At 29.6% G+C, this 72,089-nt stretch overlaps 1 protein-coding gene across 1 annotated transcript; it reads left to right on the forward strand.

Annotated features, from left to right (window-relative positions):
* The first annotated feature begins 3,194 nt into the window (after window positions 1-3,194).
* On the forward strand, window positions 3,195-41,589 carry LOC148271763 (V-set and immunoglobulin domain-containing protein 2-like). Its single transcript, XM_088240968.1, has 7 exons — window positions 3,195-3,370; window positions 23,349-23,489; window positions 25,808-25,901; window positions 27,021-27,214; window positions 34,220-34,325; window positions 38,151-38,274; window positions 41,272-41,589. Exons 2-7 carry the CDS (start codon window positions 23,349-23,351, stop codon window positions 41,273-41,275), a joined length of 663 nt encoding a protein of 220 aa, XP_088097094.1. The 5' UTR covers window positions 3,195-3,370; the 3' UTR covers window positions 41,276-41,589.
* Window positions 41,590-72,089: the final 30,500 nt, after the last annotated feature.

Raw genomic sequence — 72,089 nt, forward strand, 5'->3', positions numbered from 1 at the left:
AAACACCCAGGCTTAAGACTAATCGCATTTTCTATTTTTTTATTATTTTGAATAAAACATAGAATACATACAGTACATATAAAACTCCTAGGGACTAAAAAAAAACTCATCTTGGACCGTACATATAATGAAAACATTTTTGTCACAATACATACCTAATAATATCATATATAGTTAATACATCTAAAATAGTAAGAACACATTATAAAGAAAATATTAAACATAGTACTTTACACCATCTATATAAATAACATTAATAACTATTACTTTGAAAAAGATTTAAGTAATAGTTTTTAGTTGCGACACGTTTGGATTTTCTATTCGATTTTTTGTGTTTTAGCTTAAAGAGTAGTTTATTAAATTCGGAATGGATATTTTTCAGAGACCTTCTGCCAAACTTCGTTGAGCGAAACTTAGACACATGAAGATTCCCTGAGTAACGCGTATTGTAATTGTGAATATCATGACCAAATTTGTATTTTAAATTTGTGTGAGCCGAAAAGTTTTTGATATTCAAAATAGTATTGGTTATGTCATGCAGTGGCATCACCATGAAATAAAGTATTTTTGTCTGTCGGTAGATATCATTGACATGGAAATCTCATTTCAGTCAAAGAATGTTTTTCAGAGCTCTGTTCTGAAGAACTTGTATTTCCGAGATCTGATTATTATGATTTCTTTAATTTTTGTATTTTCACCAGAAAATGAACCAGTAACATCCCGTGCGTGAGTCAAATGCCTTAGCCATTACCCCCTGGCAAACTAATGTGACTAAAATCCTCATGATTTTCGAGATGTGCCTTACAAACAATGCTAAAACTCTAATTTATATTCCAAATCAAAAACACTCTTGTATAAGTTGGTCATGGTGTGAACTTAAAAATTTTAACAGATGTTTGTTATTGATGTTACTTGTATGATCGCCGTCAGTTAGGTTAAGTAACATTTAAAAATAATTAAAGAATTTTTTATTTTTTTATTTTACATTAAACATCACAATTTTTGTAGTCACACAAGTTCGTATAGTTGTAATTTGGTCATGAAAAAAATAACAAATTCCACCAAAAGTCTTCCTTATAAGTTGTCAAACGTACAGTAAAAGGGGCAATGAAAGCAGTTTGTTAAATTAACTTAAAATCATGGCTTGATCCTATAATGCTCAATGCAGACGAGCTAGATACCAATAATCGGTGTAAAAAGTGATTTTAAACATGTTTATCACTCGTAATTGTATTATGTGCACACAAACCATTATAATTTATTTTAAAAAGTCGCCATCAGGATAAAAAACTTTCGATACAATTTTAAACAAAAAGTCAGTTGCACATATTCTGTCAAAAGTGTGATTTAACTAAAGTTCAAAAGGTTAATTTTTATTTTTTTTTTAAAGATTTGAGGTTATAATTGTTTCCACAACTTTCATTATTGTATAAAAAGATATTCAAACGAATAGTTATTTCTTATATTCCTTATATTCTTGTATTTTTCAACCTTTTAATGCCCGATGTAGCATATTGTCTACATAAACCAAAATATGTAATAAAAACAAAAAAAAAACTTTAAAAAAAAATAGTTTTCCCAGTATTTGAATAAAAAAAACATACATAAAAATATGCGTTTAGTTAGAATTAGAAAAAAATGGGCATTAAAGGGTTGATAAAAAGTATAAATTTTAAATTTGATTTATTTTAAACAAATTTTTATGTATTATAGTGTGAGCAAAATCGATTGGAAGATTTCCGGTCTTCAAAATGGTTTAAAAGTATGTTAATGAAGTACTTTCATTGTTTATTAGTAAACAAATAGTGATTTTTGGCAGAAATTTAAAATGGCATGAAGGACAAGGTGTATAAGAGAACACGTTTTTTTGTATACAAGTTAAACATAAAAACCAAATTTTATAGGGAAAAAAATGTTCTAGTTTCTTCCTTCTCCGATAGCGCTACATCCCACATCGAGCTATGGCCTTCTTCAACATTCAACTCAAACTCCTTCGGTCCTCAGTCGCTGTCTTCCGATTCGCCACCCAGACTTCTCTTCTTCATGCGCTGCATCCTTCCTTACTTCATCCTCCCATCTCAGGATCTGGTCTGGGTCTTCCCACTAATCTTCTTCCATCTGGGTGTCAACTCATCATTTTTTTAAGGACGGGTGAATTAGGCATTTGGTGTACATGTCCGGCCCATCTTAGTCTAAGGGCCTGGTATATGCTGTACAGTTCATCGTTGTACCGAATGCGCAATAGATATCTTCTTTACTGATTTGCAGATTCTACGCCGTATTTTATATTTAAAAAGTGTCCAGCATCTCCATTTTCACTGTCAGTGTTAAATGCCAGTATAGTTAGTACAATTCTTTTGTTTATGGTGACATTGTATTTCTGTGAACCTTACGTGATTTGAACACTGGGAGAAAAAAGTAAATTGTTTTACTGGCTACTGTGAGTCTATTTCTGATTTATGATGAATCATTACTGTTCTTTTTTATACAGGAGCCCAGATACGTGAAATGCTCAACCATTTTGAATGTGTAATTATCCTTATATAAGACACTATCTCTTACTCTGTGCGGTGGGTTTTTGCTATGTATCCTAATTTTTGTTTTCTCAGCATTGATTTTGAAGTCTTTTATCTCGTGTAGCCATTTCCAAGGTATCAAAGACCTCATTAATTGCTGTTATTTATCGCTAAACAATGCTGATAGCAAATATTTAAGCTAGTGTGTATGAGAGTTTTTTTTATTATATGTTAGAGCACATTATTAAAAACACAAAAAAACAGTAACCAGGCTAACAAAAAAAAAACATTTTTATACTTTTAAGCGTGGTGTTCAGATGTCGTTTGAAATATACGTAAGTTTATGTAATAATATTTAATTATAATTTTTTTGCTATTATTTAATTATGTTTGTGCTTCCACTTTCCATTTTGTTATATCCCAACTCAACACAGAGTCCTTGGCCTCATAGATTTTGGGATACATTAATAATGTAATTTTTTTGTAGGATATAAAATATGTATTTGTGTTTAAAAAAAAAAAAAATGCACTAATTCAAACAAAAAAAATAATTTGTTTTCTATTCTCCTATACTCTCACGCAAAATTAACAAACAAAAATATAGGTTTCTGTCGTAAGAAATTTATAACGTTTTGAAAACGAGGAAAACGTTTTGATGACAAAAGATTTATTTATCATGTTTTTTTTGTGATTGAATTACAGTTCTCTCTGGAGGAGATGTGACCAATCAGAAGAGGTTTCACACGAAAGTAACGGACCAATCAGGTCCGGTTTTTGACTCCACTACACCTACGAATATCACAGTTCAACTTGGCACACACGCTTACTTGCCATGTAAGGTGTCTCCACCTCATGTAAGTAAAAATTATAAATGATTGGTTTAGAGTAAGATAAAAAAACTCATATTTTCGTGAAGTTATTAACGAACAACAATATGACTCCATCGGTTTTTGTCAATGAATAGTAATGTTTTTTTATATTTCTAACAATTGTAAATCGGCATTTGGAAATAAAAAAGACGAAGACGTAACAATAACCAAAAATGCTGACATACATATTAATCTATCTATGCCTAAGGGAGGCATTTAGGATCCCCCAGGTAGCATTTTTTTGTAATAACTTTTATTAATTATAATATTGTTATTGTTTTTTGCATAATCCTACTTCATTATGTTAAGAACGTAGCAAAATTTATGTTTTTTCTGCCGAATTTCTTCAATTATAATTTGTATTTTTAATTATTTTTCCCCGGTGCAAACTGCAAACATTCAATTCGCTTTACAGTTTAATAACCTTTGATGCGTTGTTCAGGTCAACAATAACCACAAAATTCTCGATATCATGCGTTAGACTTAATATGCATCTTCCAACTATAATCAAACTCGCTACACTACCAACTCGCTGACAGGAAACGCGACATCAGTGGTATTCAGAGTGTAACAGAGAGAGAAACAAAATGTCATATGGCACCCTCTCGCAACAGTAGTTTATTTAAAAAAATGTATGAAATTTTCAGAAAAATCGAAATTGTAAGAAACAGTTTTACGAATACTATTATGACAATCAATTTTAAACAATTACTGAATAAATAACAAGAAAACTGAAAAGTACTGTTGCATATAGCTGGACAAAGTGAATAAAAAATTGTATATCTGACGAAAGGTACAAATAAATAATTATAATTACCATTCACCATCTTTGAAAAAGTTAGAAAGGTTTTTTTTAAAGGAACAATACACTATACTTAATATACTATCTGATACGTGAGAATAACTATTGCCGAGTTTATGAAGTCTGTTTAATACGGCATTACAAGTATACACTGTCCGTAAATTGTTACTACAAAACGGTGGCACCTGTCTTGTTATTCTTCCAGGTACCCTAAAGTTGAGAGCGAACAGTTCAGGGCAATCCCATATTGAATTTACAATTTAAAAAAAAAAAAAAGCCTATAATGTAACTACAATTGTTAAGTTTTAACAAATTTAATGTTTTTAGTAAAAAAATGTAATTTAAAAATTCATGACTAATTCTAAGTTTAAAATTTACATATCTTAAGATTTTTTTAGACTCTTTCCAGAGAATTTTGGTGACAATCGACATTATACTTAAATATTAAAATGACTTACCTAACTACTTGGAAAACTATATTGGAAATACATTTGAAATCAACAACCGTGTGAATATATTTATACTCTATGTATTAACTTAACGGGTTTTAATTTTTTTTAAATGAATAAAAAAAAAATAGACAAATACAATGACCATTAACTAGAGCACGAAAAAATAGTGATATTCGTCGAAACAAAGAGGTCTCGTGTTCGGTTCCTGACATGAATGATATAAAATATTTACATGAAAATGTGTTCTTACACTAGAATATTTCAGTCTCTCAAATAGCACCTAAAACGTAATATTGATGATCTTACCTTCATAAAACAAGAATGATCAATATGCGCTGTGGTCGGTGTACTGATGTAGTGCCCAAGGCATCATTAGGTGTGGAAAGAGAATGACGGTTACATATTGTTCAATGAATAGGAATTTCGTTTGTCAAATATTTAAATATAAATTTTATTTTGTTTATTTATTAATAGGATTATAATTCTATAATAAATTAATGAGTCACTAACCGCAGTAAGAAGCTTTGAAAAAAAGTTTGAACTGGTGCTTGCTAATATTTTAGGTAGAAATGTCTTAAGATTAACTATAAAACTCACGACTGATTTCAAAGTTAGAATTGAAATTGATGTTTTATGACATACGGACTAGAAATCACGCCTGTAACACAGAACTTAAAATACAAGCAACGATCCATGGAAAAACAGATGCTCGGTATATGTCTAAGAGACAAAATAAAAAATAAAAAAATAAAGCGTCTACCCTGAGTTACAGATGTCATGGATCATGCAGCAAAATTAAAATGGCAGTGGGCAGGACACTAAGCGACGCAAAATTATGGCACGCAGAATAATAAAGTGGAGACCATAAGCAGTGTTCGGCCATGGTCAGTTTCGTGGTGTGATGGTCAGTGCGTTTTCCTACCATGCAGGAGGTCTCGGGTTTGATTCCCGACATGGTTGATTTGAAATATTTGTTAAAAAGGATGTTCTTACACTATATTTCATACTCCATGGTACCTGAAGCGTGGTGATCATATTACCATCATGTAACAAAAATTATCAAGATATGCTGCAATTGGTATACAGATGCAGTACCCTATGCACCATTATGTGCGGAAAGGGGATGATGATGACCATGGGCAAAAAAAAAAAGTGTTGGAAGGCCACATACAAGATGGGTCGATGACATTGCCTCGATTGCCGGTAAAACATGGAAGAAGAAACCTGATGATGAAGAATGAAGACGTGTCGAAGAGGCTTTTATCCAACAGTGGAAAGAATAAGCCTAAAAAAGAAGAAGAAAAATAATAAAATTAATTGTTACCGGGCGTTTCTTAGTATTTTGATACAATCTCGCTAATATCGACAGGGATTGAGGCTCCCTTTTTTAAAGCAAATTAAAGTTATATGGATAATTTAACAGAGGCAGAATCGTTAATAATGAACAGTCTGCAAAGTACTAATTCAAACTTATCAATGAGATGCCACACACAAGCATGTCCTTATGCAATTTTTTGCTTACATGATAGTGGATTTTGTATATTATGTATCATATCATGTGGTGTTAATGACATAAAGTCAGTAGATAATGGATCGCTAAGTGGATTCACTACTTTTTTTTATTCGTAAAAGCATTTTTTATGTATTTATTCTGCTTGTTTAAGAAAAGGTTTTTGGCGTATATATTGTTGTGCTATATTTTGTTGAAGAGGTGCTAAACTTGCTTTGTTTCCTTGTTGTTCTCAATATGTATAATTTTTTTAATGTAAATATTATTTACGTCCCGAATTAAGTTGTCGTAACTCCTAGGAATGTAATTAAACGTGTCATATTTTAAAAATACTTTGTGTTTTATGATTTATAAATTAAAAATAAAAATAAATTGTAAAAACAAAAAAAAAAACATCTCATAAATTGTTCTGTGGTAGAGCCGCAGGCTCACGGATCAGAGGTACGAGATTCGAACACTTTTGTACCACAAATTAATTATCTTTTTTTAATGAAGTTATTTAAAACTTGCTGAAAAAGAAATCAATGGGTTATTTTATTTTATAAGGTAATTCAACAAAGATACAAACAAGAAAACATACAATTTGAAGGAAATCATTGATATAATTTCAAATTCATTTATATCTTTAATTATAGAATTACACAAAAAACATAGAATAAAATTTGTTTAATGAAGTGTAAAATACAATGAAAAATAAGTTGTACGTATATATTAACAATGATTTATTCCCAAAAAAATATTCGCAAAAGTTGGGAGAGTATCCTGAAAAATGACAGTTTTTTTATTCGGCAGTATACTCGTTTATTCTATTCCCGACACATGCAGGCCAAAGGGGTGCGGTATGTAGCGTTGCTTGAGAACAAAGGCAGTTCAAATTTGTCCTGATGTCTAAGTGTTCTCAATCCCGCGTTTTTTTGTATTTTATTGAGGAGGCTAGCTAAACACTAATATCTACTTTAGAATTTAATACATTTCGAAAACAACGCAACGTTTTGTCAAATAATCAAAATGAAAAAGTGATAGAAGTTGCTCGTTATTTGAATTTAAAGAAGAAATAGATATTTATTACTTTTAGAGTTACAATGAACTTAATTTATTTTTTTAAAATAAATATATCGAGTTTATATGATTTTGATTTAAACGAAAATCTTTTTTTTAATACTCATCGTCCTTTCCGCAACCAGTTGTACAAAGAACATTGTATTTGTAAACTAAATGTGGCGTATTTTGATCATCTGTTACATGAAAGTAAGAAAATCAGATTTATAATTAAGGTGCTAGTCGAGGAACAATGAAATACTGCAGTTTAAAAATCCTTTAAAATTTCAAGTGCACCCGCCAGGAATCGAATCCAGCACCACAAAAGTTATTGACGATCACGCCAACTACTTTTAAAAGAGGCGTATTTATTTCCACATGATTTTTTTATTCAAGATTTTTATCTGAGAGCAACTATTGAGTTAAAACCAGTCGTCTAAGTTTCTGGTTCTAAATTCGTTTGATGGTTTTTTGAACTGCTATTTTGAATTATTCCTGGGCTTGCACCTAACGTGTGATACTGATTACCTTGCCACTGGTAAACCAGAAATAGTGCTCTATACACCATCGACTGCTTAAAATGATGATGGTGATAGTAAAATGATATATTTATTTTATTTTTTACTATTGTTACAGTTATGCAATTCTATAATTTTTTGTTATGTATTTATATTTGTATTTTTTTTTTTTATATTTATGTTCAAAATATGCAATTTATGCCGGTTATGAAAAAATAAATAAATTAATAAATATTTAGGGTAATCACTAAAACACCAATAGTTATAAAAATATACAAGTGAGAACATTTATGAAGTATTCAAGATTGTTAGTGAAAATAACTATTAGAGGTTAATTGTAAATTATTATTGAAATAAAAGACAAGTTTTACTTAAATTGAGGACATAAGAATCTTTTTTGTTTCATAAAAAAAAGTGGAATACTTTTAATAAATTACGAATAAATGGGCTACTTGTTGAAAATTAAGTATACCAAAAACAGTTTGGATATTTTCTTGTCAGCTGGCTTCATAAATTTTTAACATAATATGTTTTTAATTATATAATGTCTTTAGCCTTGGTACTGTTTGATTTTCATGTTTAAATATAAATTAATCAGAGGTTTTTTATGGTCTTTCTGATATTTGAATAATAAATTAGTATAATTCGACGATTTTCCGAAATATAAACTGTACGAAAAACGTTTTAATATGAAGTAATCACGTGACAGCTGTCCCGAAATGATTAATCTTTGTTGATTCATCAATTTTGGTATAATTTCCTTTCAATATGGTGGGCCCCTTAGCTGGTTAAAAAGAAAATGTCCGCTTATTTAGGAAATTATTTTTAAGATAACATTTTTTTCTTTTCTAAGAAATAAGACTGTAAATATTAGTAGAGACGAGTGAAAAAATAAATATCTATCTATTGATTGCAAATAAAAAAATTGTTTTGCAAAAGACAGCAAAAACATTTTTGTTAAGAGAATATGGAAGCCTAGACATTTATAAATATTTTGACTTGTCATTGGCTGGTTTTCATGACTACCTTACATACTGTGTACCATTCACCATTTTTCCTATATAACATCCACATTTCCTTAACTCTTCCATCTGTTGACTTTTGTAAAGTTGAACAAGCTGAAACCTTTATTGATGGAGATGAGATTTATCCGGGTGACATCAACTAGGAAACGCATAAAAATACTTCTAAAATTTATACTTCTTACACCTTTTTGAATAAAATCAACAATATTTCATTTAAGTAGATATGTCTTAATGTTGAAAAAAAGAAAAATTGTACTTTACCCACACGGAATATTAAAAAACTAACCATTCTGCAATTTACACATCCATTTTTCTTTATTAAAAAATATATGTTTTGAAATTAACTCTTAAAATACATGTGCATTTTTAAACACAAACGTAACGAATGTTACATAATGTGTAAAATAATTAATTAAAACAGCCATCGATAGACCATTATCTCCTTAAATAATATTTTACTTTTTCAGAAACTTCTAATAATGATTAATTGTTTAAGTTTTTACAAATGAACATTTTGTTCTTCTGCGGGATTATTGCTAAATGACAATTACTCTCAATAAACTAATAAAAAGTGTTTTTTACATACTTTAACTTTCAAAAACGCAAGCAAGAAATAAAATTAAAAAATCAATATGCATATAAATCAACTAATATTGATACTTAATTTTTATTATAATTATAAACATACGATTATAGTTTTATTCTTATTTGATTGATAATTTTTTATCAATAACCGGGTTTCGACGTGAATAACATCGACAGACTGGTGGGAGACTAAAAAAAAAATGTTATATGAAAGTGCAAGCAGGGGTTGTAAATTATATTTTTAATTATTATTGATGTATAAAATAACAAAACATATTAATATAATAATAAATTTACAAATAAGATTGGAATAGAACTATAAAAGTATTTTTATTACAATAACTATTATTAATACTAATTTTCTATGAGAACAGGGAATAATAAGAGAAAAAAACGATAGATTAAGGAAAATGTGTCTTTAATTATTTATTTTTTTCGAGCTGTGAATTTACTAAAACTTTATCAGAAATGACAAGAACGCTAGAAAAGAATTAGTTCTGAAAATAGATTCAAACCAAGCACTTACAAAACATATTATTAGTTAAATATTCCAAGATTACGTAAAATTAGTCCAAATATATAAATCATTGATAGCGTTTTACAAGTAAAATGAAACGAGAAATACTGAAGGAAAAAAACTAAAGGCGAATTATTTCTAGAAGCTTAAGTGACCGTGCAAATTTTGAACAAAGAAATATCGGCCCTAAAAGCGCACAAAAATACGTTATCAACGTATCGAGTAACTAAGAAAACAAATAAAGATCTTTTTCGTGTGATGTAAGCATTATTACAGACGCCATAAGCCAGCCATTTTGTTAGCTTTTTAGTCGCCATCTCGTGGACCGTGGCGGCAATTATTTTTCCAGTAATGGCTGCAATTTCGTTCGTTTACTAATTTATTGCTCGTTTTATTTTGTTTTATGGGTTTTTGGCTTTCGAAGATTAAACATTTCTAATATTTTGATTAAAGTACTTACATACCAACGTAGGAAATGAGAAATTTTACCAAAGTGACGATATTTTCAATTTTTAAAAAATTCAATTTGAATAAAATCTATTAAAAAGTTTTAAGACCTTACACATAAATATGGTCCATATTTTGGATTTGAAAAAGTCACTAACTCTGGAAAAGACAGTTTTAAGTTGAATATGTTCTTTAAGAGGCAAAATTCACCAAGGTTACTTAGAAAAAAATGTGTCAGTCGAAATAATTTGATTGTGAAAAACAGTGGTGTGACTTGCAATAAAATCTCAACAAGAATAAATTACTAAAGGCAGATATAATTTATTTACAGTTAAGGCAAACTTTAATCAATTTATAAGTTTGATAGTTTTTATCCTGAAAATAATATTTTATTTAGGTTTAAGTATTTGTTTAATGAAATATAAAACAACTGATGTTAAAAAAATATTCATAAAACACGTAATTACCAAATACTAGCCATCTTGCCACATTAAAAACCTTCCAGATATATGAAAATATAACTTGAAGAAAAAATTACTGATGAAATTTTACAAAAAAGACATTGAATAATTGCGTTGTGGACATAAAACTTCGAACTCCGAAAAATCAAATTTTTAGAGTTCTACAAACTTTTGAATCAACTTATTTTTCTTTTAAAAAAAATAAATATTTGCGTTTTTAATATTTACCCAAATGTTGTCCGAGACACAAGCCATGCGACTACAATCCTATTCTTAATGGGTTAGTGACTTTTGCTTGAACAGCGACGATATACAGAGTGGTGAATGTTACCAACGACCACCAACGACAATTAGTAAATTGTCGTTGGTGGTCGTTGGTAACATTCGGCAAGCGCTCCAGAGTCGGTATAGTATTAAATTTGTAATCAAATAAAATACATTTTTAAAAATTTAATTATAGCAGGGACATTCTCAAATAAGCAAATTTTTTTAAATGCAAAAATAATATTTTTATTATTTCAATAAAAGACGTTAACTTTGGAGTTTTATTTTTATACCTGCTTCTAGATAATTCTCTCGTTATTTAAAGCGAACGGCTAGACTTTGAAACTTTCTTAGAAATACGAGCTCTCACTAATAACTTTCAAAAAACGTCTGAAATATGATTACCTCTCCATTTATTCGTAATCACTCATTACGGTTCTTCTTTGTTCCTTCCTATTTTCCTTCAATTTCCCTTCTACCCCTCCGAAACTCGTGAATAATAAAAGATATAAAAAATATTTAGAGAACAAGACAGGCAATTCTTGAAAGGCTGTTATATTTGGTTAAGAGATTTCGCAGATTGAGAATAATTTCATATTACTGATAAATCAACATCAAAACATTTTTTTTGGTATTATTTTTTTAAGTTCTACTTTATAGTTCTAAGCTAACAATGATATATATATATATAACACTGTACTTAAACAGTGGTTACAATGATATATATATATCTCTATACATTATTACTCTAGAAATGATTAATTGCATCTGTCCTCTTGTACGGGCCCATTCTGCCCGCAAAACTCAGCTGCAGGATCCCCGACCTCAAACCATCCACCTCACCCGACCACCAAGTAGCCGGATTACAGAAGACGCCATACTTCCAGATGACGAGATTGCCAAAAACTTTGTATATATTGGGTGTGTCGCAATCGGATCCTCACAAGTGTATTTTTTTTCGTTTCAAATAACAGATAACATATTTATATAAAATTTGGATACTTTGCTCGCTGGCTGAAAGCTGACAACTGTTGATCAGCTGTTAATAAATAGTTTTTATTTTCAGATATGTTAAAAGTTCCTTTATAGTAAACAAATATCAATTGAACCCATAAGTTTCATTTTGTGAAATTATACTTTATACCTAGAAGAAAGGTGTTTTTTCAATAGTGGATAATCGTTATTTATGTATATGCCTCGAGCAACTTTTTAAGAACTAGGCAATACAGACCATTTATTCTTCCAGAATGCAGGATAAATTTACAGTAGATGCTGCCTGTGGGGAGAATTTTCGGTCTGTTGAACAGCCTACCGAGAGTAGTGTATCTTTTCTATCCCGGAATTACCAGTTTTAGGCTCTTTCTCTCTGACTATGTATCATAATGTGTATTATTAACTTTTTCGTCATTGTTGGCTGTTGTTTTATGGACCTTAATAATCTTTTGTGCTTTTTTTATCATGTTTTTGAAGTTAGCTAATTATATCATGTTTGTTTGTACATTGTAGTTAACAGTAGTGCGTATGGTTAATTTAAATAAATAAACTTAATACACCAACGTGTGCATATTTTGAGCCAGATTAACTTTGTAAGTAAAAATAAATTGAAAAACGTCAATTTTATTTTCTGAAGATCGAAATGAGTTCAAGTATAACCATTGTTTCTCTGTTTTTAAATTCTTTATATTCCTTTGTTTCTTTTGAATTACCTTACTGTTTCTATTGAGCTAAAATATATCATCGCTCAAAGAAAAAGCGAGTAAGTGCTTTCGCGATCTTGGAAATTTTATTTTAAAGCGAAGAGTTTTTTTGAAACATAATTCCGCCTCTCGGAATCTATTACGATTTTGTATGCCGTAATAGAAGACCTTTTAAAATAATGATTTATTTTGAATCGATTAATCAAAGAGGAAAATATTACACATAAAATAACATTGGAAATTTGGTATAATTTAGAAATTATTTTATATTTCCACTAAACGCAGAGATTTCTACGAAGGTCCATAGTCGAAATTTTCTCCCCTTTTCTAACACTACTCAGATAACGATAGCCAGCAAACATAATCCTTTGTAAAATATAAACCTTGTGTTTTATAAGTAAGGTCAATAATTTAATTACCATAAAAACACTTGATCTTATAATTACATTAACTAAATTGTAAAAATTATAACTTATTTAAGATACTTGAAAACATGAGTGGATAAATGTTTAAGTGAGATATTTGGGGTTGAGGTTTTAAAAACCAGTTCAACAATTCATAAAACTATAATATATAGTTATATTAGAACACTTTTTTTTCTTTACGATTTTTTTTTTCAATTCAATGTATTTTTAATTTTATGTACATTTCTCCACATACTTGAAGCCGTTTTAAAAACCATGGGAAAGTAATTTTAGTTTCACTCATACTAAAAAGAATTTTTTTAAAAATAAACGAGCTACTGTTTTGAAGTATTCCATTTCGTGTATCGTGATTTTTATTGAATTAAATTTTTTCCCTTTCCCTTTGATCAAGTATTTGAAAAATTACGTAGAAGGCCTTTGTCAAATTTTAACTTCATGTGGCAAATTAAGGTTTTTTAATCCTATGATGATTCATTACTTATTTAAAATCAACGTTCACTATAAATAATCAATGGTTTCGTCAATAAAATGTCTTAGAATTATTACTTGAGATATAGTAAACTCTTTTATCGTGAACACATTGATAATATTTCAAACAAATCTCTTACTTTTTGGTTTTATCAACATAATGACGACGGACTTCAAAAATATTTATTATCATTAGCATTCGCTTTTCACACCTAATTTTTTTTTTTTGCACCACAACAGGCCAGGAGGCCTAATTACAGTGGTAAATTACATCACAGAGGACCCAGGCTTGAGAAAAATCAAGTTTTAATTTTTCTGTTCTCACCGGGAATCGAACCCGGAACCTTCCGTGCTTGAGTCAAGCGTCTTAACCACTACACCACGGAGGCCAGCTAATGGTGCATAGATCACTGCATTGGTACTCCAATTGCAGCTTATTTGGATATTTTTTGGTACATGAAATTAAGAAGATTAGTCTTACACTTCAGGTACCAGTCCAGAGTCTATAAAATCTTCTTGTGTGAAAACACCCCTTTAAATGAATATGCAATATCAACCATGTCTAGAATCGAACCCGCGATCTTTCATGGTGGGCATACGCGCTGAATGATCAAAAATTTAAATACCACTAAAACTCTCTAATGCTTACTAGTTCGACTTCTTCTAGAATATGCTTCATCAATTTGGTATACATTCTATAGGACTCATATTGACCATATCAAGTGTGTCCAACACCGTTTTTAAAACAGAAAAAAATATTCAAAGTTTTGAGAATGTTCAAACATAGGCAAAATGGTGAATGTTACTCGGTGAGTGAAGTGGCCACTTAAATCAGCTAATATTCCCTTCTCAAAAATATCTTCCCTCTCTGTTGCAACAAATTTTAAAAAAATGTCTTCACTGGAGAAACGTAAAACTGAGATGGACCTAAAATGCATTTTCAAAATACTAAATGCAATAAATGATGTCTCATTTTTGTTGTAATCAATTTTTGTTCATGTTTAAAACCATGTCAACAAAAGTCAAAATCTGCTATTTATCAAATCTTCAAAGTGCAACTTTTGTTTTTATCCCCTTTATCCAGAATGTGTATATTAGTCCATTTATCACACAACTTGGAATTCTTTGGAATGGATCTTCAGGTTTTACGTAGATTTCTTTGCTACCAAAACAGTATGTGATGAAGGCGGATTGGCATGGTTTAGCTCGAAGTCTTTTATGTTTATCGTGTTTGTTAATATACTGTATACCATTATTTTATTGTCCTTTTTTGTCTTTGCTAAACACTTTAATTTTCTTTTGTTAAGTTTTTTGAATGTTTTTTTCTAATGGAATCGCCTTTCCTAGGAAATTGCTGAAAGCTCGGTTAATGCATTTTAAAACATCAACTAAAAAGCTGCTTGTAGTAGTCGTATATAATTACAAAATAATTTTTAATTTTTATCAATTATTATTGTGTACTTAATATTCCTATAAATTATTAGAACTGCTGATTTTTGGCTTGTTCATCACCGAACTCTATACGGCAAAACGGTCATATGAAGTTGTTATATTAATAATATTGTGAATTTAAACTAACGATTTTAATTTATTTTTTTATATAACAATAAAATTAAGGGCTCAACGAAAGGTTTCACGAAAAACTTCACAATATTTTAAATAATCCCACTTCGCCTGTTTATCTGAGAGAGCTCATCCAACCTCTTTCACAACACGGACTATCTCTTCGTTCTAGTAACGAGAGAACTCTTTTAATACCCCGTCATCGCTCTAATTTTTTGCCTCCTCTTTCACAGTAGTAGCCGCTCGATTGTGGAATAATCTACCCACTAATGTTAGAGACGCCCCTTCTTTATTTACATTTAAGTCAAGATTGAAATGTCACTATCTAAATATTTAAATTGTTCCTTTATCCTTCTTCTTTCCTTCCCATCCCCTCTCCTCTCTTCATAGTAAAGTGTTATTTTTTTTTTATACATATATTTATTTTTGTTAATCTTTGCTTTTAATTTTTGTATAAAATTGTAAGATTCAATATGTCCATATATTTATAATTTTCTCAAACTGAACGGTTTGGGTAGGTAGGAAGAAATTGCCTTAAGGCAATATGCCCGCCCTTATATGTATATTTATTGTATATGTATATAAAGTGTCAATAAATAAATAAATAAATAAGGGTGTCTCCACATAGTTTCACAAAAAGCGTTAAAAAACCTATTTAAAAAAAAAATTGATCGGTTTTTCAAGAAAGATGATGGCAAGGAGTTTACGAGTAATTCTTTTCACCAATGTTTTTTTTTAAATTGACACATAAATTTGTGTACAGGGACTACATAGAATTATAGAATTTTACACTCTTAACAATTATAGAACTATTAAAAATATCTTAAATTGGGAGGGTCTAATGTTTTGCATGGCATCCACTGGCACATCCCGGGTTTAAACTTTGCAACTCGGTTATAAGTTTAGACTATACCCTGTCTGCCTAAGCTATAAGTTTAAAGCACTACAATTAATGATGTGAATCATATTTATCCTCAGAGAAAAATATGAATATCTGAATAAAATAAAGGTTTGGACATACGCCAAATATTGTTTTAAAATATGTCTGATCATGTTAAACATAAAATTTACATTATATTTAAAGATAAGTCAAAAAAATAAACACAATGAATTTGTATTTTCATGATTTTAAATATTTTATGAGAAACAAAAACAAATCTCAATGACTTACAAAACAAAAGAAAGGTAAACCAAATAAGAAATTCGGAGGAAAAGGACTATTTAAAATACAAAATTAATCTTCTTTTCAGGGTAGCCATTTTTGTAAATGGGTAAGACAATACCTTTGTCTTTCATTTCCTTACTATCGATTTTCCATCCAGAAACATTTCACTAAGAGATATTTTTTCCTTTGTTATTTGTGAGAAGTTAATATAAAAAATATCTTAGTCAGCTTATTTCGGGTCTAGCCTTGTAAAGTGTATATTAAATAATATAATTGTGCCTAAAAGTTACCCTTGACTTTTAAAACAAATTATTGGAATATATGTACGTATCTGTGATTTTTTAAATGTTATTTAATTTGTCAGAAAGTAAAAGGTTTTCTTTTTTTTACTTTTTAATTCTTACATTTTTCTTATATCCATATTTTTTTCTCTTTTTATTATGCAAAGTTTCACTTTTTATTTTGCATTGCAGCATGCTTTTTTTGTTTCTACATGTGTACAAAAAAAGTGTTTTTTATTTTTAAAATAACTTACTATGTTTGTACTTACCTGTATAATTTTTGTAAATGCCCCTTGGGCTTATTGTAAAATTTTTAAAAAAAGACACTTAAGTTCTATTTCTATCTTTTCGGTAAAATTTTTTTTTCTCTGATTGTCGTTCCTCTCATCATAGCAATTCTCACTTTGTTGACAGCTGCCCTGAACAAGGACTGAGTGCTGCAATGGAACCAGTCACGCAAGTTTTTTAGCCAAGAGATGCGCCTTCTACCCGCACTGCGTTCTCCTATAATCTTTTATTTTAGAATGACTTGTATAATGTAATATTGTTTGCCTTTCATCGTATGCCTAAAGTACTAGAGTTTATTTTCTTGATGGTTTTCCGTAGCTCTTTATCTTTTTCCATCCGTTGGAGGACGTCATCGTTTCGGACTCTGTCCACCCATTACATTTTTAATATCCTCGTCTAGCACCAAATTTCAAAGGCTTCGATATTTTTTGAAGTGTCTTTGGTGAGTGTCCATGTTTCGACGCCGTAAAAAAGTATTGAGAAGACGTAATAATAATAAAAATAAATCTTTTTTTACTATAATATACACTGTTATATACACAAAATAATAACGAATGTTAAATGGTGGACTTATTTCCACAAGCAATGTCTTACAGTCTAACCAAAACTAAATAAAAAATACAATAAAAATTACTTTGAAAAAATAAAAAAATTAGAAAACGCAAACAATTAAAACATTATACAAGATAATGGTGTCTTTTTCTAACATTAACTTTATTTAATAAAACATATCGTACAATGTGGAGGTCTAAATTAAATTCTCTACTGCAAAGAAGGTCATGCATCCTAAAAAAGCAATCTCGCGCCATCTCTGTTCTGATTTTGATCTCTTCTGAGTGATTCCATTTATCATTCAGCTAGCATCCTAAATATTTATATTGATGGGCTTGCTTAGAAACTTTCCTTAAAATTTTAAAGTCATTGGGAATGTTTGTGGCTTTAAAATTAATAAACGACAATATTTCCCATCGTTTAAAATAATCGATTGGACATTGGGGCATGAGATGGCATAACTGTACTGTTTTTTATTAATAATTAAGCGGTGCTTTAACAATCACTAAAACTAACGCATTATCAACTCAAGTACGTAAAGTGAACCCATACATAAATATTTTTTCGTGTTAAAAAATTACTTCGGTATTAGTAAGCAAAGACGGCATTTGTAGTTTGTGTCTTTCGTTAGTAAATGGCGGTGCGCCGCTCGCCACAAAAAATTGAATCATGTTTTGATTGTTCGCGCGAATTTATCAAATTCCTCAAATAATTACTTGCGTACTTTGTATTAATTTTTTTATTTTACTTGTATTTTTTACGATAATCTAGTAAGGTAGGGACTGTAAGTTTTCCTTTATTGAATTCACGCCACTTCAGGTTTCACAAAATAAATATATAAACTTTAAAATACATAAATTTCGTAAATGGGGTCTAGAATTCCAATCGTCTATTCGCTTAGTAGCTGCAAGACGTGTTTTAATCTTACTCTTTTTTATTACTCATGTTACTATTTTTTCGAATATCATTAATACAATAAACTTATTTGTCAATTTTTAAAATGTGTGAATGGGGGCTAAATTTCTAACAGTCTATGCCCTTTGTAGCAGCAAGACGTCCTGTAATCTCACTCCTATCTGTTATATTTTTTTATTGATCTTAATTGAAAACGAGGAACTAGAATCCCAACCATCCAGTAGCTGCAAGACGTTCTGGGATATTTATTAATTGTACAGCGCCCTTGAGGTGATTTTCACAAAAATGGCGCTACATAAATTATCTATAATTATCTATATAATTTAACTATATATATATAAAATGGAGTATGTTATCTTTTTCATTTAAACTCAATAATCATAACTGTATATTGTTTTATTGTTAGATGTATGAGGGGATTGAAAGCAAATATAGCAAACTTCCGTTTTGGTGTTTTTGAAAAAAATAACGAAAACTGCAACACGAATACCAAAGAGAGTCTTTATGATAAAATGTTATTTTCACTGAACCTTTTTTTTTTTTAAAGAAATATTTGCGTTCTTATGATTCACCCAAATATTTAATTTTGAGGGCCATTTTCAACGAGTTGTAAATAACTCACTATTAGAAAATGGAATCGAGTTGGGGTAGAGTGGGATTCGAACCACGGACCCTTGGTCCGTGAGTCCGAGACACTAGCCACAAGATCACAACCCGATCAAACTTTAAAATATGAATAGACTTAAACTTTAAGAATCTATTTAAAAGATATGAATAGATTATCTTTAATAGAAACACGAATTAAAAAAACTTTCTAAATCTTTGTATGGCACGGCCATTTTGAAAATTTAAATCTCAAACCTGTCGTTGGTCGAATAAAATGACTGATGGGTATTGCTATGTTTGCTTTACACTATTTTCAAACCATCAGAAGTATGATGTTAATCTACATTTGCAAATTAATTCATAATTTTTATAAAAATGAAGTTTACAAAGTGCAGAATGACATTACAACCAAAAAAAAAATAATTTGGAGGTTGTTATCTTTACTTCCAATGCCCTCAAATTTACTCTCGTTTCAAAGTATGTGAAGAACAGATATTTAGGAAAGAGATATCTGATGCGTTATCCAACCTTGCAACTGCCGGTTAAGCTTTTTTTTATGCAATTTATGGCGTAGCCAAGATACTGAAATGAAAACAAGAATGATTAAGTTTAGTGACGTTAGTAGACGCTTCTCAGGGGTGATTATGCGATGTTATGAAATTGAAAACTGAAAATTAATAACGAACATCCGAGTGATTCTAAAACATCTGACAAAGAGACGTATTTCTTAGTGATATCGAAACACCCCAGTTGTATAAAGTGTTGGGTGTTTAAAAAAAGAAAAATGTCTCAAAAGATAAATTTTAATGAATTTGTGTACTTTTATTAATTTAAATACATTCACAATTTATTAAATACATAATTTTAGATACAAATTCGTAACGTTCAGTTGATTATCTACATTTATTGTAAAATACTGATATTTGGCATAGTTTTTTTCATAGTAATAAAGTTTCTTTAAAAATATATTAACGTGCTAGTTTTCAAGGGGTTAAAAAGAGAATAATTCTAATTTTCATTGACTAAGACCACTAAGGGTGGCAATAACATTGTATAATGTCCGATCTTTAACGGTTTCCAATCAGCTAAAAGTACTCATAAAAGTTATCACCGCTCTCACATCGCCACACTCTACAGTAACTAGAGTAATCATGTCGACTAATAAAAATATGAAGTGGGGGTAACTCTGGATTACTGACTTATAAAATATCACTCCGAATGGCTTGGTGTTACTTTGAAGCAATTTTCTTTGATGGTGGCTTTATCACTTAAGCTCCAGTATTTAAAATGGCTTGAACTACACACTAGACATCGTTATTGTGTTTATTTATTTATTATTAAGATTTCCATATAAACATACATATTTATATATATTGGAGAAAAAAGAAACAAGAAGAAACATTTGATGTATATGGAGGTTTTTTTCATTTCATTTTTTTACATTTGCATTTCACAATTTGTCGCCCAACTAGACAAAATAGTCTATTCAAAAGCTAAAAAAATGTGAATTTGCTGGTTTGCAAAAGAACGGATGTTCCAAGTGAAGCCAAAATATTAGGTCGACAATCATAATTTTTTTCTCGAAGTAGTTAAATAGTAGATTTTTCTCCTACCCACCGTTTTGAATCGTTATTTGATTTAATTCCAAATACAAAAGTATCTTTACAAATAAATCAGCAAACTAAATTTTGTAACTAACTTTTAAGGGATCTAAAAAAATATTTTTTTCTATAACCTACCTTTAAAACGACTTCCATTCATGAAGAAGTAACTCTGCATACTTAATTTGGCCAATGCCAAAGCATCATGCTAAAATTTGGACTAGAATTGTTCAAGTGCTAAAATCCGGAATTTTCCGTGCATCAACGACCTTCTTAAAAAGTAAAATATCTTATTTAGGTTAGACTACGCTTCGATAGAAAGTTAAAAAACACGAAATAATGGGATTGCGTGAAATAAAAAATAGGAAGAAACCATTTTTTTAGTTTTTAAGTTAATGCTCAAAATGGGTTCTTAAATTTAATATAAATAGACTACACCTTTACATAAAACTTATTTGGAGCCTGCGGAATGCATCGTCTTTTTCTATTATCTTTATTTAAGCCTGATTTAGTTTTTGCTTCAATTATTAAATGTAAAAGTATTGAGAATTGTAGACTCTTTGTACCAGCCCCAGATGAAAAAATCGACGGGATTCAGGTCTGGGGATCATGGAGGTTTTGCACCCTTCACGCCAATCCATCGGCATGGAAAAACCTAATGAAAATGCCTCTTTACATTTTGCGCAAAGTGGCGAGGCGCACCATCGCACTGAAAATACACCCATCTGCATACTGCTAATTTGACTTTCTCAAAAATTTTATGCATATTATTTTGCAGAAAATAGACCGTAAAACTAACAGTTTGGCTACACTTGGGACGTCCAGCCCAAAATCAAAATATGACTAAAATTTCTTAAAAATTTAAATAACTTTTAAAAAACTGAATATCGTGGAACATACAGAGAGGTTAAATCGATATGCATTGAAGTTTCACATCACCCTGCTACCAATGATCCACCCTCCCAGTTATACCGTGTATATAGGTGACATTAATTTGTTGATTGCGTTCTGAAATTATACTTCAAATTACATTTCCTTCCTCTAAGTTAAGATTATTAATCTATCGGTCTATTTAAATTGACTGTCAAAAACCTTGGTGTAGTTTTTAAAAGAAATAAGCCTTATTCTTTCCATACAAGAGAAGCCGTTAATTCATAAATGATGGTTTTTACATAGTTGCAAGCTTGGCCAGAGCCAGCTGGGAGTTCTCTTTTAAAACTTCAACGTTCTTTTACAATACAATTTACTAAGACATGGTGAGCTTTACAACTAGTCACACCGTTGTGAATTGCAATGTTTTAGGCAAATTATATTTAATGGACAAGAGCAACTTCACCTGACTAATGCTAGAGCATATAAAAGACACGTTCGACGGAAGCATTCTCAGTTCTAACGAGCTTTTTTCTTTTGGATCTGAAGGTTTAGCGAGTTTCCGAGAATTTCCACTTGAAAAAAGCGTCCTTTTTAATTAAGGGCATCCGTCTACACCTGACTGAAGCAATGTGTTAATCGGATCTAAATAAAGTTTTTAAATATTTAATTTTTTGCAACACAGGGAAAAATATTTTTGAGAAGTAAATATGGAATTTTTGGGTTTTACAGGGCACTGTGTAAAATCAATAATTTTGCCAAACTTCAAATGGCCACATTCCCTAAAAAAACAGATGAAAAAGTTGAGGAAATGTGGATGTTTGTACATCGGCAGTATTATGAATGTTTCACAGTGAATAAAGTGGCCAGTTCAATCACCCAATAAAAGGTTTTAACCCCTGTACATGCCTAGACTTTCATATAATTTTTTTTTAAAGTGATTCCTCTCTGTTGCAGATAATGTTGATCTTTATAACTCCCTTTGAAATGAAATCTAACCGGTCTTTGGACAAACTCTAAATATTGTTTTTAAATATTCATCTTAATGGTTGTCGATCGCGGTAAGAAAGTTCCCCTTTAGGGAGAGTAATCTTTCTTTATTTCCACTCAATCCATCAGAGCTCAAAGTTCTCTTGGGTTATCCCTGATTACTGGAAAACTGAGTTTTTATCAGGTCATGGTTAATGTAATAGAAACATAAATTGTTTTTGATATTGTTGATTCAGCTTTGTGCTGCTGAGGATGTTATGTGACGTACTATTCTATCTCTACTTACCCCAGCAAAGAAAATACATTTTAGTTTGTTTAAATTAACTTTTACTCTACTATTTTTTATTTTAAATAAAGTCAAACAAAACAGAAAACAATGCAGTTTTTTTATCTAAAAATATTGTACAATTAATAATATTTCTGTGTCGGTGTGTCATTATTATCCGTGGCTCTACCCGACCGAGTTTCTCCAGGGTATGCATGGCTACAACAGTTTAGAGACTAGAAGGAATGTGTATTTGACTACACATTTTTATCGATTGTTGCGCGGTATGATCGATAATAAGGGATTATGATTAGGATTGGTTTCTATGTTCCTGATAATTACCTAAGGCAGCGTCAGCATAGATTGTTTCATATTCCGATATTCAGGACCAACCTGCTTATGATTATGCCTGTTGGAAGGGCTACCGCTATGCTAAACAACATCGCTCTGGATATTGATTTGTTCCATGTATCCAAATGGGTTTTCCGGAGCAGGATTCTCCTACTACTTTGACATGAGTCTCTTTCGTGTATTTTTTTATTTTTTTATAATATGTACGAATTGAATATATGTTTGTAATGCATATTTCAATTGAATTGAATTGAATTAAAAATGTATACTTTTTTATAAACTTATAGTTTCATGTTTCTTGTTACAGATGAAGCATTTAGGAAACAAATCAGTATCTTGGATAAGAAGTCATGATGCTCATATCCTTACAGTTGATCGGTACACCTTCATAGCTGATGAAAGGTTTCAGGCCTTTTTTGTTGAAGGAACTGACACATGGACCTTACAGGTAACTAATCAACAGATATTTCCGTAATGCAGAATGAAAAAAAAAAAATTATACGTTACACATGAATTAAAAAATTAAATTCGGCTCTTTTGAAATAATGTTAATTTTTTTTTTAAATAGTCGAAGTATATCATACTGTGATAACTATAAAAAAAAATATTTAAATAAATAAATTAATTAATATTAACATTTATATTAATTAATAACTTAGTGTAATTACATAGCTTGTAGGTGAATATTATTGTACGCAAAATTTGATTTCTGGAAAAGGTCAATATGAAGTATTTATTTGAAAGAAGTATTTTGAACTCTTTTTTGTATCTTATCTTAAGAAATAAAAAAATATTTAGATTTTTAGAAACTATTCAATTCAATAAATTAATTCCATATAGAAGTATGCATATTTAATACCGGGGAATATTTATAAAAAATGTGAATAGACAATATTATTTTGGATGTTTGTAGCACTCGCTTTGTAGTTTATTGTTATATTTTAAAGGAATAAATAAAATTACTTTGTTTTATGAACCACTTATTTATCATCACAACCGACTAGTTTCGGCAACTAACGTCAACCTACCCCACCATAAACGCAATTACCCCCTACTCTATCCTTGTCAACACCCACTGTTCACTGTTTATTTTAAGTATGTAAATTTAGTCAATATTAAACCCTAAACAAGGCAACGTAAGTTGCCGAAACTAGTCAGTTGTGATACTAAATAAACGAATAAAAAATGTTTACGGAACGTTCTCTGGGTCTTGCTTACAATCGAAAGTAAAAAAAGTTTTTTTTGACTGTCTATAAAGAAAAACCGATATTTGCTTACGAAAATGAGTATATTTGCATGAAAATTAAAAATATTGTCATAGGTAACCTAAAATTAAACATTTTGCTTTCATACAGAAAATTTAATTTTACTTTGTGAATAAAATTGAAGATAAATGCTTACTTCTCGTTGAAATTGGGGCCCTGGTTAAGATAGTCTCTATTTAAAATGGTTATACTAATATAAAAATTACAAAAAAAACTAAAACCAGTTATTATAAATGCATCAATATCGTAATGAAATGCTTCCACTCATGAATTGATCTAATAACTTTTTTAATGATTATATTAAATCAAAAACAAAAACGCAAAATTGTAAATAAATATTTTTATTTTATTCTCACAAAAAATTAAGCAAACCCACCTAAACAATGAAGGTGGATTTATTATATAAATGTCATTTTTTTCAAACAACTGTCTGATTCCCTATCTTCACACACTTTTTTTTAACCCGCATTCTACACAACTAATAATAAAGGAACATTGTTAAAAAATCATAAAGACAAAGTCCACAAATACAAAAAATCTGGCATAAACCAATTAAATTGTAATGATTGCGATTCAATTTAAATTAGAAAAACTAATAGAAACTTAATAAAATATTGAAAAAACACTTAAAAGTATCAAAATAATAGTAATTTTTCTGAATTCGCAAATCATCTTGTAGAAAATAATCAAATTTTAATAAAGTACTTTATGTTGAAAATGAAATATTTAAATTAGACATCTTGGAAATCGAAGAAATTTTAAAAGCTTGTTATAATAAGAAAAAAGAAATAAAAAAACAAATAAACACAATTTATTTTAGCCCACTCCTATCTTGTTTCGAACATATTCTTCTCATATTACCATACTTTCAAGAAAAAAACTAGATTTATTTGTTTCATTGGCTACTGATAAAATAAAATAAGGAAAAAATCATTAGTTGTAAACCTCGAGAAAGAAACTTGTTAAGCTTTGAAATTGGCCGGTGGAAATAAAAATAGTGGTTAAAAAAAATAAATTTATTTAGCAAATAACAACAGGGATGGAGAATACCTTAAATAAGGTAATATGGAAGTCTAAGCATTTACAGGGCTAATGACCTGTCATTGGCTGGTTTAAGTGGCCACTTTACGCACTGCGTAATATTCACCATTACTTCTATATAACCATATTTAAGGTATTTTCCATCCCTGTTATTTGTTAATCTTAATGACTCTCGAGGGGGTGAAATCCAGTCTTTTGTCTGCAAACATTTGGACAAACTCGAATATTATTTTATTTATTTTATTACAATGAATAACCACAAAGTTAGTGCTTTAAATACAAAATTTATAGTTTATACATCTTTTTAATAGTTTTATGACTTCTAAAACATATTTTAATATGACGAATAAACGTTAAAAATGCGTATTTAATTCAAGTTTCTTATAGGCCCCAGATAAAAAACCCCGATGGAGAAACCTGCTTTGCTTTTGAAACAACGATTAAGTTTTTTGTATTTCAGGTGAAATACGTCCAACCCAGAGATACAGGATTATACGAATGCCAAATTAGTAGCGAGCCTAAATTAAGTCATTTCATACAGCTGAATGTCGTGGGTAAGTACTCGTAAAATAAACATTTAATATATTTTATTATTTTTTATAATGATAATGATGAATGGACATTGGATATAGACATATGTCAAGGAGTTTGGCAAGGATGGATTCTGTCTCCTCTCCTTTTTAATATGTACTCGGAAGCCATTTTTATACGCTAAATGAACTAACAAACGATATTAGCAGAAATGGACAAATTATAAACAATATCCGATACGCGGATGATATTGTCCTTCTAGCGGATACTTTGGAAAACTTGCAACTATTATTGGACAAAGTTTACACGGCAAGTTTGAATAAAGGGCTAGAGATGAATATTTCTAAAATTTAATGTTTGGTTATTTGGAAAAAGCCACAAACATTCCCAAAGACTTTAAAACTTGAACGAAAGTTACTGACCAAGTCCATCAATATAAATATTTAGGATGCTGGCTGAGTGATAAATGGGATCACTCGCAAGAGATCAAAGTCAGAATAGAGAGGCGCAAGACTGTTTTTTTTGGTTGCGTGACCTTCTTTGCAGCAGAGACTTTAATTTAGATCTCCGAATGCGCATTGCTCGATGTAACGTCTTCTCAGTACTTTTTTACGGCGTCAAAACGGGGACACTCACCAAAAACACTTCAAAAAAGATCAAAGAGGAGAGAAAAAATCTCCTGGGTGGATAGAGTCCAAAACGATAATGTTCTCCGACGGATGGAAAAAGATAAAGAGGTTCTGAAGACTATAAAGAAAAGAAAACTTGAGAACTTCGAGCATGTGATGAGGGGTGAAAAATTTAAAATTTTACAAGTCATTCTACACGGAAGGATTGAAGGAAGACATAGTGCAGGTAGAAGGCGCATTTCTTGGATTGAGAACTTGCGCGACTGGTTCTATTGCAGCACTCAGTTCTTGTTCAGGGCAGTTGCCAATAAAGTAAGAATCGAAACGATGATTTCTAACCTCCATCGGGGAGAGGAACCATCAGAGGAAGAATATATTTTTTTCGAAACAATTTTAAAATTGTCTTTAACTCTTATTTAAGCGGTGTTTACAGGTTCTGTACGTTGATATGTTCGAACGGTAACTTCTTATTGAATTTTTGTTCAATTTTTAACGGAAAAATACTTCTTTCAGTACCGAAAACCGAGATTGTTGGAGAATCGGAGATGCACGTGAAGGCTGGCAGCACAGTAAGCCTCCGCTGCGTGATCAGCCGCTCGCTGGAGGAGCCGGCCTATATCTTTTGGTACAGGGACAGCGAGAGGGTGCTTAACTACGACCGCAGCCTCATAGACATCCGCATGGAGCGGATAGGGGCCGACACCACCGTGAGTAGAAATACAAAGCACTTCCTGAACAGGTTAAGGAATCAGAACATGAAGGCTGGCAGCACACGATCGTTTTGAATATCTTCTTCTTGATCGAATTACTAAATAATTATTTTACTTTATAAAAATAGTCAAGACTACTGACGAGAATAGATAAATGAACCACCATTGATGTCCATTAACAGTTGAGCCTGTTTTTTTTGCGAGTTTTTTTGTGAGTTTTGTGGTATGGGTAAAAGTGTAAATGTTAAGACATGTTTTAAAAGATCCAAAGTAAAAAATTTACACTGTTTTAACATTAAAAAAAAATGAAAACAAATTCGGAATTTTGAGTTTGTCCAAATTTTTGTAGACAAGGACTGGATTCAACTCCCTGGGGAGCTGTTTATATTAACATATTACAACATAGATGAAGAACATTTAAGAGAAGTCATAAGCCTTTGACAGGTCGTAAGCCCTGTAAATGCCTAGACTTCTTTATTACCTTCTCTTAAATGTTCTTTATATCTGTTTCAATATGTTAAATTCAGAATTGATTTCGGAAATATAAAAAGAAAGGTCATTTGGCGGCAAGTTCGATGGTTTGATTTATTTATATAAAATGCTTAAATTTACTTTAAAATTTGTTAAATAATGTAATGGCATCAATAGCTACTGTATTTTTTTTGTACCTTTAGCAAAAAAGCTTTTGGATAGTCGGAATGGTTATATTGCTTAAATCTTGTTTTAAACTATAGTTACGATGTTGTTTTCCGGTAAAATGATAGCTCCAAAATTGAAGCTACTCGGCTAAAAGCCGGTTTTAATTTTTGAAACAAAGTTAAGAAGAAAATTTTACGAACTTGCGCTAAATGTAAAATGTCGTAAATAAAGTTATACTTTAAACCGTAAAATCTTTTACAGCCACAACATCATATGTATTAGGTTATCATCTACTCACGATAAAATATTAAAATTGCTTAATGTATCATCTGCGTTTTTACACATTAAATATTAAATAACAGGTTTGAAGATGCTCCTCTTCTAAAGGTTAAAAATTTAATAACTTTGAAATTACTAAAGTGATATTACCATAAAAATAATAACCTTCTTCTTCACATACCTCTTGTTTCTTTCAATTATAGGCAAAATTCATATTTATGGCGAAATCTCAATAATTTTCATGTAATAAATAAATCATTTAACATACATTTATTTGCAATTAATCTTATTGACGTATGGCGTTTGCTTTCGAAATAATTCGTAGTATTTTTTCTTTTCTTTTGAATTTACATTAAATGACTATTCATTTTATGTTCGAGAATCTTTTTTAACATACTGTGATGCTACTTGTGAAAACCTTTTATTGGCTTATTTGTTATTTTTTTTTGTTATATATATAAGAAAATTATGGATGTTGGTTATCCAAATAATAAAATAAAATAAAATACGGTTTTTTGATCGAATCCTTAAAAATAGTTAATATTCACAATGCAAATCTCCATGTGCACAAATCTTTTTAATTTATCATTTTTTACGATACTTTCATACGTAAAAACATGTGTTTTATATGGTGAAAAAAAAAATTATAAATCTACACAAATTATATGGAAAAATCCTTAGAACAGTTAATAAAATCTTACTCAACATTTCTGTCGATGTGTTCCTTCCGCAAAGGAAACCATTTAAAAAGCAAGCGGTGTTATAATTTCTGACTTAAGATGACAGACTTGCTATGTCTGCCTAGATCATGCCATGACTTATTGAACATGTAAATAGATTCTAAGATTGTTAAGGTTAATTTATGTTTTTTAATTGAAATTAATTTAATTTATAATATATATTTATATATCTTTTACAATTAACGTATTACTTTTTTGACATTATTGATAATTTATTTTAAAAACATCCCTTTTAAAACATAATAAATCATAATATAAAATAAATGTAAAACATAATAAAAACACATCAAACTCACAAATAAATACTCTAAAAATAAAAATATCCATCTATTAAGCCTGATCCACTCATCAATCCGTAGGCATCCCCCTTCTATTATAAATTTCTTAATGGCGATTTTATAGTGACACTATTAACTTATTGTCCGTTTAGACAATGAAAGTAGGTTGTATACTTTAACGGAGAAGTGGACAAGTTTTCTTTGATTGAAAGTTGTTTTAATTTTTGATTGCTTCTGCACATCAGGGTGGAGTGTCCAGTATCTCTAATAGTTGTGTTTGGTGTCATGGGAAGCATCAAATAATTTTTGTTTGCATACATTTTATCAGTTAAACTTTTACATAAACTTGTTATATTGTCATAACGTTAAGTTTTTCATATATGTCGAAAGAGCTCATACTGACTCGTACGGACTTTCAGGAAGTTTTTTTTGCAATAATAACATGTTTGACTATAGTGGCATTTGCAGGTCCCCATCTGATTATTCCATATTCTGATTGACAAACTGCATTAACTATTTTAAGAAGTTCTTTTAGGCTGATTTTATTTCGTATTGTTTTAAAAAAGCAGTTCAATTTTTTTGTTTATTCATAATATGTTCGATTTGATTATTTAATTTTAATTTTTAATTTATTTAAAAAACTAAATATTTTATCGAATGTACTCTGTCTAACAATTTACTATTGAATATAACATTTGGAATCTGATTATTGTAATTAAAAATGAAGGACAGGTGTGAATAGTTATGGATAAGTTCGGATTACAAATAGATTTTAATTTTTATACTTGAATGTTATGCGTCATATTTCGTTATCGAATAATTAAGTGCAAAATAATTTAAGTCTTATATTTTTTTACCATGTTCAAGTTGTTTTCAGCTTTTTAAATACAATATCCCACGATCTTCCTTGAGACAGAAACACAGTATCGTCAGCTAAACTAATTATAGACATTTTTAATGATAAATTGCAAAGACTGTTTATATAAATAAGGAACAACATCGTTAAAACCAATCTATTGTGGCTTTAAAAAGCCTGTTGATTGATCTAAAAAAACGAACTTACTTGTAAAATTTAATAATTTAAAATTATGTGTTCCACAGACCACTCTGCATTGTTTATACCATTTGCTGGTTGTGTCAATCATATCATATGGAGTGAGTTGTTACGGGCTAACATTTAAAACGGATAAAAATATAATTAAAAAAAAAAAATAGATTCCTAAAAATATTATTATTATTATTATCATTTATTTACTTAAGTTAGTTAATATTACATTGTATATTAACTAATATATTTACAATTATAACAAATACTTATTAAATATTTCTTACATAACTACATTACTACAATAAAAATAACATTTTTTTTTTTAATCCGTAAGTTTTCTTTCATTCTTCATACTTTCAGGCATCTCATCATACAGTTTTAACCCTTTATACATTAAGCTATTTTGTGATTTTGTTTTTTTCTTAAGTGGTAGTCTTATCCTATTTCTATTTCTTGTCCTATATTTATGTACATTTCTATTTAATATAATTTCACTTATAAAATACTTTGGCATGAGATTATTAAACACTTTATATATAAATACAAATACATTATACAATAGTCTTTTCTTTATTCCTATCCAGTTCAATTGTTTTCTCATTTTTTCAACACTATTATATTTGCTTTTTTTCAGTATAATTCTCATTGCTCTATTTTGTAGTATTTCAAACTTGTTTATGTCTCCCTCGTTAGCTAAATATAATATAGTAGAGCAATAGTTCCAATGAGGGGCAATTATTGTTTTGTATATAAGTTCTGCACTCTTTTTGTTTATTTTTTTTCGAATTCTTCCTAGGAAGAAAATCTTTTTTGAAAAAATATAAGCAAGCAACACCGACGTGATTACTTGTCATAATGACTACAAAAATCATTACCCGATGTGTAAAGTAAACTTGACAGGGCAAAATATGATACATACATACATACATTTTTTTTACACCACAACAGGCCAGGAGGCCTAATTACCGTGGTGAATTACATCACAGAGTACCCAGGCTTGAGAAAAATCACATTTTAATTTTGGTATTCTCATCGGGAATCGAACCCGGAACCTTCCGTGCGTGAGTCAAGCGTCTTGATTACTACACCACGGAGGATGTACTATCACCTGGTAACAGAGGACTTTATAGTTTTCTACAAAATGCCAATATCCCATTAGTATGAAACGCGCCAAAAAGTGAAAGAAAACTTCACAAAAAAAGACCTCTGAATGCGTATTGAGAGAGAACCAGGGCGTATATACTCCCACGCATAGTAAATAGACTCCCAGACAAAATATAAAAACGAAAATAAATATAAATAAAGTTAATTTTGTTTTAAAATTCGTTTTATAAGATTCTAAGTTGATTTTGTAAGAAAAGAAAAAAAAAAAAAAAAACAAAGAGTTTAAATCAAGTGAAAAAATGTGTTTTTCAAAAATATTTTAATAAATATTTCAGTTTCAAAAAAATGCTTGACTTAGGTTTTTTCTTTGGTTGATATATTAAGAATTTTATTTTTAATGGATACCTATATACATTATTATAGTATTGTGTCACTAAAATATTTACAGAGAGAAATCCTTCCAAAAAAACTATGTTAAAAATAATGCTTATGAAAAAAAAAAAGGTTCAAATTAGAGATTTTTGGTAGTTACACAATTTTTCTTTGAAAATTTACAATAGATACGACATTTCACTTTGGGCGTATTGATTTGATAGATACAAAGTTCTTCGTTTAAAATTAATGGTAGATACAGCGTTTTCCGGCAATTTTTTTGGCAGATATTATGGTTTGTCTTTAAATATTCTCGCCCCAATTTCGCTTTTGAGATAAACGACTTTATCTGTCCGTTACGGAGAGTAACGCGTTGCTTATTGGCGCGGAATGAAGATTCGCCGAGAAGAGACTAAAGTTATATTTTGTAATCATTATTGATGGCGGCGCAGAATTACAAAGAAATGAAAAAAGAAAATCGTTCACCACTCTAAACATCGAAGGTCCAACTGAATAAATAATAAAATCGCGTTACGCGTGTTCAAATTTCATAATATTAAATGAATATCTAAGTATTCAAAAAGTTACAAATCATCAATTTCTTTCTGGATTTCACGTTTGTAAAATTTTGAAAATAGTAGCAAAAAGAATCGAGAAATTAAATATTTTTAACACATAAAAGTCCTCAGAACATTTTGTTAGCCTGCATGATCTTTTCAAGTTTTATTTATTTTTATACGCGAACAATTACGATAGTATCTGTTTTATTATTTTTAAGAATGTTTAATAATCATTATCATTCTCCTTCCGTACCTAATGGTGCATAGGGTACTGCATTGATACACCATTGCAGCGTATTTTTATCATTTTTGGTTACGTAAAGGTAAGATGATCAGTCTTACACTTCAGGTACCAGTCCTGGGACAATGATATATTCTTGTGTGAAAACACCCTTTTTAATAAATATTTCATATCAACCACGTCAGAAATCGAACCTGAGACCTCTTGCATGGTAGGAAAACCCCGCTGACCATTACACTAGGAGTCCAACACTTCAAGAAATAATTACTTGTAAACAAGACGCTCTATGAGAAAAACGGCGCGATCAAATTACAGCGCTATATTTGGACGCAATGTTTGTAAGAAGTAATTCAGACGAACATGACGTGAAACGTTAAAATGACGTGATGTCGCTGTGAATGTGCTCGTTTTTAAACCAGAAAAATTTGAATGAAAACTTGTTTTTATACATTGCTAGTTATATATTATGTATTTTATATATAGCGAATATTCCTATGTGTGCTCTAATAATAATAGTAAAATTATTTTTTTTTAATATTATATTGTAAAATACATTATTTCCTGCCTTAAAAAGGTAGTTATTCCTCATTAGGCAGTTTAGATGACTCACCAGCAAAAAAAAAATAATTGTATGTATTTAATTTTATTTATTCAGAATAACAACAGTAATACAAAAAAATATTTACAACATTATTAAAAAAAAACATAAAATAAAGCAAAATCAGTTTTTTACATAAATACAATTATAAAAATCCAATTCAGGTAGTTTTTGTGTTAGAAGATGCGCGGGTAGTGAGTGGAGTGTAGTTTTGGTAGGTATGTGAAAATGTGTGTGAGTGTATATGGGTGTGAGGGTGGGTTTATGGATAGGGTAAGTATGTGTTTGATATTAGTGAATAGAAACAATATAAATTAATAATGTAAAAAAATGTATATTAATTTCATAAGGAAACATATTTTTTTCGTACAATAATTTTTTAATTATTAAATATAATATTAAATGTTTTAAAAGTAAGTTTATTGTAGTTGAACATTTCAATGTTTAAAAAAAAAAACATTATAATTAAGCGCCAAGCGAATCAGGGGAGAGTTCTGTGCATAGTTGGTGCAAACTCTAGGTATTTGTATAAATATTTATATATATATATATATATATACATGTAAACTTATACTACTAATTAATATATTGTATATAATGTAAATTGCACCAATAAATATCTAAAAAAATATTGAAAGAAAACTAAACGTTCGGTCTATTAATAATTATATTGTTAAGCAGTATTCAAGATTTTGAAAATACCATGTCATCAACCATAAAAAAAACTGTAAAAAATTTAAACATATGAACTTCCTATTACAAAACAAAGCTCTAAAAACTATTTTAACGATAAAAAATGATATTCTATGTTAAAATCGATGCTAATGAAATTTATATATGTCAACTTGAACATCATAATAATACAAAAAAAAAGAAAAAATCAGACTTTTTTCTGTAAGGAAAGTCAAAAAATTTAATTTTGTACAACGCAGTAGAAAATTATTATGAAATGGGAGAAAACATTTATGAAAAAAAAATACTTTCAGGTTTATGTGTTAATGAATTTGTAAATGATATTTATAAGCACATATTTGTTATGTAATTATTTGAGCCATATATTTACATATACATAAACATGTGCACTAAATATTTTAGAATAAATACATAAAAAAACATTAAAAAGAATACTGGTTTTTGTTCTAGATTGGTCAACTGACAATATACAACACTAGAAGAAAAGATTCCGGAAATTATTCCTGTAATCCTTCTAACCTGGATTCAGCAAGTATGATGTTACATGTTCTGAATGGTAAGTACCAAATATTGATTGATTGATTGATTTCTTAATAACCATAATATGCAATGAATATGTTTATTGAAATTAATAGAAATATCGGTTTGCGGAAAGACGATAAGTTGATTTGAATAAATTTATTCAAAAATCGCTACAAAAACAAACAATCTTCTCTCTGTAACAATAAACTCTTTATAAATAAGCACTTCCATCAATAACCACCCGATCAATAGTGTAAAAAAGGTATAATTCAATAAATGTTAGTAAATATTTGTAAATAAATACTAACGAATTTTTTGTTTACCAGTTTTGAGAAGTACATATCCCCTCATTAGAAAATGAATAAAATAACATATACACCCTCAACAACTATGATAAAATACTATGTTAGAGTAGTTAGTGTCTTGACGCATAATATGAATTGGACGTAGATATGCAAGAAGCAGTCAGTCCTTGGATATTGGTGTAATCGGGTGCAGTAAGGTCAATTCTATGTCGTGCTTAAAACAGTCAGGCCGCTTTCAAACTAAAAACTGTAATAATCACCTTCTGAAAATAGTGCCTTTCACAAAAATTGTATTTTTCAATATGCAAAAAGCACCCACGAGACTAAAAAAATTTACCGTGCTTTAAAAATCATTAAACCACGTCACATACCTATTTAAATTCTTGTGTGTAATATTTAAAAAAAACTAATGCATTATTTTTTTATCATTCGTCAAATGTCGAAAACATTCCAACTGTTGTGTAGATACGCAATAACTACGTTCAATTCATTAAATATAGGTTAATCTCATTATAAGGTTTTACGTATAGGTTTCTGAATCGATGGCTTTGTTTAAAATGACAATCAGTATTATGTGTAAATTACATTCACAACAATCAAAATTATTCAAAATCGATAACTGATTTGGATAACAACTAGGATTAATAATAGATTTGATTGTCATTCAATTATGTTATTATTCATTTTAATTGTTGCCATATACAAAAGAAAAGAGGAAAATGGTAAATATTATGTTATTTGCTCCACCGTGCTTTCAATTGATTTTGTTGCTTGAAAAATTGTTTATTTTTTTGACATAAATAAGAAATAATAATTTGAAATGTTTTAAATATTTCAAAGGTAGAGTGCTGATTTCCAATACAATTTACACGCCAGTTTGACATAAAATACTTGAAAATAATTAAGACGACAAAAAATGGAGGCAAACTCTAATTGGAAATATGCAAGACCATGACATTACAGTAACCAAAAACGAACGAATGTAATACCAGACAAAAACAAAACTACAACATCAAAAAAGAAAAAACGAATGCAAAACTGTAAAAAAAATACTAAGCAAAATACAAATACAACAATGATTTGCGTGACTATTGAAAAATTATATTGAAGTCGAATTGAAAATCAAAATCAAAGAGCACGTGATAACTTCATTAATCAGACGAGGCATAACGTGACTTGAACTAATAATTTTATTGATTTTTTTAAAATTTCTTTTTATTAATTTGGGAGTTAAAGTTTTTCACAAATATATTGAGAGAACGTGTTTAAAAGTAAAAAGAAAAACATATATAATTTATAAGACAAGAGAAAAAAAGAGCAAGAAAGGATGAGGAAATAGAGTGGAGGAGAGGAAGAGAGGGATGTTCGTAATATAGTTGACCGATTCAAAATTTAAATATGATAATAACATTTACATTTTTAAAGGAGCATACACTTATTAAACATTGACAAATGTTTCATTTACAGTGTTTGAAAAAGTTTTTTTGAAGTCCCAAAATTTTGTATTAAAAATAACTAAATAGGGACAAAGTAATTTAAATTTAGAGCATTTACGATAAACACGAGTTCTGAACAAATTTGTTTTTGAGTAATGAATTACGGGACAAAAATTACTTGTGTTAACTTTACGGGACAGTTTATACAAATATGCTCTAAGAGATATGACTATCGATAAAATTGTTTAAAATTATATACATTAATCTCACAGGAATTAAAACATTATAAATTAATAGTTATAAAACAACTTATATCCTTAACTTTGTTCATGATAATGTGTAATTTCGTCCCACAAAAAATTAAGGAGTTTTAAAAAAATACAATTTTTTATGGTCCTGCAAAACAGGATAAGATGTTTTTAATAGTGACCGACCGAAACAAGATTTTCAGCTGTAGCTGAAACCAAAACAGTCAAACCTGGATATTTAATGCGTGAAACAACCCTTAAAAGCGCTGCTTTTTCAACTGGATCATAATCAGACGAAGTACGGTTACCTACTTGCGATATAAATTGAGCTTTTTCAAAATTAAAAAGATTATATTATATCATTAATCGTTAATCTTCGGTAAAATGCACCCCTCTTCCATTAATTATTACTGTTCATCTTACACCCTATAAATTTAACGAGGTCATGTTTGGCTTTCCCTAACTGCCTTATTTGGAAATATCTCTAATCCTAACGCGAGAATTCTGTCAGTTAAGGAGTAATATTGACAGCTGCATCTAATTTAACATGGGGTGCACTTGACAGGGTTGCTTCTGGTGTAGTTTGACTGGGAAGGAAAAGATTTTACGTAAGCAATAATAAAATGTTAATAAACCGTTCAAATACGGTGGATCATGATAATATATATTCATATATTTTTATAACGCTGATAATAAATTATTTGAAAGATTATTATTTGGCTGAAACACTTAAGCTAAGAAATAAATTTTATTATGTTAACTAATGTTGAATAAAAGTACTGAGACCTAACTCTGTTTTACTTTACTTCTTGTGAATATAATAGATCATCATATTATTTAAAAGAATATATATTTTTTGACATGTAAGTTTTACAGCAGCGCTATTCGAAGTAGTGTTTAGATAATGTTTTTTATAGAAATTAATAAATTTTAACTTTAAGCCGTTAATCTAATTAAACCGTTTAGGTTTAAAACATATTAAAATTTGAGGTCATGTTATGTCTCTAGTGGTTATTGCAGTAATCAAGTTCTTTTTAATGTTTATTTGAAATTGGTCTCAGATGCAATTTTCATCTAAATATTTTAGATCTTTAATATGATATTTGTTCTATTTGAGTTTTTAAAGGTTTTTCTTAATAAATGCTATTTCTAATAAAACGTATTGCAAGAAAAGCTCTCACAATAAATTTAACTAGCAAAATATTACGTTATTTTTTTAAACCTACAGATGTACAATATAAATCAATGATAATAATTTAAAAACATAGTATATCTGGTATCAATATTTCAAATATATTTTTTTTAAATAAAACAAAAAATGAACGGTGACAAATGTTGCGAAAATAGTATGCAAGTACCAAAACGACAGTTATTTATTTATCTATGAATGCATGAAGTCAATTAAAAAAAATCGTAAACACATCCTTATAATACATACAGAAACAGAAGAAAATTAAAGCAAGGACAAACAATTTAATAATAATCACTACCTCAAGACAAGATCTGGTCTATTTTGGTAATTGTTTAAATCTAGAAAGACTTACTCCAAAAAACTTCAAACCGTATCTCGAATTTACAATGAGACACAATTATGAAATATTATCATAAACGTTTTGTTTTGAAGAAAAAAGTTTTAAGGAAAACGCGAAAAAAATATGAGTATCATTTTAACATTAAAATTTGAAGGAATTAATTTTCTTTGGTCCTAAATATTCGTTTTTGAGATGTTAGAACGAACGAATAATAACATTCCTCTCTCATTTAATACACTTTCGGATATAAATGTGTGTATGTTAGATGTAAAACAATCACGTTCATACAATGTTTATTCTAGCCCGGTGAAATTAATTACGCTTCTCTGTTATGTTAGGCGAGGAACCCGCGGCTATGCAGCACGGGAACGCTGGTTGGAGAGTTTCTCGGAGGGATGGGATAATTCCGCCGCTCTCATTGGCCAGCCTTATACTGCTCGCAGTGGCGTCACGTCAATATGTGTAAGAAAGCTTTTTAAATCTGTTGCTATATTTTTGGTTTGGAATAGAAAAAGTAAAAAAAAAAAGAAAATCACAAAACAATAATTATCCAGTAGATTTGAACAAATTAACGATTTTTTCAATCTTTTGTTAAATGTTTTTGTATGCTGATGACGCCGTAATTCTTGCTTGCAACAAAGAAGACCTGCAATTTTTGGTAACAAAAAACTACGGTGTATGAATATAAAGTGATTTTCTAATGAATGTTGATAAATCAAATGTTCCGGTTTTTAAAACGTAAAACAAAACGTGAGCTCTGTGTGAAAAGATTTATTCTGAATCAGGTAGAAGAATTTGTGTTTCTGGGAAGTATGTTTATTAAAAATATATAGACAGAGAAATTATCAAAAGGAGGGTGATGGCCGGAAACAGGGTAAACCATGGACTTGAATCAGCCTTGGCAAACAAATGTTTGTCGCGGGAGGCAAACGTAGCAGTTCACAACGGACTCTTGGTGCCGAACCTTGTGTATGAAAGCGAAGTATGAGAATATGTATAAATGTAGATGAAGCAAGGTCTGTATGCAAAGACAGAGTAATAGTACATTATGTTCGCTGTGTTTACCCTTACAATGAAAATGGCGAGATGGTTTTTTGTTTTGGGTTTTTTTTTAAACATGTGTTTTTTGACCATCTTATGAAAAAATATAAATGAGTGAATAAATAAATAAATAAACGATGTTGGATAAATGAATTAAAACGAAAACGAATAACAACTTTCTACCAATTTAAAAAAACTGTATTAAGTTAGTTTACTAGTGTCTTAAGGATTTTAATCAACGTTTGAATTACATTACGTTTTGTGTAATAAAATTAGAAATTAACAAGATAAACTTTGAGTCTTACTAATCTTAAATCCTCCTTTTTTTATTTTATTATCTGCCGCAATGCTAGATTTTCATTTTGAATATAAGACCTATTGTTTAAAGTTAAAAAAAAACACTATTGTTAGATTTAAATTTAAAGACTTTTTATTTAAAATATTGTGTTTTTATATATAATATCCCCTCATACCAACAATTTTGCTGATTGGGATTTTTTCTTACAGATATTATATGTAAAGTTTAAAAACTTTGTATTTTGTAATAAATAAATAAATCTAAAAAAAAAATTACATGTTTACAATGGAGTTTAATCGAGAACTGTCAATAAATAATTGTAATTTAAATAAATAAATAAAAACTGTTTATGCACTAATTATAAATAAAATATAATTAATTTGTTCGTTCATTTGATAACAAATGTGTAAACGTTTTTGAAGTTTATTCAGTTTTATTTAAAACACTTTGAATTTGTCAAAATGTTTGTTGACAAGGACTGGATTTTACTCTCTATAGAGTTATCACGATTAATATTTTATAACAAAGATGGAAAACATTTTAGAGAAAAGAAAATGGCGATTGAGGTATTCACTTTATGACCTGTCGTTGACTGGTTTCAGTGGCCGCTTTACACATTGCGAAACATTCACTATTCTGCCCGTGTTTGAACATTTACAATTCTTTAGTTTTTCTTTTTGTCAGTTTTATTGAAGATAAATAGCTGAAAACCTTTATTGTTGTAAGTTAAATGAATCTATGTGAACTATTTTACCTATTTACTAAACAACGCTTGAGTGTTGTAAAATGTTAAGTTAATCATTTTGGGGAAATCCAAAACTTGATTTTTAATATTTGAATCGGGTTGTGGTCCTGTGGCTAGGGTCTCGGACTCACGGAGCAAAGGTCCGTGGTTCGAATCTCACTCGACCCCAACTTGATTCCCATTTTCTAATAGTGATTTATTTACAACTTGTTGAAATTGGCCCGTGAAATTGAATATTTGGGTAAATCATAAGAACTCAAATATTTATTTTTTTATTAATTAAAATAAAAATCAAATCGATAAACAAACTAAAAAAAATTTGGTAAAAATAACTAGTCTAAATATGAAAATTAAAAAAAGGTTTCAGGCGTTACCTAGTACTCGTATATAGGGGAAATGATTTGGTCAGATTAATCTTATAAAAAAAAGAAACATTCAAATATAATATGACAAATAAAAGATAACAAATTAAAGTGAGAAAATCTTATGTTCTAAATATAAATATAGCAAATTAAAATTGAGAATATTTTATAAATCTAGAATAATCATGTTTGTGAAAGCAAATTATTCTACCTTATTCCAAAAGGAACACTACCAGAAGTCAAACTAGAGGATGAGTCATGGGGTCTACCACAAACTCTGAATTCGGGCAAAGAAATTCTAGGTTTCTGGGCCCCAAAATATTCAATATTTTGCCCGAACATTACAAAACCATGACCCGAATTCAATTGAATAAATTTGTAATAAAATGGTTACTGGATTTATGTAGAAAAAAATTATAACACTTACTAAAAAACATTCTAAAATAATAAATGGTATATGTATTGTATAACTTTATAATAAATTAACTAGTAGGTAGTCATGTGATTGTTTATTTATGCATAAAAATGTCTACCTAAAAACAGGTTGTACCTAGTTAGGCAGACTAGACAAAAGTATGTATGTAGTAGTTAAGAATTTGTAATTTTTGTTAATCCATCATTATTGTTATTATTATTATTGTTATAATTTTTTTTTTATTTTTTTATTTTTATGATAAATGATTTCACGGTTTCAGTTTTTCTACTTCACAAAAACATGAGTTAGAAAAATTGAAGAAATAAGGATGTTCAAGCATATTTATGATAGTAAAGTTACATAATGTATAAAATGGCCACTTACACCCGCCATAAGCCCTGTAAATAGCTAGACTTCCATTTTATCTTCCCTAAAATTTTCTCCATCTCTGTTGTAATGTTAACGTATTTTAGTAATATTTATTTCATATTGTTGGCAAAACACTCAATTAGTTTTGAGATACTTTATTGTTTTATGATTTATTTTAATGGTAATTCACAAATAAACTGATAGAATACTAAAAGTGTTTTTTTTTCAGGTGATGAAATGGCGTCCTACAAATAAAATAGGATAGTAAAATATACTTAATTTAATATGTAAAACTCCCACGACGAACTTGAATATTTTTTATATAAATAATATGACAGTACTTTGATTAATCTTATTTAGATTATAAAATAAATAAGTTACTATTATAATAATCTCAAGTGAACTGAATATTGCAATCGAGGGGGATGGTGGTTGAAGTGATTTATTCAAAATACAGACTTCTAAAGAGTGTTGGACGAAATTTGTAAACTTGGTAATGTAAATATTGTAGATTTATTTTTGTAAATAAATATTTGAACAGTTTAAATTGTTTGATTTATGCAATTATCAAATTAAAAAATAAATAAATGCATTTTCTTGTTATCACAGTGTTAGTTGTTGTAGTTAGTTTTTAAATTTGTGTTTAAGATCGTTTTTATATTATTTATTTATTTATTAAGAAAAAAATTTCACATAAGTAATATTTTAAAAGACATGACAGGTAGATAATCAGCTGTAACCGTCTGAAGCAAAACAAAAAAATAGGCATGGGTAACCTTTTTCTAGTCTGGTTCAGATTGTCTGCTGGCCAGAATTTCAAAATAATCACCCAATTCAAAACATGCATAGTTTCAAGTAGTCAGTTAGCTTTAAGTTAAGCTTTAAAATTGAATAAAGTCTTTACAATTTTAACTATTACAACAGTGTGACTACCAAAAAAGCCTCCTAAGCTAGATAGATTGTTGTTAAGAATCAGAAAAAAATAAAAAAGAGAACGATTTCCTAAATATTGTATAAACACAACGGACAAGCCGAACTCAGAGTGTAAAAAGCAATCTACCTGCAGAATCTAGGCCTTAAAAGCGCTGGAATCACAATAATCTTTGAGATTATCATGCACGATTGAATCATTTTGTTTAAATTTGCCCAACACCTACCATTTTTTAAGCAGTGTTTTTAGAATTAAATAAAATAAACAGACAATAAATATTAATGTAAACTTTTTTTCCTTTGGTTTCAATTTTTTTTTCTTTCCTACATCTGCTCCTAAGTGGAGCTTGTGGAAATCACCAAACGTCTCCAGGAAATCCGCTGGCTAGAATTTTCGACTATTTCCGTGGCAATCCTTATTCTTAGTTTCGCCTGATAAAGCCAAAAAATCACTGTAAAAGCCAAAGCAGCAGAAGAAGAAGCAGCTTGAGTTAAGGCTCTCCTAAGGTATACGAGGCAAGTATCCAAGCTAGGTCCACCATCGCACCTTTTAAGCGAATGTTAAAAGAGGCACCTGCATCCGTTCTTGGAATCTCGTGTTAGTTATGAAATCAACCCAACTAATGCCTAATATTATAATTTGGCATTAAACAAGAGTTTGTATTTCATTCAAGAGCACAGCATTATTCCAAATATAGACTAGAGTACTAAACAGCACTCCGTATGTTAAAAATTTATTCAGCAATTTCTAGGCGTTTTGCGAGCAATCTGTGCATGCCAGCATCCTCAATCATGTGAACTCCTTTAGTAGTCCAGTATTTAAAACTGTCAACTTCCTCGGTCCTCTGCCCATCATTAAATTAGATGTTAGTTTTTCTATGATTTAAATTGATTACAGTTAAGTAAATTTGCATTATTTAAGTGATTACGATTTCTAAATTGTATTGATAAATTCAACGCTCAATCGAATGATTCTGTCATATTGAGTCTATCCACAAATTTCAAGCTGAAGCCAACAATAAGCTTTCAGAACTTGCAGATTGTATACAGGAAGATAAATAACTGCAAAATATTGAGTCGTTTGTTTATTGTTGGAATCAATACTACGGGTACAAATAACGTGATAAAAAATAATAAAAGAACACTTACCCTTTGAAAAATTCCTAATATGGGACACCGCAATGGTTTTTTCTCGATACAACTGTAAAAAAATGTAATAAATCAGAATTAAAAGATATAAACAAGTATAAAACGAACTTTCCGTACAGTCAAATTAAAACTTTAATAAACCTTTGCTTATGTGCGCTTAGCAAAACGTCTTCTTCAAATAAAATATTCTAATGTGCCCACTAATATAAACAAAAAGTTCACTTACACATTAATAAAGGTTCATTACGCATTCGAATGCATTGAAATTAAATTACATAAATACAATAACAAATATTAAGATCGGTCATAATGAAGACTAGCTCTGAAACGTAAGCCTGATCATCTTACCTAAATATATGAAAAAATGGTCGAGATATGCTGTGATTTGTGTAAAAATGCATTGCCCTATGCACCATAAGGTTCAGTAACGAAAATTTTCATAATGGATCAGAGGTCCGAGGTTCAAATTCCACCTAACCATAACTTGATCCTCATTTTCTATTAGAACGTAATTTACCACTCTTTGAAAATGATTTATGAATTCGAAATATTGAGGTAAATAAAAGGAGCATCAATATTTATTAAGAAAAAAGAATATACCCAGTATAAACATATTACAACAGAGATGAATAACATTTTTCAGAAGGGAATATGGAAGTCTAGGCATGCACAGGGCTTGTGACCTGTCACTGGCTGGTTTAAGTGACTAATTTACACACTGTGTAACATTCACCATTTTGCCCACATTTAAACATCTACATTCCTGAATTTCTTTCATTTGTTGATTTTTGTGAAGTTTGAAGGAATATGGGTGTTCAAATATGGGCAGAATGGTGAATGTTTCACAGTGAGAGTGAACAATGACGGATCATAAGCCCTGTGTATGCCTAGACTTCTATATTCCCTTCTTAAAAATGTACTTCATTTCTGTTGTAATATGTTAATATTGACAGCCTCCTAGGGAGTTGCATCCAGTCCTTGTTGACAAAAATTTGGACAAACTCAAAATATTGTTGGTACAATATTTTGAGCTTACTTCATTAATTTGGACAAACTCAAAATATTATTGGTATAATATGGTACGTTGAGGAGAGTCTTCGGGCTGAATGGACTGACTGACTGACATTGACTGGTCGATCGAACTGATCTGGGCGTTGAATGCGCCCTGTGGACTCTTTGTAAACCGTGTTGTTCGTATCTCGATGGTAAATACGGTGTTAATGTACTGCAGAATGATGCTCTCGTCTTTCTGTGCAAAACTGTAAGAGTTGGATAATTTGCTGTATTGGATTCTATGGAAAGCGATGATATTGCTTAATCGGTCATCGCACTATTTCAGGTAAAATGTTTTGGCTCGTGTGTGTCATCGATTATGGACTACAAACCCTACACATCTACGGCAATTTTGTTGTATCTACATTTGGAGCATCTTACTGAGAGACAAGCGACGCGACGCGACGTTGCGTTGTGTTGGTTAAAAATGATCTTCATATTTATACGATACATTCTTTAATATTCAATCTGTCATAAAGGCTTACCATAAAGGCAAATCATAAAACACGTTATGATTATAATCATAATTATTTAAGTAATAATGAAATAAAAATATACGCGCGAGAACAGTGTGATTCTAACCATATAAAATACATACAAGTGGTACGCGCCAGATAGATCCTCAACATACCGCTCCACAACACAACATAACAATGTAACCCGACCGTAAGACCTACAACTAATACTCGTTACATTAATACATTTTTGAGATAACAAGCACGTGATTATTAATCACAACATATTCAAAACCAATAATTTTTCTTATTTTCAATTAAAATTTGGTAAGGTATCTAAAATAAAACACTTTCGTTGGAATCAACAACGTTTTGAGTATGTCCAAGTGTTTGCAGACAGGCTGAATGTCCTCTATATGGAGTCCTTCAGATCTCAATTTATTTCAACAGAGGGAAAACATTTTCAAGAAGGGAATATGGAAATCTGGGCATTTACAGGGCTTACGACCTGTCATAGTCTGGTTTAAGTGGATACATTACACACTGTGTAATATTCGCTATTCTGCCTATGTTGAAACATCTGCATTTCTCTTTTCAAAAATGTTTTTCCCCTGTTACAACAAATTACGACACTTTTATTGGATTTGATTGTAGATTTATTTTTATTTTATGTTTGTGACGCGTTTTGTCTTTGTTAGGTCATTATCAAACTGACTTAAATATTCACAAAGTTTCCTCACATACTAACAATAATTGTTGTTTAATGATATATGTACATAAAAGTGTCAATAATTCAAGGGGTATTTAACAAGTATTGACGATAAAATAAAGACTATTTATATCTTGATTTTTATATTAACGCGTCACATTTAAAAAAAAGTACAATAAAATCCAACAAAAGTGTATTATTGTTGATACCTTATCAAATTTCAAAATAGAATTCTATCAATTATCTGCATACACAATAAATAAGTATTGTCAATTGTCGATTTTTCGAAAAACTAAAGAAAAATAGTTTTTTCACGTAACTGTTTTTGTTTTTAAATATGTTGATCAAATTTGGGGTTGTTAAAAACGTTAGATTGAAAATTCAACTGACCCAAATACGTTTTTTAATAAATGTTCAAACATTTTTTATTTTTCTAAATATTATTTAAAAATATAAATTATACCTATTATTTTTTCTCGCCCCTTATATTTTAAGTTGGTAGAAATTATAATACAAATATGAAGTGTTATCATATGTTTTCATGTAAAGGATCTTTGCCAACAAGCCATATTAATTAGCTTGGTGAGTCCTGTAAAAATAAAAATTTAAAATTGCTTTAAAAAAAAAAATTAATATGTAATATTGTATGTAAATAATAAATAAATAAAAACATTTTCTTGTTACTAATTGTTTTAGTGAACAGTGAAAGTAGATTATACATTTTAATTGCATAATACTTGAAGTAATTTTTTATATTTATTTTCATACTCGTAGTATTATAGTAGTTGGCGCATTTGCCCATCATTCTTGAGGCGGAGTTGACGTGAAATGTTTGTTTTATTTATTTTTTTAATTTAATATTCATTATGGAAATCATACAGTTTTTTTAACAAAATCAAGGCAGAAGAAAATTATTAATTAAAAAAGATCAAAAATAGATCTAGAATTCGCTTCTCCTATTTGGTCTTCATTCTAAAGGACTCATATTGACCACATCGAGTCTGTCCAACACCGTTTTTTAAGAAAAATGGCATGGTTGCTCGGATTACAAAGGGGTAATTATTCTTATTTTGAAATAGAGCAATCTCTTAATCTGTCTTCATTGGAGAGACGTAGAACTGAAATGGACCTTATATGCATTTTCAAAATACTTAATGCTTTAAGTGATGTCCCATCTCTGTTGCAATCAATTTCTTTTCATGTTCCCAACCGTGTCACCAGAAGTCAAAATCTGCTATTTATAAAATCTTCTAAGAACAACTTCTGTTTTTATGCCCCAATGTCCAGAATGTGTAGATTAGTCAATTCATCACATGACTTGGAATTTTTTGGGATAGATCTTCCGGCTTTTCGTAGATCTCTTCGCGACCAAACGGTGTGGGATGAAGTTGGATTGGCATGGTTTAGCTCAAAGTTTTTGGTCTTTTGTTTTTTTGGATAAATTGTATACAATTATTGTTTTGCTCTTGTTTGTCTTTGCTAAATAGTTTAACGTTCTTTTTGTTCAGTTTCTTGCATTTATGTTTCTTCATGTAACTGTTGTAATTGACTTAGGCCGTATGTATATACTAAATAAATAAATAAATAAAAATACAAATAAAAATTAATTATTCAATAACGGGTTAATTAATCTACCTCTACAAAAATCTGTCATTTTCATTATTTTTCGCAAAACATTATACTACAAATTTACATTTTATCAGTAGATAATAAATTTTTAGTTCAAGGAAAACTTGGTAGTCATTTCGAAGATTCCCGAAGTAATTTGCTTTCATACATCATCTTTAGATAAGTTTCCCAAGGTCTGTAATGTTTCTGTCACCCTGTGTCGGCATTACCCCCGGGCTGTCTATTTGCTCACTCTCAAATGAGCCAATCATAGTGTCAAACCGTTTGTTTTGCGAACGCCTGTCGTAGAAGCAATTTGTCAGACGATTTTCAAATTTTCCCCAATATTGGAGTATTCCTAGTTGCCTTGAACCGGGAAGAAAATCGGGAAAATTGAAAATTTAGAAATCCGTCGGGGAAAACGAGTAAGCAATGAACGGAATGATTCCCAATCGAAGGGTCGGCATCGATACCGAAGGAAACCGATACGATTTAATAAATCACCGTTACGAGAATATATCTGAGTAATTTAACCCTTTGTATGGGAACCTTAACTCTTTTGTGCCTATGATATAACATCCACAAACATTATATCACACCTTTAGGACGGAAACGAATTAACTCAAAAAAACTATTTTTTAGGAAAAGGATGTGACATCTTCGTGTTCTTTCCTCAATTGTTTCGTATTTTACGAAGTAAGCACTAAATTAAAAGTTAAAAATTATACCGAGGGTTTCCAGCCATGAATCTATGAAAAAAAAGCGTAATAAATATAAATCATTATTAGTTTAACAGGGACATTTATTTAATAAGTAAATATTAGATTGAAAAAAAACAAACGGAAGGACTTTGATAAATGAGATAATGTCAACATTTATAAGGTCAATTGAATTGGTCAATGACATAAACTTGAATAATTCACTAAGATTATCGGTAAGTCCGAACAAAACAATAACAAAACTAAATTGGTTGTTTTAATATTTAAAAAATAATATGAACATGCCATTTGTATCGGAATAAAATTGACTCAACCGGCTTTTGGTAACTATATGTTTGTCTAAGTTATGTCATTCACACAGCAATGTGAACACAACACTTATTGCGTCGCTTCCGTACTGACACGATCTCTAAATTCTCTGAGTAATAAAGAGACCGATGTGACGGTTTTGTCCTGTAACCACCCAAATGATGCATTTTTTAAATGCAGAAATATGGATTATGATCATTGAAGTCGTTTTACGATCTTAACTAATTTTAAACTTTTTTTGAGTTAAGCCGTTTTCGTCCAAAATTGCGATTTGGTACATCTCTTTTATTTAAAAAAATAAAGAACTCGTATTTTTTTAAACCTTCAAATGGACATTTCACACTGGTTTTTGAAAGTAAAATTTGTATAAATACGCAAAATCAAGAAAATATCTTCATTATTAATGAGCAAAGAGGTAATAATAAACGTGATGACAATTAAACAATGAATCTGTTTAACTGTATAAGAAAGAGCTTGAAGATATAACGTATAACGAAAGCAGAGACGCTGTTTTCTGGAAAATGTTTGTGTGAAAGAGACAACAGCATCCAAATAAAATAGCACGATAGATACGTGTACCATGCTTAGGACAAGGAAAACATCGGTCGTGTGTGTTTTTCTCATTTAATCGAATCAGTTGGTCATTGAAAGTGCGCAAGAGCACACGCTAGTAGAATAACCGGGATTTCATTTTATATTTAAAATATTATATTATACCTACAATATATACATTTACACTGATTTTCTCAAATTGAACGGTTTGGGTAGGCAGGAAGAAAATTTTCTTAAAGCAATATGTCCGCACTTATTCACATGTATGTGTTTTAATAAATAGATAAATTAAATAACATGATTAATTCCTGTTCAAGAAAATGTCACTTGGTCTATTATCGCCTTAAGGACAATCTAGAGTGTAAAGCATGCGCTTTTGTAAGTTTAAATTTTTTATATTAAAACTCCAAAAATACACTTTCACTTATGTCAAATTTGCTGAGGGTAAAAGAAAAAAATGATTACCTTAATTCCATACTCAAGTAAAAAAACTCTAGATACAGTTGAAATAGCCTCTTCACGTATCCAAAAACCGTATTTAATACCAAGAGTCTTCCTATTGGTATCGCTCTTACCAAAAGTAAAAAGGGCCACAAGAGAGCACCTATTTATTTGAGTATGAAATAGGTGTTGATTTTCTCATTTCTTATATTACATCCTCTGATAATGTTGTAAATAATAAATAGAATCTATGTTTTCATTGTATAGCTGAATATGTTTTTAAATTTATTATTTTAATTTCACAATACGCCCAAGGAACATTTACAAACCCACAGGTAGGTAAGTAAAAACATGGTACGATTTATATTTTATATTAAAAACAATAAATGACGTTTTTTAAAGATGTGTAGGAACCAAAAAAATATGCTGTAAGCTAAATAAAAAGGAAACTTCAGAATAAGAAAACAAATGTTCAATTATGTAAAAAAATATACATTATTTCAAAATAGTGATAAAATGACATAAAAAGTAAATAATGTGTTAGTTCAGTGCTATGGTAAATTTGATATAAACATTATTTTTTACACAATACATAGTAAAAATTTAAACATGATTTGGTCCTGCAAAATTTTCTCGAAAATCTTATTTAAAACGTCGCAGGTTCATGTAAACTTGTGTTTACAATAACCAAATAATCAAAGCGTTATTGTTTTGTAGCAACCGGCTACGAATTTTCAGTTTCTGTGGATGGTTTTTTCGACGTTTGGCATGTTTTGACGTTAAGCGAACAATTTTTTTTTAATTGTGCGGGGTTCTACTTTAAAATGTCGGCAAATTTACTGACTTGAACTCGTAACGTTGCGTCATGGGTGGTGAAAAATAAAAGTTTCGGTTATGACTTTCAATACAACAAATCTTTAAAAAAATAAAACAATGATAATACGATACATAAAAATATAGTTGTTTGGATTAGTTTAACTAAAAATTACTACAACAGATGTAAAAACACTGAACTACCTCATTGTCAAGATAAAAAAATAAATAAATGGTGTTAACACGTATTAACAATAAAAATAGGACAGTTCCAGAAAGAATATTTTTTCTACAGAATTGCCATTATTATAACACCATTTGCTTCAGTCACGCAGACATTTTTCAGATTTTTTTAATGCGTTAATAGTACGCCCGTTTAGTTATACGAGTACATCGGTAAATAGACGAGCATATGTTAATTTATTCGTTTCTTATTATTATTTTGAAAAAATATTATAATATTTATTTAGATGATCAATAAAACAAATAATACCTGAACAAGATAAATTCACAGAAGTTATAAAAAAAATCATTTCGGACGGTACATAAAAAGAAAATATTTTTGTGACATTACCTAATTTCAGTTAATACAATCCAAAACAATAGGAAACATAAGATAAGAAACATAAAACACATTATTATTCATTATTTATATGAATTGTATTAATAACAGTGCCGTGGCGCAGTTGGTAAGACGGCCAACTGTGAAACTGGCGTCGCGGATTCGATTCCCACCAGTTACAAAAAAAAAACACATTAGAAAGATTTTTTTCTCAATTGGTCTGGGTATTGTGAAGTATTTTTCATTACCTCCTTTTCGCATAGTGATATTAATAAATATACTGAAATGTTGCAGGATGACTTTAATACCTTACAAATTTGGTGTCATGATGCGGGCATATTAATAAATGCCAAAAAAGTCAATTAATGCATGTTAGATCGCCACACGCCAAAATAAATATGGTACCTATTGTAAAAACAAATAATTTTGATTGCCTTCATAACTCTACCTTTGATAGAGTTTGCTTATGCGAAAAATTAAACATTGTGGACGAATATGTTTATTTAGGTAAAACTATTGATTGCTTTTTTAAGTGGAATATTCATGTTATGAAAACATACAAACGGTTAAGATCCGTAGTTTGTCAACTGCACAAATAAAAGTTTTTAGTTCCTCTCTCCACACTTAGATTAGTATATTTGTCTCTGGGAGAATCCATAATGAGATACGGGATCACCGCTTGGGGACATTCTTGTGCAACAAACATTAAATATAAACAAAATGTTCAAAATGCACATGTCAAATTGATTGCACCCAATTATGTACAGTGTATAATAAATTAAATGTTTTACTAGTTAAGGGTATTTTATGGAGCAAAATTATTGTCCAACAGATATTAAAAAATAAACAAGAACACAGCCATCTAACAAGATTTATATCTTTTGATGGCCTTGTTGTACCAAAATTTAAAAACGAATATGGACATCGTACGTTGGATTATATTGTTCCAAAAATATTAAATATGTTGCCACTTGACATGAAAACATGTCATAGTAGAAATAAAATTAGGTTTTTATAACGTAAGTGGTTAATAGACAAAACGTTTCTATATTGCTTTATTATTTATGTTAAACATTTTTTTTTATTTCTCATTGATACATTTTTGTTATTTTCTTGCGTTATTTTTTTCTTTTATTTCTTTCTTATTTTATTTACATTTTTTAGAAATAAATTTTAAAAGGCACTTATGATTTTCATATAATTTTTTTTTTTCTGGAGATATGAATTGAAATTTTCGATTAACTTTGTTTGATTTTTTATCTTGTTTTGATTACATTTATGAGCACACTTTATGTATATATGTGTTTTTTTTTATTCAAGTAAATTGCTATTCTTTAATTTTTATTGTATTATTTTACTCTATTTTCTTACTTTCTTAAAAAATATTTCTTTAAACTAGTTTTTATGTTTATTATTTTATATGTATACAGTATTTTGTCTGTACTCTTTTTATTTGATTATTAATTAAAACACGTGTATGAGCATCCGATGACAAACGATAAAATATATTTAAATACTTTGTTTTCTTTATAATGTATTAATATTGTAATAATGTGTATATTTTATTGAATAAAGACTGTTTGAAAAAAAAATTATCCCCTCTATCTCACCTGCTGAAAAGCCTCTATTTAGAGGCTCAGCGGGTTATTTCTCAAAAAAAAAAACATTACTATCAAAAAGATTTAAGTAATATTTTTTTATTTAAAATATGTTTTAATACTTTTCGTTTTTAAGTTCATCGGACATTTTATTAACAGCACTTCAAGATATGTTTTAAGACTTTTCGTTTTTAAGTTCATCGGACATTTTTTTTAAATTGGGAATGGCCAATATTTTCTGGCCAAGACTTTTTGGCGAACATCGTTGAATGCAATTTAATAATTGAGTACAATTTACATACAAGAAGATTTTTTGAGTTTCGTGTATTGTGGTTGTTTATTACATATGTATTTATATGAATATTTTAAACTTTTGTTTAAAACATGTACTTTCTGAATTTTTTAATGAATTTTATTTTATTTCAGCGTAGAAAATGTGAATTGACTGTTTTCACTATTTTAGTTTATTTGCAGTCATACTTTCTATGTGCATTATATGAAAAAAGTTTGTTTTTTCTTAAATGAATAAATAAGTATAAGATCAAGTATAATTGATAAAATTAAGAAAGCGTCTCTAATTTGGTCACGTAGAACAAATAGACAAAAAAAGAATGGTAAAACAAGTATATGTGGCAAAAATGATCGGTAACATGATCAGATAAACCAAAATCTTAAGTCTGGTCATGTCAAAAGCAGAAAAAAACCAAAGAGCATGTATGAAAAGATGTATGAATGTGGAAGAAGCTAGGAATATATGTCAAGATAGATGTGTGTGTCGGTCCATTCTCCTGTCTAGCCTTACCGGGAAATAGCGTGATGGTAGTAGTAGTAGATATTTAATTATAGTACAAGTATATATATATATATATCTTAAATCAGAAACAAAGAAATAATTGCATTTAAAAGAAATCAAGTTTTATATCGACTGAAATGATCTCTAATCAATATATATAATAACGTTTCAAATAAAAAAAAACTGTTATAAATTAATATTTGAAGCACTAACTGTGTGGTTATTCATTATAATAAAATAAATAAAACAACTTTTGTAATGATTGCGATTCAATCTACATTGGAAAAAGTAAAAGAAACTTTAATATTAGAGTAAAAGAACACTTAAGATGCTTAAATAATAATAATTTTTCTGAATTCGCAAATCATCTGATAGAAAATAATCATTACTTCAATAAAGACACTAGATTAAAAGTAATTCATTTTGAAAATAAAATTTAAATTAAGACAACATAGAAATCTAAGAAATTAAAAAAGTGATTCATAAGAAGAAAAAAATTATTAATAACCAAATAATCAATATGTCTTTTAGTCCTCTCCTGTCTAGCTTCGAAAATGCTGATATCAAATTACCACCCTTGAAAGAAAAAAGACTTGATTTATTAGGTCCACATGTGTTTAGTGAACATGATAAAAATAAAATAGGAATTAATTCATTAGTTACGTAAACCTTGACGAAGAAGCTTGTTTGCTTTGAAACCGGTCGGTGGAAAAAAAAAAAAAATTAGTGGTTAAAAACAAAGTTGCTTTATTCATATTATTAAATGACTGTTGTTAAAAAAATGTTTTAATATAACGGAAGAAAAAAACATTCTTTTAAAAATATGGTTTAAAAGAATAAATCGGTAAAACGCAATTGAATTTCATTTGATCCTAAATGTCATGTTCGAATATTTTCTCATAAAATAACGCATTTGCATCATAAAACATTCCTCACAGATACATGTCACTTTGGATGTGCGTTGAACGCTTCGATAGTATTTTTCCTTCATAAAAAGGATATTAGTTTTATTGGCGGAGTCGGTCCCCCATTTTCTTACCAAGGGTTTAGGGGATCACGGAGATTTGTGCCATCAATACCGTAAAATGACTAAAGAATTTTCAGACAGGAATTCGATTCCACGCTACAAGCTTGAAAACGCTTTACATCGGAAGATTTTTCCCGTCTCATGAAGTTAATTCTAATCTTCTTTTTTTTTTACATATTTGAGTTCGTATTATGAACCTTTATAAATAACTGAACTTGAGATAGAAATCAAAAAGTTTCATCACGAGCGGAATTTGAAATTTCTGGGTCGCGATTATAACGGCTATCTTCATCGGTATATACTGAGAAGGTATAAACTAATTTCAATTTTTATGTACAAAAAAGTGTATATTTGTATGTAAATTCAAAATGTCATTGTCGGTAACCGGTAATTGAACATATTAAAAAAATGTAAACCTATTATATTTTTCATAGAGAAAACTGAATTTTTCTTTGTAGATAAAATTGAAGATAACTTTCAACTTCTCAACAAAATACGCACCACGGTCCTTTAGACTGGGGCGATAAGTACATTGCAAAACGACTTTATAACTTGTTTGTCTTTGCTAAATAGTTTTGTGTTCTTTTTGTTTAACTGTTGTAATTGGCTTAGGCCGTATATATATAATCAAAAAATAATAACCTTGTTTTGTGTTTGTATATTCAAATTAATCAATTTTAGGACTTTACTTAAAAATAAAAAATAAATTACAAAAATAATCTTATCTTATTTGCTATTTTACTTGGCCTATTATCAATACAAATTATTTATTTTTCTGTAGTAGTTAATAAATGTAATTCGACTAGTTAATTACAGTATAGAAAACAAGGCTTTAAAAAATCGTATTTTTGTGTTCTAGCTGAGAATCGAAACCGAAACCTCCCGTACGTGAGATTAACGTCTTAGCTTTACCACGTAGGTCGCCAACAAAGGCATCATTACATTATCTGTACCCAAAGAGGCACAGAACACTTCACTTTAAAAAAAAACCAATATGTTAGTTTTTATGATTACCCTATATATTCCAATTATAAAGAGTATTTTTTACCAGTTGTAAATAACTAAATATAAGTAATTGGTACTCCATAGAGGGGGTACTATCATAAATCGAATGGTCAAATATAAATAAATGTAATGCATTCATTTTAATCTTTGCGTTTATTTATTTTTTACAATTATATTTAAAGTGTCTGATAACTGTAGCGTGAGTTTACTATAGCAACCACCCTTAAGTATATCAACTGCGTTGAATACAATCATTCTTCAAATAATATTTGGTAATCCATATTTCGTATATTAATTAGACTTCATTAGTTAAATTCATAAAATGGTTCATATAACCAAAGGTATCATTATATTCAATCGGGTTAACGTAATAGTACCTACCACTTTATTTTAAAATGTAAAGAATCATATTTAATGGTTGACGAGGGGGTAAACAAATGTAGGAATTGGAAACAAATATGGAAATGAAAAAAATTTAAGAAATATGGATGTATGAACACTTTCATCTGTTGACTTTCTTCTGATGAAAAAATATAGACGTTCAATCAGGCAAAATTATGAATGTCACACAGTATGTCAAGTGCTTAGTTAAACCAACCAATCACAGGTCGTAAGCTTTGTAAGTACCTAGACTGCTATACTTTCTTCTCCAAAATCTTCCTTGAACTAATTACAAGTGTCAAAACTTAAACTTCAGATATTGAAAAATCTGGCTTTTTACATTTTATCACGTATTCCTTTTTATTAGGTACGTGCATTTTGATGTTTATATTTCTATTCATAAAATCAGTATAAGTTCGAATTTAGACGACGAAATAATTTGATATTTGATATTATATTTCTTGATTAAAGTATATTTTCTCTTTGCAGAAATTCATTTGGATATTTGCATCAAATTTTTAAATCAACATTATTATATATGTTGTTAATCTGATGTTTGAATCTTAATGTTCCCAACGTTTTTAAAAAAATACCTTTGAATTCAAGAATATCCCATTTTCTTTAATTGCATGGAAATTCAGTCAACTCCTAAGTGCAGTTTACATAATGTTTAATATAAGTTGTGAGAGGAAGATTGAGGCAATATGAAAAGCTAATGGAAATTTGGTTTCAGAAGTTCTTAGAGAAGGTGCATAAGTTTTGAGGGCATTAATAATTTCCTACAAGTTGTATGAAATATACTTATCACAAATCAAAGGGAAGTTCCCTTTTAACTGTCGTGATATTTTGAAATAAAGGACCGCCTTTTCAATTTCGACATTTGTTAGAAACGTCATTTTTATTAGTTTGTTTTTTGTGATTTGCGTCATATCGCATGAATAATTTAAGTTTTAAAAAATGATACCTTACAACTTAAACTAAAGGTAATCTTTTTATAATTTAAATTTGATTTATAATTTGATTATACACGACAAAATATCGTGTTTTGAAAATACGATAAGACTTCGATATTTTCTTAAGCTGGTTTTAAGCGTGTTATGAAAAATTTTTTTTTCTAAAAAAGAAATACAAAAACAAATTTCTATTTCGGGCGCATATCATGTTGAGAAAAAAACTGTCATGATTTTTTAAATATCTTTTATTGATCGATTGATAATGTTTGTACAACTTAGTCTGTTTATTTGAAATATTATCATTTTGAAGAAATGTGATGTTCAAACATAGGCAGAATGGTGAATATTACTCGCTGAGTAAAGTGACCGCTTAAATTAGCATAAGTTTCGTAAATTACTGGTATTTTATATTACCTTCTTTTCAATGTTCTTTATCTCTGTTGTAATATTGAAATAAATAAGTATTATAACTCGAATTTATTGCATTCACGGATTTAAAAAAAAGGAGTTATTTAAATAACGGTATTTAAAATTTCGCATTGATGAAAAACATCCACTTGTTTTTAAAAGCAACACAAATTTAAACTTGGTAATTTTTCAGATAAAGATTTGTATTCTTTTTATTCCATATAAAAGAACATAAATACAATTTTAGTGTTACGAAAACTACTTGAAAACTGCCGATTGTACGGGAAATACGCGAGTTTATTATTTAATAATAAATAAAAATTATATAAATCTTCTTTTTCTATATCATATCGAGATATCCAAGAAGTTCCCTTTACCCATAAATGATATTTATGAAGAAAATAAGGAAGGAGTTTTCTGATAACTTGCGTATTTATTAGATACTAAAAGACTTATAAGGTCACTGAGAAATAATATTTCACAAAACTAATGTTCCTTGTACCTACGTAGGTATTTTTTTTTTAAGAAAATGAAAAAAAGATTTTCCGTTATTAACGATCAAACATTCTTTATTTTTTTATATATAGGTACAATACAAATGTATTTTTAATATAAAGTCGGTTAATTTATATAGCGCGATTTTTGTGAAATAAACTTCAAGGGCGCTGTACAATTAATAAATATCCCAGCACGTTTTGCAGCTACAGAGCGCATGGACGGTTGGGATTCTAGTTTTTCGTTCTCAATTAAGATCAATTAAAAATTATAACAGATAGAAGCTAGATTACAGGACGTCTTGCAGCTACAGAGCGCATAGTTAGAAATTTAGCCCCCATTAACACATTTTAAAAATTGATGATTAAATTGAGTGTATTAATATCGTATATTTAAAAATAATCATAATATGAATAATTAAAAGGAATAAGATAACAACACGTCTTGCAGCTTCTAAGTGCATAGACGATTGGAATTCTAGACCTCCTTTTCAAAATTTAGTTATTTTAAAGTTAATATATGAAAGCAAGATAACCATTGTGCAGATACAAAGTGCATGGACAAATAGGATTCCAGCAAAGTTAAAATGATATCAATAAATTTACAAAAAATAAAGCTTAGTAGTAAATTTGTCAAGTGTTCATGCCAAGAAGTAAGCAATAAAAAACTAAATAAATAAAGCACTGTTTCAACTTAATGGTTAACAAAGGGAGATAGATGTCCGAAGAGAAGCTTTTGTAGACAGTAGGTAGATACCGTCGCCATGTGGCCTACTGACTGCTTGATAATTTCTGGAAACGCACGTGTGTTACTGGGGGTTTATGCCTATTGTCCCAACGACTTGGTGTCCATTTTGGTGCGTATTATTTCGTTTAATGAGACGCAACATTCTTGTTTAATTTACGTTTTAACATGAATATTACACAAACGCGTGTATGAGTGGTTCGATTTATCATTTTGTATGTTATAAGAAGGCAGATATTTGAAATATTATGTATTTATCAGTAATATAGGTATATGTAGTTAAACACAAATTGTTTTTCGACTTTCAAATATTTCAAAAGTTTTTGCTTGGATCTTTAAAAAAACTAACGTCAACCTTAATTAAATAAAAAACGTAACGATACAGATTTTCTTAAATTAAATGTCAATAATTATGTAAATTAGAGAAAAATTTCCTTCCATAGTTAACATTTATTGAATTTTTATACTAAATTGGATGTAAATATAAATGTTATGTATTTATTTTATAAGTGAATACATACGTTTATCATGTAAATGTATATATATGCCTTTGTATATTAATAAGTTTTGTTTAATTTATTTTCAAAAGTGTTATATTTTTTACAATTTTTATTTGCTTATTTACTTATTTTATTATCTACTTATTATTATTATTTGTTATGCATTGTGGTTTCTGTTTTTATATTTTTTAAAACACTTGCCAAACACAAAAGCCTAACTCTTTTTTGTCAAGTTACAACCTGAATTGTTCTTTATTTTATTTATTTGTTTTTTATGTTAAATGAAGGTTACTAAAAAAAAAAATGTTCCATGTTTGTACAAATTTATTTTGTCAACTAATTTGGCTACTTTCTATGCATAAATTATAACAATAAGTTTTACAGTAGCCACCAATATTGAAAATGTTTGAAATATACCTTGTAATATTTTTTACATGGATTCTAAATAATAATATGCTCATATACCACTGATTTTCACAAATAGAATACTTTGGGTAGGTAGGAAGAAATTGCCTTAAGGCAATATGTCAGCCCTTATGCATATGTATTTTAACTGCATGTGTTAACGATGTGTTTAAATTAATAAATAAATAGTGTGGTTAAAAAATTACTTCGAGCAAAATTAACTATTAAATTGAAAAATTCATAATGGTAATAAATTAATAAATCTGTTATTTAAAAAAAAAAAAAAGAAATACAGGTTGCGGAAGCTTAGTTTTCTGATTTGAGAGAGCAATAAAGCAAAGCGTATTATCAGTAGGCATTTTTTTATTAATCATTTTGCAATACCTACTCGAAATTTATAGTAACACTTTTTATAAATTATATCGCCATGTGGCGCCCCGCACTGACGATACACTGATTTGCACGGATTCTGTAGTGTCGGTCTACTCTTTCCAGCAAAGCAATTGGTATATTGGTTATTACTCGGCAAATATTGTCTTTCCGTTGAGCAAATGTCTTTGGGCGATCGGTGTATATGACAGATTTAAGATACTTTCCCAAAAAATGCCGCAAGGGGCTAAATCGGGTGAGTCAGAGGCCACTGAAAACCGCCCCTCAAAGGTGATTATTTTGACAAGCAGCGAAATTGCGTACAGTGAGTTCTTGCATTACAGCTGACTTGTTAGAATAATAGCGAAGGTCATCATGAAAATCACTTCAAATAGAAATTCCAAAGGCAGCCGCGTGCTTGCGTGCAGAGCGCCGAGGAGATCGCAAAAAAGGCTGCATTAATGCCTCGATGTTTCTCGTAGGCCGTTTTACCTCTGATCTTCTTTTTTCCACACGTTCATGTTCCTTTAACGTGTTAAGTTACTTAACAGTCAATTTCTGCCCAAGAACACAAGCGGCAATATTGAAGAGAGTGCGGGAGCGGCAATATTAAAAAGGTATGTCTGGATATAGTAAATAATCTTTGTTACGTTTTTTTTAGTACTTGGTTACGATGTGGTATTTACAAATAAAATTATGGTCCAATAAATAGAAAACAGTTATTTTTTTTAAAACAATGAATGAATTTTATACAAGGAAAATTATTCACTATTGCTAGTTTTTAATTTTTTATTTATTTATTATGTACAACGTATATTATTGTGTAAAAAAGAGGTTTCAGACTGATCAAAACAAGAACTTAAAAAAAATATGTACATTGATAAATAAACTTGTTTTCGAATTACAGCTGTTTTTTAGTGGCCAAATATTGCTTATGCATACCATTTTATTTATAGGAAAGAAACAGGAAAAGGATCTAGGAAAAAAATAAGGGACGTTTGTATTTATAAAAATATCGACGGTGGAAAGGAAAAAGTTCGTAAGTGATATAAAGCCAACTTTACAAAAAAGCAACTAAAATTTAAAAAAAAAAATCTTATTTTAAATTTAAATTATTTTGGAATCTCGCCAAAATAAAAGGTATACTCGAATGTGGGATTTTTTTATTAAAAAAAAAATTAATTGGCTCTTCGAAACTTTTTAAGCAACTTTTTCATATCTACCGTCGATATGTGTATAACACAATAAAATATAAAATATTTTTTCATCATCTACAACACTTTAAAAACAAATCAATTAAATTGCGTGTCACCTAAAAATCTATAGACTAAACGAGTAACTAAAATTATAACGTAAAACTAAATAATTAGAGAAAATAAGCCAGCCAATGAAAAATCACAAACCCTTTCCCAACTCTAAAATGTTCTCCGACTGTTCAAAAACTGATAGAAATTTTCATTTGAAATAGCATATTTGACATTCGTTTAAAAGCATTTCAAATGTTTTCAAAGGAAAAAATATTATTAAAACAAGCCATGAAACGAATCTACTTGTGTTCAATACAAAGCAAAGGGAACTGAATTTCGACTATTCAGAAATGAGTTCGCGACACGTTTTGAAACGTTTATAGCTGAAGAAACTCTACTCTCAAATGTTCTTCAATATGAAGTAAATACAAAAAATTCAATCGTAACTCGAAATATGCAACACATGGCTGAGACCACTAAACAAATTACAATATTCAGTGACATGCAAATGAGAAAATACATTGCAATTTTTTTTTATGAAGTCTTGTGTTTGATCGTTCGTATATTTTTATTTTGAACCAATAATTTTATGAATTCGTGTGTCGTTATTTTGATCTATATACATATTTACACACTAAGCTGTTTTAAATGTAATCAAGACAGTCTCTTGTGAACTAAAATGGACTCATTTTTGACATTTATGTCACATTTAATATCATAATTTAGTTTTACATGCTAAAAAAATAATTTAAACTTTTTTTTGAAGGAATAACCCGCTAAGCCTCTATTTGTAGAAAAAATACACCGCAATACCCTGACCTATTAGAAAAATATATTTCTTGAATTTTTTTCTTTCAACTGGCGGGAATCGAATCCGTGAAAACAGTTTCACAGTTGGTCGTCTAACTATTTGCGCCACGGTACCCGGCACTACTTTATCTTTTAAATTATTGCAAAACTTTTCATAAACAAACAATATTTGAGCAAATTCACTTTGTTTCGTGAATAAAATTTTTTGAATGCAGTATTAGAAAACAGAAATTGGAGAACTCTATGTTCTTAAATTATAACAAGAAAATCATAAATCAGAACAAAAAAACTAGGCAATTTGAGATAAAAAAAAAAACACATTTATAAGAAGTATTTCCATGATACAGAACGTTAGTTACTAATGACAACAAAAACTACCAATATCATTAAGTATAGAAAAATAGAGGTATCTAATAATAAAGTACATCAATGTATATTTAGAATCTCACTTAATTGTACTTAGTCAAGTATTCCAAATTCAAGAGATTATATTTGATATTGTGAATTTAGCAATTCTGCGCGCATTTTCTCTCTAACTCTAACTCTTCTGCTTAGGATGTTTTGGAATCACTTGGACGCAAATTATTAATTAGCATTGTTCAATTTCATAACGGCACAAAAGCCCCTTAGTAGCGCCTGCTAGCGTCACTAAACATTCTCATTTTTATTGAAGCATCACGGCTACACCATAAATATCGTGTACGAATTTTTTTGGTAAATATATAAATAGAAATTAAAAAATATAAATATATTTGCGTTCTAATAATTTCCTCGAATATTTTGATTTTGTAGTCATTTAAAAGAGTTGAAAAAAACTCAATACTAGAAGATCGGTGGCAAACGGAAGAGTTAGAACTCGACCTCTGATCCATGAGTCCGCAACACTAGCTACAGGACCACAATTTAACTTTACAAATTTGGTTTGTTCCGATTACTACTGGGGTGGATAACACAGCTAATATATCTATCCGACATGTATGTTTTGTACAATAAAAAATAACCACCACAAATCAATCGACCACACTGTTATTTTAATGTTATAACGAAACAAGTTTTATAAAAAAACAAATGGCAAAAACCACAAAATCCATTCATAGGGGTGATTTCTAATAATATTTTAAAAACAGTATGCTGTTAGTATAAAATTAGCGTCATGTGTCAATGAGTTTCAGAAATTAGTCCCCAGGTACGCAAGGCAATACACTACTGCCAATATTGGAAAAGATATGAAAAGCGCCAAATTGCTGTAGTGGTCGTAAAGTGAACAGGTTTCATCTAGCTTTATGACTGCAGCGTTATATAAAAAAAGATCGCGCGGAACTTTCCTACGTAAATAAAATAAAAGAAGGTCGAAAGTTTTCCCGCTTTCCCCGTTACAACAGTAAGCAGTAAGGGCTGCGGACAGAGAAGAACGGCCGAGGGAAAGTTTCTGATTATAAGAGGTAATTGGGAAGAATTTCCCACCCCTCAAATATCTCCTTGGATCAGTTTCCGACTATTTTTAGATGCTAGCAATATACTTTATGTTTATATACATGTTCGGAAAGGAGCTGAAAGTTTTTCGTTTCAATTACATTATTTAAAAAAAAAATTAAAATCTATTTAAAGTTACGTTTTCCGATGCTGACATATTTATTCATTTCTTTACTCAAAGAAAAAAAAAAACAATCTATATAAAAAGTTTTTCGCTTTTGGTTAGCCAATAGTTAGCGTATTTGCCTACCACTAAGAAGGTTCTGGTTCAATTTAAAGGTAGTAAAAAAATGTAATGGCAGTTTGAAAACCGTTACCCTCCTGAAATACTGAGAATAGCTTCACGAAAATAAATTAAATTATTAAAAAAAACAAAATCCGAATCAACAAAAGCAGAAATAAATACATAAATAAAATAATGTGAGTAAAGAAGCCCACCCAAATTAACTAGGAGTTACGTTTTAATTTTCTTGACATTTCGCCGTTGTGCATCCATAATCTATACAATAATATTAACATGTTTGCACTTACAATTTTGTAAATGCCGCTGCGGTGATGCACCGGGACGATACTTTTTTGATAATCATTCATAATTATTTGAAGCTCATAAATCATAGAATTACGAATAGTCCAGAAACCGCATACGCACATCAAACAGAAGGCGACTAAAGGAGATTTTTTATAATCTCACCACATTTCAAGGAACTCGATTTTTTCTGAAGCGTTTAGGGAGAGCGTCCACGTTTATACGCCTAAAAAAATACTGAGAAGACTTTCGTTCAATGCATATTCGGAAGTCTTAATAAAATCACGCATCCTGCAAAAACAGTCTCGCACCATTAGTATTCCGATTCGTTGCTTAGAATTTTTAAATTTATATGTATAGAAAAATATAATGCCGAATCAATTATTTTCTACGTTAAGTCAGTTACTCTCTCTTAGTCCACAGGTTTTAAGTCATTAATTCGTTGAGCGGTGAAGCGATTTTCCCAGGGATACGTTAACTGTCCAATAAACCACAGTCAGGTCTTAATTATTAATTCACTGTTTATCTGTTTATTCCGGTAGACAGGCCACGGATGCAGAACTTGTTACTTTGCAGAATAATGCATTAATAGATGCAATTAAAAAATTCCAAGCCTTAAATAAGTACAGTATTTCACGGAACAGAAAATTGTTTTTTTTTTTACAGGAAAATTTTTTCTTGTAGTAATACAAACATTTCTATTACTGTTCAGGTATAAGGTTATTAAGATATTTTCTCATGTAGGAGAGGGTTTTTAAAATAATTCAGATGTTTCTCTACATGAAGGAGTATGATAGTTATCCGTGTCTCTATCCTACTGCATTCCTCTGGGGCATGTTTGAGACCAATAACTTGTAACAAAGAACGGATGGTATATGTTTTATTGAGAACTCAGCCATTTTAAAGAGTAAAAATGATGAATATCTCCGACAAAGTCAGCAGTTTTACCTCCCAGCTTCCATATCTAATCTGCCTCTGGTTTTACCAATCGTAAGAGTAGTCAGGCATCTGAACATTATCACTTTGAAGATTGCTTTTTTTCCCATAGTGAAGCTATGTATAAGAGGCAAGTATTTTTGCTATTGGAGGGTATTATACAGTAATAACATCCAACCATGGCTTAAAGGTTCTTGGTCTGACATATTTATTTATTTAAATGTACAATAAAGCTCAACTTCCAATTACAATGCACTAAAACACGTTAAAAAAAGGACAGTGGATAATTAATGTTCAACATTTTAGTCCATGAAAACAAAAGTTAACAATACGAACAAGTCACTAATACTCTTTGTAATACATAGTTCCAGAAGAAGAGTCTAAACTGGTAATTCCAGCAGGAAAAAAATCCACCTCTCTTGGTAGGCTGTTTAACAGACCAATTCTTTTCCGAAATAAGCATCATCAACGGTAAATGTGTCCTGCATTCAGGAAAAACAAATGGTCTGTATTGCCTATCTCCCATATAATTTTATACTTTCCAAAGTGTTGAGATTTTAAATAAACCCGTTTAGAAGTTTAAAGGCTTTTATAAGCAAAGCAATGCTCCTAATATTGAGGTAATATAATGGCTAAAACTATTTTGTTTTATTTGTTATGTTATTTCAGTAAAAAATCAATTTAAATTTTAATAAGGGTTAACTGTGCAACTGGCGTTGCTGGATCAATTCCCGCCAGTTGCAAGAAGGAACCAAGATACTTTATTTTCTCAAGTTATCTAGGTGTTGTGGTGTATTTTTATAACCTCCTTTCATATACCTGCTTGAATATAAAAAAATAAATATAATTTACGCAAATATTCAACAAGTTGTAAAAAAATCACCATTAGAAAATGGGAATCAAGATGGGATAGAGTCTGATTCGAACTACAAATCTTTGATCCGTGAGTCAGAGACACTAGCCACGGGCCCACAACCCAATTAATTTGAATGACGTCAATTATAATAAAATATAATTACTCAGTAGCAGTAGGCAGAGAGGAGGCAATGTCATTATTGTCTATCACACATATATTGCTAGCTTCACATTTAGAAAATATTTATTAACTAACGGACTAAGTTCATTAAAAAAATGGCAAACATAAATCTTTATAATACATACAACCACAATCCAATAAAATACGAACAAAGAAAATTAAAGCTAGGACAAAAAAAATACTTATTTAATTTAATAATAAGATATGCGACATAGGAGCGATATGATAAATAGGTATTTAAATATAAGTTTTCTGTCACTCTCTAGCAGATGCCTTCCCGAATACTGTGCGAAAAAGAGAATTGCACGTCTGACTGATATTTCTTCTTCTTCAGACTTCTGTCCTCCACTGCTGAATATAAGGCTCTTACATATCCTTTTTTTACCCCCCACAGCGGCTATGTCATTGGGCCATCTCTTTTGGGGTATTCCAACGCCTCTCATTCTCCCATGGTCTCAATCTTCAAATTTAAGGAATCTATTTTGTAGGATCTTATCTCGCAACATGTCCTGCCGATTGCTACTTCAGTCTTGCTACGCGATCTATGATATCGGCTATTCTTGTTTTGTTCCTAATTTCATATTTTTTTATTCCGTCTCTTTGGCTTATACCAAGCAGGGATCTTTCCATGGATTGTTGAGTACATTTTAGCTTTTTTACATTTTTGTTGTAAAAACCGTGGTCTCTTGTGCGTCTGATTGATTACGCCATACTAAAATCGACAAAATCGAGGTATAAAAAAAAAGATATATGAAAAACCGATCTATAATTATTAACCATGACGTAAGCTTCATATAACGGACATACAATGGGATGTAGGTATTCGGAGAGACGATTGCAAGCACTAAACGAAACCGGTCATTACGCGTTTGTTGTCAAACTAAAAACAAAAACCAAACCGAAAATTTGGATCGCTTCTATTCTATGTAATATATGTAGTTGAAGGGGTTCTATGGAGAATTATTACTATCAGATAGTGTGTTAAAAAAAAATTCTAGTGCCATAATTCAGGGAGAAAATACTGGAAAACGTTTGTATGAAGAAAAATCTTAAATCAATGAACTTAAAGTTAATTTACAACACATGTTTCTCATTATTAATTTTCCATACCTAGGTTTTGAAACAAAAATAATATAATTAATTACCTTTGATTTTTATGATTGGTTGGAAGAAATTACCATTTATTTATTTATTTAACTTATTGTACATAATGTTATTTGTAACTTGGCGGGCTTATTGCCAAATGGCAATTTCTTCCAACCAACCAATAAAATAATGGTTTAATTTTTATAATTCAAGTTACAGAACATATTCAATGGAAAAAAAGATTCAAAAGCTAAAGATATATAGAAATATAAATAAACGTATTTGTTTATAAATTACCTTAAATCAAAACTATTACTCAATGGGAAAAAGGAAAAAAAAGGAAAGAGGAAAAAGAAAAGGAGGAGAGATTAAGGAAGAGAAATGAGATGTTTCTTCAGACATGATTTAAACTGAGATAATGTAGTAACATCTTTGATGGTGGATGGGAGATGATTTTGGCCATTTGGCGATAAACCTGCAATAAATATTGAAAAAAAAATGAAATAATCAAAATAATCACAATTAAAAAAAAATAATTTATGTAAGCAACTTTAATGTTTACTATAGTAACACTTTTTTTAACTTCAGATGAATCTCGGAGAGGTAAATCAATTATTAGAATTTACGAAATATCTGTTTGAATTTAAAACTCAATTAAACTTTAGCAAGAAATGCCATTATTAAAAACAAATCAAATAAAAATGAGAGAGTTTTCAATTCAATTAAGAAATCATTGCTTGAGTTGGCTTATTCATTTTAAACCGTGTGCTTGTAACTAAATTAAAAGTTGAAAAACGCCATGAAAAAATTCTAACGTATGAAACATAATGAAGTTATGAAATACAAGATTTTAGAAAGCGGATTTAAATTGAATTAAATCACGAAAAATTTATGCAGAACCTTGATGTATTGAACGAGTATGAATACAACATTATTTCGAAAATCTCTTTGAAAATCGGAGCTTTCATAAATTTATTTCAATTTAAGAACGTATGTATAATAAAAGGAAATATTTATCATACATTTATCACATTGAAACGTATTTACGGTAATATTATTGTTTTTTCTATTTATCGACAATTTAAAGGCCTTTGATACAATTTACCTTTCAAAATTTATAGACACATTAAATGACATTGGAATCAGAAGAACCCTTTTAAAACTTATCAAAAATTACATAACAAATAGAAACAGTACACAAAACACAAGTTGGTACATGATAACAACACCAGGTTTACTAGTATGAAAGGGCTAGCTGTTCCTAGATATTGCAATAAATACGGCAAAAGGACACTGCAATACAGTATAGCTAAAATAAATGTTACCAAAATATATTAAAAATACGGAGTTAAATATAAGAGTATGCTCAAATTATGGTTAATTGAAAAAAGGGTTTTGTATTAGTAATAGTTTTTAATTTTTAATAATGTAACAAAATGTGGTATAATATGTAATGTTTTTCAAGTAAAAAAACTATAAGTGTAGGTCAAGTATGAATAATCGAAGCAATTTATAAGAACCTGCTGACGAGTTGTATGTACGAGTATACAACTCAGTAGGACTTTAATTTATAACTATTATGTAAATATTTTTGAAAAATAAATAAAAAATACAAATTTAAAATACTTGCGCTCCCGTGTGACAATGACGTGTGACATTAGGTACTTACGTATAAAAAAATTCACCATTTTACCTTTATTCTGTTAAAAGAATTTTAGAATCGTTTTTTATTTTTTTGTTAAGTGTGTGTTCCCGTGCGCTTATGATATAACATTACGTACAAAAAACTGCCTAATTTCTAACTTTATATTTTAAAAATAATTTTCACATCATTTTTAACTTTAACATTACTCGTTTATATTTGCGCTCCCGTACGACAATGATGTTCAAAATACGTTACATAACATTATTCCGAAAAGTTAATTTTAAAATATTTTTTTCCTGTAACAATATTTTTTATTTATTAAGTTTTATTTATTTTGACAAATAATTAACACACATTGTAATATTTTTGCTTCCGCAAAGTTGAGGCTTGTCTGCGGGTTACATTACATTTTTTTTTTAAATTTATAAATGGCAAGTACATAGTTTAATAATGAATAAGAACATAATATATTTATGTGCATACTAAAGTTTCACTTGCTGTTTTTCATTAGTTTTTGACTATATTTTAATGTATTAAGGTTGTTTTCCTTACAATTTCCAACAGGTATTAAATTATAGTTTTGGTACTACACTCTCCATTGTTCTATCTCCATAGTAGTTCTTCTGTTGTAGCAACGTCTGGTACTGTGCCGATACTTGTGTCATAATCTGGTGGGTTACTTAGATTTAAAACTGCAAGCGAGGAAATGATCTAGCATTGTCTTATACTGACACTGTTTGTTAATCGGCAAAACGTGAACATAATCAAAAAATATGTTATTATTGTCTATTTGTTTATATTTGTACTCTTGTTTGATAACCATATTAACATTACGTACAAAAACTGCTAATTGTAACAATATTCGTTTGTATTTGTGCTCCCGTGTGATAATTATGTTTACATAATGTACAAAAACTGCCTTATTTTTACTTTTGTACCGTTGTATAAATTAACCATTTTTTTTCACCTTAAAAGTATTAATTTGTATTTGCAGTCTCGTATGATAATAATGTTTACATGACGCACAAAAAACTTCCTCATTTTAAACTTCGTTCGGTGAAAATAATTTTAACACGTTTTTTACTGTAACAGAATTCGTTTGTATTTATTTGCACTTCCGTGTGATAAAAATGTTTACAATACGTACAAAAAAAACTACTTCTCTTTAAACTTCGTTTCGTAAAAAAAAAATCCAAAAGTTTTTACGGTATCAGTATTTGTTTGTATGTATGCATGTACATACGAGGTTTTGATGAAACGCAGTGTTATAAAAATATCTCACCATGCTCCGATTGGAGCACCAATAAAATTCCCTTTGCACCACTAATTAGAGATAAGGAAAATAATTAAAGGATTTTAATTGATAAATAAGTTATTTTTAACGAAAAACACAAGAGAACCAGAAGGTTTCGCTTCTCCGACGCCGCATAATGTACCTACGAGGTGTAGTGTATTATTCGTGTCCTGTACTTAATTCAGTAAATTCACAGGATATTTAGAACGCCGTATATGAGAATTATTATTTCATAATTTCTAAAGCAACTGCCTCACATTTCAGCGGTGGACTTAAGTAATGTATTCCTACGTAATTCGCTTATTCTGTGCACGACACTTACCTTCCCACTACCTACTCGCTTTGTTGAAAGTTTACCTTTAAAACTTTTTGTTACAATAAATTTTGCGTTCGTATAATTAAAACTACTGACATAGACACGTTACCAGTGCATTTAGACGACTCTAATTTAATACTGACATAATTGATTTCTTTTTTTAAATTCTCATAGAATCGTTATCAGACGTACCGCTATGTATGAAAATGCCATCTCGTGTGATAAGAAAATAATATTTTGTTCATATATTTTAATTTTTTTAAAAATTAAACACGTGAGTTTATCAAAGTGTTATGTAACAAAAACAAATAACAGAGATATATTAATAGAAAAAAAACACATAAGACTCACCTTATTCTAAACTTCAAACGGTAGAAAATTTTGTTTCTTTTGGAGTTTCTTAAATAAAAAAATAACCGTTAATTTTAAGGAACATTAAAGAGGTAGAAACGTTATTATTATTTATGTATCTACAAACGTTATTTACTATACGTTAAAAAATTATTGATCATTATAAACATATAAAAAAAAAAAAAGAAATCTGCGGTTAAAGTTTTGAACACTTGAACAAATATTAGTAAAATGACACCTTTATTCACACATAAAACTTTTTTTTAGTTCAATGAAAGTGTTTGCTTGTTTTCTGTTACCACTTTGTATCCCGTAGCCGTGTAAACACGCGATTATATAACCACGCGTTGTGTCCTGGTCCCGTGTTTTCACGTGGTTTACCAGCGGTCTATAATAGTGCATTTTATTGACATTTATTTATATTTATTTTATTTTAACATAAACGGCATAAATTGCCTTTAACATCAACATAAATATGAAATATGATATCTAATGACTTTTATTAGTAATTTCTCGCTGCTGGTAAACCAAGTGAAAACACGGAACCGGGACACAACGCGTGATTGTAATAATCACGTGTTTACACGAATCAGGGATGCAAAACACAAAAAAGGAGTGAAACCCTGTATATATGCGACCATTGCAATGAGGCTTTCCATAAAGGCCAATGTTGGCAATCTATCATACAAAAGTTACCTATTAAATTGTTTAAAATAAATATGTGAAGTTTCAATTAATTCAACTCGGTATTTTCATAGTTATGACACTTTAAGAAACCCTTCACAAAGCATAAATTTCCACAAAAATGGGCCGGGCACAGGGAAAATTCTATGTGTATTTGGCCGGTGCTCAAAGTGTTAATTGTTGATAGCAAGCGTAGTTGGCTTTATGTGAAAGGGCTGTATATAACATTTTCATTTATTTAAAAAAAACTTTCGTTTTTTTTTAAATAAGCAACATAACGCCTTCATCCACTCATGTATTCAATTTTTCTTTCAAACTTTGCCCAGTTTAAATTAGTACATCGTCGTTGTGCTGGCAATATCTGCTTTTTTTAGAAATATTGGAAATTCATCATTAAGATTACATGATTTCGTTTTCATTCGCAACAAAATAAACTTAAATATATTTAGACGACCTCTTGGTGTAATGGTTAGCGCATTTGCCTATCATTCAAGAGATCTTGGGTTCAATTCCCGACATGGTTGATATGAAATATTTATTTAAAAGGGTGTTTTCACACTAGAATATTTCATAGTCCCTAGACTGGTACCTGAAACGTAAAACTGATCATCTTACCTTCAAGTAACAAAAATGATTAAGATACGCTGCGTTTGGTGTACCGACGCTGTGTCCTATGCACTATTATGCGCGGAAAAGGAATTATGATAATGATTATATTTTTAAAAAAAAATTTTCAATACGTATCTTTTTTGGGTAATCACATAAAAAAATATATTTTTACTAGTGAGTGTGAATTTTTAATCCACGGCATCCATGAACCTCCCGGACTCCCGGCGACCAATGTCATGAAGGAGCGAGGTCAACACTTACGTCAGCTTAACAATACTTACACATTCCTACAATTCCGGTAAAAGGTTATAAACTCTTTGACCAACGTAATACAGCTGCCTTTGTGCCAAAGCAGTGTTGACCCCTTCTCTTAATATCAGATCCCTATTGGAGTATTTAGTGTTCTGCTATTTAAGTAATAATTCACACCCGCTTAAAGAGAATCCCTTTAGCTCATAGAACAAAAGCCTTCCAAATTTTTTGTTAAATTTTTAGTTTAACAAATAACGTGTAACGGGTGGTTTTGATTTGCGCTTGCGATTCTCAATTTATTGCTGCAAACTGTAGCTTACTTCATATTTGATTATCAAATAATGTTTTTTGTCCAAATGAGCCACTCTATTAGCCGGTGCCATATTATTTTTTTAAGGTTATGCTTGTGGTTGACAGTTAAGCTGTCGTCCCTTTAATTCGTTTTTGTTCTACAGACCATTTTTAATTAAATTAAGTTAATTGCGCAGGAGTTCTGAGAAAGCCTTTCTTAATAAAATCAAAATAAAAAAAAAAACTTATGGTGTTTTTTGACGAATTTTGAAGTTGTGCCATCATTTATGGCTATTTCGTAAAAAAAACACTTTAAAGCTCTCTTTCTGAAGATTTGTGTTTTGGTTTGTTGCACAAAAACGAGCTAAAGCGATCATTTGTCTCTGTTCTCAATATATACAGTTGATGACCATTAATTCTCCAGGCGGATATAACAAACTTATGTGAATGGGAAAGACGAAATAAATTATGGTTCAATATTACAAAATTCTCAGTTATGTCTTTCACCAGGGC

This window comes from Micrasema longulum, unplaced genomic scaffold (assembly GCF_059751315.1).
Source record: "Micrasema longulum isolate JH-2025_06_02 unplaced genomic scaffold, ASM5975131v1 h1tg002669l, whole genome shotgun sequence".
NCBI lineage: Eukaryota > Metazoa > Arthropoda > Insecta > Trichoptera > Brachycentridae > Micrasema > Micrasema longulum.

Excerpts from the sequence above, each read along its gene's own strand:
- LOC148271763 (XM_088240968.1), top strand. The coding sequence starts at position 23,349 with ATGAAGCATTTAGGAAACAAATCAGTATCTTGGATAAGAAGTCATGAT. Across the intron at positions 23,490-25,807 it reads CTGACACATGGACCTTACAG|GTGAAATACGTCCAACCCAG; the intron begins GTAACTAATCAA and ends TTTGTATTTCAG. Across the intron at positions 25,902-27,020 it reads CATACAGCTGAATGTCGTGG|TACCGAAAACCGAGATTGTT; the intron begins GTAAGTACTCGT and ends TACTTCTTTCAG.